The following is a 72,089-nucleotide window of genomic DNA, read 5'->3' on the forward strand; positions in this document are numbered from 1 at the left end:
AGACGCAAACTCCTATCAGTAATAGTTAACTCAAGCAAGGGGGTGATTATTCCACTGCACCGGAAGTAGTAGGCACAGTTTTATTTTGACATCAGCACTGCTCTAGCCCAGTAAAAAAAGTTAACCCAGGCTTCCTCCAGCCCACCATTAATGGAGTTTTTAAGATATTCAGTCACCCTCTCCCTCTGCCCTTCCCCAAGCTCGCTCTCTCAAAAAAATTTCATTTAAAAGCCAGGGGGGGGGCCAGCCTGGGTGGCTCAGTCGTTAAGCGTCTGCCTTCGGCTCAGGTCATGATCTCAGGGTCCTGGGTTCGAGCCCCACATCGGGCTCCCTGCTCAGCGGGAAGCCTGCTTCTCCCTCTCTCACTCTCCCAGCTTGTGTTCCCTCTCTCGCCGTGTCTCTGTCAAATAAATAAAATCTTTAAAATAAAAACCGGGGGGGGGGTGCCCACCGGGGTGGCTTAGTCGGTTGGGCATCCGACTTTTGAGCTGGGATCACGTCATGATCTCAGGGTCATGGGACCAAGCCCCACATTGGGCTCTGCACTCAGCAGGGAATCTGCCTGAGAGTCTCTCTGCCCTCTCTCTCTCTCAACTTAAAAAAAAAAAAAAATTGCATAAAATATTCAATCACATTTGTAGGAGTAAGCATTTTTAAAAAATAAACCAATTCTTGATATCTGCTCATGTGTTGAATGGAATTTCTATTATAGCCAGTGTTTGTCTTTAATTAAAAAAATGGCTGATAGGATGCTATATTGTTTGATTATATATAGATCATATAAAGCGTAACAGCCATTAAAGAAAAATAATGGTTTAGATCGTATTACATTTCCTTAAAATGCAGCAAAAGTAGTTGTTTTTAGCTATCACAGTTCAGTTTGCCTTAACAGTTACAAAGATGTTCAAAAACAAGCAGGCATCATCCTTTCTCTAATACAAAAAAATGAGCAGGGTCGGAATCTACCACATCACCCCCAACAAGTATCTCGTTCCCTTCTTGCTCCCATACTGCACCCCTCACTATCTCCCGAATGCATCCTCTATGGTCTGGCCCAGCCCGCTCCACCTCAGTTCTAACTCTCAGCTCTGGGCGGGAAGAGTGTGCCATTAGACTCAGCACTGGCTTGAGCCTTGGCACCAAGCTCGGCTTCAAGTATAAAGTTATGCCCCACATATTAGTAACACCATATCCAGACAGCAAATAGACTGAGTTTCTTTTCTAAAATGGAAAAAAAAAATCCAATTCCGTTAAGCTAAAATGGTGTTTCTAACGGTCATAATACCACCATTTTTAATCTCACACAGTAGGCAAAAACAAAGCCTTTGCAAAGCATTACAGAAGAGTTCAGGGGGTAGGTAGGAGTCTCAATGTCTACCAATGCTGTTTTTAAGCTCTATGCACAAGAAAAATATTTGCTGAAAGCCGATCTAGTTCCAACATGACTAACTATCCCTTTATTCTGTTAGTTTCTTCTCCCACGCCAATCCAGTAAAAAAGTAAAGTCGGCATGCACTCACTTTTTAAAGAATATCCATTAGAGAGGCGCCTGGCTGCCTCAGTAGGTAGAGCATGCAATTCTTTATCTTGGGGTCATGAGTTCAAGCCCCACGTTGGTGGAAATTACTTAAAAATAAAATCTTAGGGGCGCCTGGGTGGCTCAGTCGTTAGGCATCTGCCTTCGGCTCAGGTCATGATCCCAGGGTGCTAGGATCGAGCCCTGCATTGGGCTCCCTGCTCTGTGGGAAGCCTGCTTCTCCCTCTCCCACGCCCCCTGCTTGTGTTCCCTCTCTCACTGTGTCTCTGTCAAATAAATAAATAAAATAAAATCTTTAAAAAATAAAATCTTAAAAAAAAATGAAAACAACGATTAAAAAAAAAAAACATCTGTCAGACAAACCTATCTTGGGAAGAAGGATGTTCTGGGTTGACTCTAATTCTATCTCAAAACACACACTGAATATTTCCATTTTTAATGCTTTGCTTACTGCAAATTCACCATAAATGAACTCAATCCCTTGATACAGCATAAACCTTTTATGAAAACAATATAACCACTGATGTCTAATGTGAGTCAGTTACATCTCCACCCTTGATGTGGCTTGTTACTGACGAATACACTACACCAAGCTGCTACTTGCCTGCACTTCCTTAGGGGAGTTTATGCTCTCTTGTTGCGGGTCTCTCCACAAACTATCATCCTAGCTCTGTGCATCTGAAAATCTTCTTAAAAAGTTTCCCTGCAGCAATCCAAAATGATCTTTATTTCCACATCTAATACACCACTAAGAGTGGGAATAGAAATAAGCATGAAGCCAAATCTTTTCCTATCCTCAGGTCAATTTTATAATGAAGAACTGGTGAATGTAATAGGTTGTGTGTCATTTACCACCGTGGTAAACAAAGTCATTACTACTATTCAAAAAAGGCCCAAAGGCCATCCCGTTATAAAGAGATAAATGGCACTGAGTGATAGAACAGAACTAAAAAAAGACCAGGAGACACCTTTGTTCTGTGAGATCAGCAGTGAGAAAGTGGGGACCTAGCTGAAATAAAACAACAAACACATGAAATTTCTCATTTATAATTTTAATCGAAGCATTGCTATTCATTTTTTTTCTTAACTCTTTCTTATAAGCACCAAATTTTAATAGCTAAGTCAATTTTGGGGGAAAGAAACACCATCAAAGAACTTCCCTCCAGAACAAAACAATGATGTTCATTCCTCCAAACAACCAAATTCGAAGTCTACCAAAACAGAAACAAAAAGCCCACACACACACACAAAAAAGTAACAAAAATCACATTCTAGGGGTTCAGTGCATTTAGCAGCCTTCGCTGTGCTGTCTAATCATCCTTCAGCTGACTTTCAAAAAAATTAACACCCTAGCGCATCAAAATATACATTTTCCATTTGCTTTGTTTAAATTAAAAATAATAATTAAAAAAAGAAAACTTGAAGGAAATCACAATCAATTGCCTGACTCATTTCGATGTCATGTACAGCATATGAAGGTCAGGAAGGCTATTTGCAGCACACATGATTAGGAGAGACTGGTCTTCAAGGTTTAGCTTTCTTCCAAACAGTGTAAAATACCCACCTGGACAGGCAGTCAAGGAATAAGAGCAGGTAATTCAAAGAAGAACAGGCAGCACTTAAAATTTGTTTGCTGGCCTACAAATTGGAAGATGGATGAGTTTCATGGTTCAAAGCATTGCGGCGATGAGAATTAAGGCCTCTTAACAAGGCCGCTTTACGGCCTGAACGCCTCTCACCTGCGAGGTGAAAGGAGCAAAGTGGAGAAAAGGCCAAAGGCATACAAATACTCCCTCCGGTAATGCTACCGCTCCCTAGGTTTGAAGATGTTTTAGGACAGTAGGACAAGGAAGGGCGGGGGAGGGCAGAGATTGGGAGGGTGGGAGAGGAGGAGAAAAAGATGGAAGGATGGAGGGGGGCCAGAGGGTAGAAGCCTTTTCTCCAGATGTTATCAGATGATTTTTATAGTCTCTCAATATATAAACAGATCTGACTGTAAAAAATGCTCCATAAGGAAGCCGTGATGAAGGTGGACGGCTGCGGGGTTGCGGGGGGGAGGTCAAGGATCTCCTCAGGCCATGGAAGAAAATGGCCACCCCACAGACCGCTCCCCTCCTCCCAGGGGGACCTAGGGGGCTTCCTAGGGCCTGTGTCTCTGTCAGAGGCTGCCGGGGCCCTGCAGGCAAGGACTTCCCTGAGGGCCTAGTAGTCACAGGATCCTAGACAGCAACGCAGACTGCTGTGACAGGAAACTGGACTCGGCCACCTCAGATAAGGAAGCTTTTATCTGGAGACCAGAGTCCCTCCGTTTAGGACAAAGAAAGGCATTTTAAATTTCCACTGACAATTCTCATTCTGGTTTTTCTCTGGGTTCCTTTATTTCTCTGGACTAACTTTACTAAGGGGAACTAATGAAGAACACCAACATTAACTCTGCAATCCCCAGCATTATTTATAGCTCGTGGTTTCTAGTGCAAATCACGATCAAGTGAAGTGTAGAAACTAATATTAAAGTGGGGTTAATTTTAATATAAAAGCAGAATGAGCATATTCATTCTTTTTGCCTGCTGCAGCTCAGGGGGTGCTTTCGACTAGGGCTTCTGAAGCTTTAGATGCACATCAGTCTCTAGGCAGGCCGGTTAAGATGGCTGACCAAGCCTTGGCTCCAGCCTCTGATGGGTGGGGCTTGAGAACCGGCAGGGCTTACTCAGTAGAACCACCTGGGGAGCTATGGTAGGCCATGCCCAGAAGCTGAGGGTGGGACCCAGGAATCAGTATTGTTTTAATTAAAGTTTCAGGAAATTCCAACGTGCAGCCACATTGGAATACCACGGCCTTATGGAGTAAAGAGTGAATCCCATGTATTATTGGATTCAAATGTTCAAGTGGCATGGGATGTACTTGGGTGTTGCAGTCTGACAACACAGTGTTTTGGTCTAAGGATACAATTCCAAGTATGAAGGAACACAGACGATCTCCTTTGAGAATTCCACAGGACAATACAGGCGCCCGAGCTGTTCTTCATAGAGTGACAAGGCTTCTGTCAGATTGACACAGTTACCCTAAATCAAAGAAAGAAAAGCAAACAATGGGATTCTTGAGTCTCATTGGGGGCCCCCCCGCTCATTTGAAGGTCTCTAATAAACGAAAACAATTTTAGCTTTAGATGGAAGTTCATCTTTGAACATGAGATAAGGCTTCTGTACTTTGACAAATTGCATCCAGTTCTACTTATAGATCCATTAGCTCATTATTCTTCTACCTCATTTACCAAGCCATTTCAAATGATTCAGAGTATGAAGCAACAGAAAGCAGGGAGACCACTTTCTCACTAGTAACGCAGTCATTGTATCAACACCACAGAATTAGCAAAGGTTCATACACATCGCCGTTCAAAATGTTTGCCCAGTCGTCACCACGGTGTTGAGAATGAAGCATCAGAATGATAATGTTCTTGATTTCCAGAAAGGCTTAAAACTACAACCCTAATCTAAGACAATGATACAGAACTATATTCCCATCTCCATGCTTTCCCCCAGATATGTAATTTGAAGCCTTATGAGAACAAAAGTTTATTCAGAATATATGGACTAAGGCTAGCCCGCAATTCCACTCCTTATCAAACATCTTCTCCTGACTTCATTGTTCCAATTTTTCTCCCTTTCTTACCACCACTTTTTCAGCACCCCCCAGCAGCCAGGAGCGGTCAGGGAGATTACAGTGAAGTCTGCTGGGGGTGACCGGGAAGGTTTCCACTTCCAGACAACCAAGGATAAACAGAGTGACCCGCCTCTTCACTTAATTCCTGCCTAGAACCTAGAGGGGACATTAGAAGCTGCAGCAGCCGCTCTGTGACCACGAAGGAAAAAAGGGTGAATGAGATGCAGGCCAAGAACAGAGCAGAGGTATGGGTGCAGCCTCTGCGTAGCTCCAGGGCAGTGCTGCTGCGGCTTTTTTATTTTTGTAAAGTCATCTCTCCGCCCAACGTGGGGCTCGAACTCAGGTCCCCAAGCTCAAGAGTCCCACGTTCCACTGACTGAGCCAGCCGGGCGCACCTAAAGTGGAGCTTCTTAATCTGTAATGTGCATGTGAATCACAAGTGATTTTCATTCCGTAGGTGTGGGGTAGGGCTTATCGTTGTAGCACAATTTCCCCCAAGGGCTTTTCATAATGGGTACTTAATATCATCTATTTCCTTTTAACCTCTGAAGTTCTTAGCATTCTGAAGACTACTGAATATATATGCTGATTCTATTTCTTCTTAACAACTTCACTATCAATGAGCCTCAGAACAGCCAAGTACAATGTAAAATGAAAATCATTTACAAATGAAGGCATCCTGTGATGTAAGCATCCCCACGAAGGGCATTTCGAAACCAACCAACCAGCCACAGGCAAGTGGGCAAAAAGAACTATTCTGAGAGCTACCCTCAGTGGTTTTAACTTGGCACCTTCGCTCAGCATGACATCGTCCTTCAGTGCCAGCCTGTTTAGTAACCCATCATCTAGGGTCCTGCAGTGGGATTTGGCCAAAGTGCCCTTGGCCAGTATATAATTTGGTTTCAACATCAAGTTCACCGTGAGAGTATATAAACACCACATGTGTAATTTAAGATTCACAAATAGAAAACACTGCCTGGATGTTTTTAGAACACATCACCACTGGGGAAGCTATAGAATGGAAAATGCCACCCAGGTGCACAGTTCAGTGTTTTTTCTTGCCATCTTAAAATTGACACCACACTCTCTTTATTGAGGTCATATGGGAGGACGTCATTCCTGAGAATGTGGTAAGGATATAGGAAAGTTTCAATTTGTTCTTCCCCAACATTGTCAAAAAGCAGTTTAAAAAAAGAAAGGAAAAAAACCTCACCACAAATGGAGACCTACCCAAAAAAAGTAATGTGATACATTTTACTTTCCTGTGTTTTTAAATGGAAATACATTTCTTTCTTTTCTTAAGAAAGACATATTGGATCTTTGCTGCCATAACGGTGCGCTTGAACGTCCTGGCAGATGTTCTCAAGAGCACTAACAATGCCGAGAAGGGAGGCAAATGCCAGGTACTTAATAAGCCAGGCTCCAAAGTCAATGTCTCGTTTCTCACTGTGCTGTGCATGTGAATTACAAGTGATTTTCATTCCACAGGTGTGGGGTAGGGCTTATCATTTTAGCACGGTTACAATGGTGAATCTGAAATCACTGATGATCACAGAGCTGGGAACATTGTTGTGAACCTCACGGGCAGGTGAAACAAGTGTGGAGTCATCAGCCCCAGATCTGATGTACAACTCAAAGATCTAGAAAAATGGCAGAAGAATCTGCTCCCGCCCCACCGGTTTGGTTTCACTGTACTGACACCCTTAGCTGGCATCATGGACCATAAGAAGCAAGATGAAAACACACAGGAGGGAAAATCCTGGGATTCTTTTTCTAGGGATGTAATACATACGTGCAAATAAAATGTCTCAGTGGACCAAAAAAAAAGACAGAGATGCAGAACAAAAACCCAATAGCAGAGAATTAAATACCTCTTAAGGATGGGAAGGGAATCACTGGAGGGGAAGGCATTCTAAGAGGTGAATACCAATTCGGTAGTTTGGTCTAAGTTTTCCTTGCCCCATGTTACGTGTGGGTGGGTGACACTTGCCTTTTTACTTTATAGATTTCTGTACTGTTTTTATCTTTTATTATTTATTTTTTTTAGAGAGAGCATGGGGGTGGATGGCGCAGTGGGAGAGGGAGGGAGAGAATCCCAAGTAGGTTCTACACCCAGTGCACAACCCAATGTGGGGCTCAACCTGAGCCAAAATCAAGAGTAAGATACATGGGGTGCTTGGGTGGCACCGTCGGTCAAGCATCCGACTCTTGATTTAGGCTCAGGTCATGATCTCAGGGTAGTAAGACTGAGCCCTGCGCCAGGCTCTGTGCACAGCAGGGAGTCTGCTTGAGATTCTCTCCCTCTCCCTCTGCCCCTCCCACTCGTGCTCTCTCAAATGAAATAAATACATCTTTAAAAAAAAAAAAAAAGAGTCGGATCCTCAACCGACTGAGCCACCCAGGCACCTGTTTTTATCTTTTAAATTTTACAGTTAGCAGGTTAAGATTTCCATAATGTAAAAAAAAAAAATAACAGGTCGAGAAGAATACATTCTTTTTAAGATCTTATTTATTTATTTGAGAGAAGGAGAATGAGAGACAGAGAGCATGAGATGGGGGAGGGTCAGAGGGAGAAGCAGACTCCCTGCTGAGCAGGGAGCCCGATGCAGGACTCGATCCCGGGACTCCAGGATCATGACCTGAGCCGAAGGCAGTCGCTTAACCAACTGAGCCACCCAGGCGCCCCCAGAAGAATACATTCTTAACAAGTTCAAAAGCAAGGTAAACAATATAATGATTTAGGAAATTACACATATGTGAAACATCTATAAAGAAAAGTACAGGGGCGCCTGGGTGGCTCAGTCGTTAGGCGTCTGCCTTCGGCTCAGGTCATGATCCCAGGGTCCTGGGATTGAGCCCCGCATCGGGCTCCCTGCTCCACGGGAAGCCCGCTTCTCCCTCTCCCTCTGCCTGCCACTCTGCCTACTTGTGCTATCTCTCTGTCAAATAAATAAATAAAATCTTAAAAAAAAAAAAAAAAAAAAAGAATTACAGGGACCATAGTGCAATACCACCCAAGTAAGTGCTTATCTTCCGCTTATGAATCAAGGGATTGTTGTACCAAGTAAAGAGACTCAGATCACCTTCAGAATTTTCTTCAGGGCTTTAGTAGGTTATATATATGTAATATATATTTTACATAACAAGAGATACAAACTTTAAACTTTCTTTTAAATTTAAGAATCCCATAGAGAATGAGAAAGAAACAATTTGCTTCCATCTGGTGGTAGGAGCTCATACTAAGTTTATGAAACTTATGTTGATAAATTGGCTTTCCAATGAAGAATCTCCTAGAGGGTAAGAGGGAGAAGTCAAAAAAAAAAACCTCCCAATCCCAATCTGTGTCTCCATCTGGTGGCAGCAGCGCGTACTACAGCCAGAGCCCAAGGTTGCTCAATCAGGACAGTGGGCAAGGGGGACACGCACAGACTCATGAATTCCCAAGAGATGATGACAGGTCAGCTATTTATAAACTACTCCCTGAAAGAACGTAATTCAGTTACGACGTTCTATCCTTAACAGATATAAATTTCAATAAAATACATGCAAATTTCAAAATATACAATTCTCATTGAGAGTTTTGGGAAAAAACAATTAAGTAGTCTACCTGTGTAAAGTATTTTCCATCCTGTTTCAGTACTTTCATTGAGAGGTCAAGAATCAGTCTGAGAAACTCCCATGTGGAATCTGGATGATAAAAAAAAATTTTAAGTTATATTAATATATAGGTTTGCATTCATCAGAAACAACATCTAAAAAGTCAAATTATCCACATTAATATTCAACAATACCCAAAAAATAAAGAAATAGCCAAGGGCTTAAGACCCAATATTCAAGAGCTTATTCATGAAAACTTACTGTCGTTTTTGTGTGTCCTGCACACACGTGCACATACTCAAGCAAGGTCAAAAGCAAATATTCATGTGCTTAGCACTGCTTTAACGATACCAATAAAGATTTGACCAAAAAGGCAGTGGTTGAAATCTGAAAGACAACAGCTTAAGGGGGAAGCAGCGACATCCCAAGAGAGAAACAGCAAGAGTCATCACGTGGGGACCCAGTGTGCCAGCTCAGCAGGAAGGCAAGATTATAGAAAAAAACACTAACACCGAAATGCCACACCAGCGGTTGATTTGGAGTGTGTGGTTTGAGAATGGGGAACTGTCTCTGGTGTTGCTGAGAAAGCTCACCAGTTTGTCCCAGTACGGGTTAAAAATCACATAAAAGAAATAAATTCTCAAACAAGCTAATTTCTCAATGATGTAATTGTGAGTCATTTTATTTAATGTTTCTCTCCAACAACTGAGTAAATTTGCTCATTCAGTGACTGAAATCCAGCCATCTTTTCCACTGTGGGCCTCAACTGAACGACCTTGAAAAAATGAAGGAACCAATCAAGTAGACAAGCTCTAAGATCCTTCCATTCTCACAATGTGCCAAGTAAAACATTTTCATGAATGTTATCTTGGTTATATAAGAAAAAACAGAACCTACCTTCTTCTGGAGATGTGGAGATTGGAACGGCTGTCAAATCATTAATCACATAATCAAACTCTCTCCCTTCTTTGGCGTACCTCTTCAGTACTGGAATACAGTCTTCTATTAGAACCTTCCAAAGAGAAGAGGAATAGATGCACGTGAGCTGACGCATGTGGGTGGAAATATTTAAAGCCTTGTAGAGGAGGGAGGAAAACGCAAACTGCTGCTGGGATCCCAACAAAAATGACTTCCATCCATGCCTCTAACAGCTACAATTCAGTGCCTGCTAGAGGCATTGTCTGCCTTCTCATTTAATCTAAGCAACAAATCTACAGGTACTATTAGTATCCACAGTGTACAAATGGAAAAACCAAGTTAAGAGAGGTTACGTAGGGGCGCCTTGGTGGCTCAGTCGGTTGAGGGTCCGACTCTTGATTTCGGCTCAGGTAATGACCTCAGGGTTGTGGGATCGAGCCCCACCTCGGCCTCCGTGCTGGGAGAGGCATGAAGCCTGCCTAAGAGTCTCTTCCCTCTACCCCTCCACCCCTCCCTCTCTTAAAAAAAAAAAAAGAGAGGGAGAGAGAGAGATTATGTGGTAGTGTGTTCTTCGGCTGCACACATACTAAAATTGGAATGATACAGGGAAGCTGAGCATGGCCTCTGCACAAGGATGAAACACAAATTCCTAAAGCGTCCCATACTTTTGAGAGACAGAGTGAGGGAGGGAGAAAGGGAGGGAAAGGGGGCAGGGGTTATGTAGCTTGTCCAAAGGTACCCAATAAGAAACAAAGCCAAGAAGTACACCTAGATCTATATGAAAGCCAATTTCACACTTTTAACTCTAATCTATATTGCCTCTCCTACTACTGTCTCTATTTTCCTCTACTTTTAGTTCTTCTTTTATGCTAGGCACTGAATGACTTCATTGTCTATTGATTTTTTGCATCTTACCTCGAACTATTAACCTACAGTTTTTCATTTTTTTAACCACTTTGATTGAGTACTGTTGGTAATACAACTGTGTAAGAAATACCAACTCCCACAATCACAATTACTAACGAGTACAGCAGTTAAGAGTTGGAATTCTCGAACAGATCCTGTGCAGTAAACACATTTATCTTTGAACAACATGGGTTTGAACTGTCTGGGTCCACTTATTTGCAGTTTTTTTTTTTCTCCTAATACAGTACAACACTGTAAAAGTATTTTCCTTATGATTTTCTTTTCTCTAGCTTACTTTATTGTACGAATACAGTACATAACACATATATCATACAAAATGTGTTAATTTAACTATGTTCTTGGTAACACCTCCAGTCAACACTGTTACTAGTTAATTGTGGGGGGAGTCAAAAGTTATATGCGGATTTTTGACTGTGTGTGGGGGGTCAGCACCCCAAACCCCCATGTTGTTCAAGGGTCAACTGTATAGGAACTCAGTTTAGGGCTTGCCTTAATCTTTGAGGTACTGAAGCTATATGCTGCTGTAAGCAACAAACTAGCAAGAGTTACTCTCCTTGTCTTTTACTTTTCTAGTTACAAAATACACTCATGAAAAACAAATTCATAGAAGTCAGAAGTTTGTCAAAATTCCCTAAAATAACCTATTCTAGAATTTTTCCTCTGAAATGTTCTTACACAGATCCTCAGTCACAATTTTAAGAACCTGATCTTACAGCCCTACTGTTTTATAACTTGCTTCACTTAATGCACCATCTAAGTACAACCACAAAACGATCTAGAAGACACTAATCAATCCTGTGGGATATGCTCATATACTCTTACCAACACACATTCTCACATAAACACATACGCTGTTCTTTTTTAGAACTAGGATCACACACATTCTGAACTTGAAAATTTTCATCTAACACCGTTCTAGGTAATGATAGAATTTTTTTTGAAGGGTAATGGTATTTTTTTTTTAATTAGATCATTCCATGAATAATGTACTACTCTTTAGCCTCCTCGAAGGGCCAGATATTCAAACAGTGGGTTGCTGAGACCAAAGGCATGTCCGTTTTAGTTTTTATAGTTTAGATGGCAATTCACACTCCAACTAGCAATGCATGCAAGCCCCTGTTGCCTGGATATTGTCCCTCTTTCTATTTTGTCAAGTCCCTTGCTAATGTTTTCACACGAACTTGCTGGGCCACTAACAGGGGTGAGCATCTTGTCATAAGTTTATAGGATATTTGATTTTTGTCTTCTGAGAAATACCAGTTCACGTCCTTTATTATTTTTCTATATAGTTATCTTATTTTTTATATCTTAAGTTGTAGGGCCTCTGTATTATTAAAGGGATTAAATCCCTGTCATGTTTGTTACCAGTTTTTCAGCTTCATTTATGGGATTAGGTTGTTGTTGTAGTTTCTGTGTTTCTTGTCTTTCTTTATGAGATTTTCCAACTCCAAGGTTAAATATGTCAAATTTACCTAAATGTATTAAGTTTTTGTATCCAGAGCTTAAGCCATCTGAGATTAATTTTTCTATGGCTTCTAGGGTCATGTTAACTTTGTTCTCATGGAGATGGACAGCCCATTGTGTTGGTGTTACCTATGAAATCAACTCAATCTCCTTTTCCCAAGCAAACGGAAATATACCTTAGGCCATCCATTACTTGTACGAATACACACTCAGACATGTTCAAAGTCTCTGTGCCATTCCTCTCATATGTGCATTCCTGTGTCAACATCACACTCCCTATTTGATTACTATGCTTTAACAGTAAATTACCAAACAACAGGGCAAATTTCCCTGCACTATGATTTTTAAAAAATTTTGCACGCACGCACACACATCGGAATATTATTCAGCCATTAAAAAGGGATGAAATCGGGCGCCTGGGTGGCTCAGTTGGTTAAGCGACTGCCTTCGGCTCAGGTCATGATCCTGGAGTCCCGGGATCGAGTCCCACATCAGGCTCCCTGCTCAGCGGGGAGTCTGCTTCTCCCTCTGACCCTCTTCCCTCTTGTGCTCTCTATCTCTCATTCTCTCTCTCAAATAAATAAAATCTTTAAAAAAAAAAAAAGGAATGAAATCTTGCCCATTTGTAACGATGTGGATGGAGCTAGAGAGTATTATGCTAAGTGAAATAAGTCAGTGAAAGACAAAATACCGTAAGATTTCACTCATACTTGAACAATCAGATGGTTGTCAGAGGGGAGGTGAGTGAGGCAATGGGTGAAATAGGTAATGGGGATTAAGAGTGCACTTATCGTAATAAGCACTGAGTCGTGCAGAGAATCGCTGAATCACTATATTGGACATCTGAAACTAATATAATACTCCTGTTAACTACACTGGAATTAAAATTAGTAACTTAAAAAAAACAATTGGTCATTATTCTTGGTCTTTCTTCTGAATAGGATCTCTAGCCCACTCTCTACCTCCAATTTTCAAACTGTTTTTGCATTTAGCATAGCTTAAAAAACATTTTTTTAGACTATCTCCATCCAATCACTTCCCCAAATTCTCACGAACTCAACTAACTTTCTAGGTGAGTTTCCTAGATTTTTCTAAGCATTCATTCATCTGCAAATAGTGATTCTTTCTATATTTATACTGTTTTCATTTTCCTACCTTACTGTATTAGCTAATGCCTCAAAAACAATGTTGAATAAAGTTAACAAGCATCTTCGACCTTATTTCTAGTTTTACTGGAAATGCCTTAATGTATTTTGCCTTTTTATATAACATTAAGTTTCTGACAGTTAGTTATGTTTGGGTAGTTTCCTTTCCATTGCAATTTTATCTTACTTAAAAGACTTTTTGAATGACTGCTAAATATCCCCCAAATTCTTTGTCATCTGTTAGTACATTATTTTCTCTTTTAAATAATTCATATAATAAATCATGTTGACAGATTTCTTAAGATTCCCATTCTTATGTTCCCGAACTAAATCTTTCTTGGGTCTACTAGAGTTCTTTAAATAAACTGCTAGATTTAATTTACTAAAAATCTTGTATACTCATCAAAAGCAATCTTTAGTTTTCTTTTTGTACCACCTTAAGGATTTTAGTATTAAGGTTACTCAATCATTATAAAAGGAATGGGGAGTGCTTTGAAACATTTTCTACTTTTCTAAACATGGTTATAACAGAGTATGTGTTTTTGAAATAAACATTTGCAAAGACCTGGGTTTTTTTTAATGGTAGTATTTTAATGGCTAGGGGGCTTGCCTGTGAATACCCCCAGACGAGGAACCCCCCACCCCTTGAGAGCACTCAGAAAACCCTCAACCTCAGAAGAATTTTCCAGGCTCCCCCAATGGTTGTTCTAATCCAGCAAGAAGATGGAAGGGGTGGGCGGATGTATTCAGACACCCAACTTCCTCAAAAGCAGAGCCATTTCAAATAAACTACTACTTTTCCATTCCCTAGACTGTCCAACTGTCAATGTCACCACCTGCCTTTGGTGCTCCGCTTTCAGACAGACGTGCAAGAGTTGTTTTCCAAAGCCATTCGTAAATCATCCCACGTACATCCAGCCTCTAATTACAACAATCTACAACTCCACGATACTGCAGGTTTGGGTTTGCAGTTCTGCTTACGCTTCAATTGTTTTTCTGAATCCATATAAGGAAGTTACAGAAGGAGCCAGGGAGCTGGGTATCGGAGTGAATCACTCTTCTGAAGTTACCCTATAACCTTGAATAAATGTCCTTTGAACTCTCTAAGTTGAATCTTCTTCAGCCATAAAAGAGAAATAATAGCTCCCTGGTGCAGGGTTGAGCATTACAGGTTAAAACACCTTAGGCAGAGAGTCTGGCTAACAATGCAAACATTATTTGACAACAATGGTAACTTTTAGCTCCATGTGAGTGAAACAAATCTGTCATGCTCTGATGAACCTAACCCCCCTTCCCCCTGTCCCTTCTTAAAACTCTCAAACAGTACATGTGAAATACATATATCCTTCTTTCCCTTTTGCCCACAAAACAATCACACCTACATTTCAATATAGACAGAATTCTCTTTCAGCTTAAAAAATTAACAGGCATGCACCATGAAATCAAATTTGGATGCAAACACGTTAGGGAAGATGGGGTAGGGATAAGCAATTTACAGATCAACAAATGAAAGCACTCGTCTAAATTGTTCATAAATCTAGAGTAATAACTTTTTTTTGAAGACACACATTTAAGATTCTGTTCAAATAAAATGTATTTGCTTGGTTATCTTGTTCTAACAAGTATTGTAGATGTAAGCACTGAACACGTGCATGTTTAAAATACAATACAAAACATCCAACAAACTGATTGGTCAACGTGGAAGCACAGTACAATTTAGGACAGAAACAAACTTGCTTATTAGCAAGAAGCAACCGTTGAGATGTACACGTAACTCACACAGAGTCTGAAAAGTAGAAGATGCCACCTCAAAGTATGCCACTTTGGTATATTATTTTGAGCTGTACAGGCACTTGAAAAACAGCAAATGCAGAAGGCAGCTTTCTCCGAACTCCCCTTCAATCTGCCTTAGATCCTCCGAAAGAAACTCAATTGTCGGAGATCCCCTCCCTAGTGGGTTCAACCAGGGACGGATGACCTCTATCACAAGACAGGAAATGGATACCACATCCAGACAAATTTAGTCACAAGTATCATACCTACCCCATCTATTCTTCCAAGGGCCCATTATCTTTCCTAAAAGTCACTCACTCTCCCCAAGACACCTATGACCCCTTTCCCTATTAAGTTGATATTTAAGCCTAAATTTTAAAGCTACCTCTGAGTTACTCACTGATCTCTGGGTCTCTCCCAAGTACACATGAGGTATATATGTTACTCGACTTCTGTTCTTCTCTTGTTAATCTTTTATTACAGGAGTCTTAGCCAAGAACTAGGAAGGCAGAAGGTAAGGGTGCTGATAATACTGAGTCCATCTTTGGCCCTCTTATCTTGTTCATGTTTGCTCAATGACCTCTCTTGGGACTACGTGTTCTGGCACCTTAGAGATTAATATACGTACATCAAAAGTGCCTGCCAAGGAAGGCTGGCACTTTGGTTTCCCATGAATCTGTTAGAGATAATGGTCTTTCCCCAACCTCATGCACAGGTCGTGCCATAAAAGCTAATGAAAGGTTAGCTTGATTAAAGGTCAATTAGGTGCACGCATACCCTCTGAGGTACATGGGAATGGTATGATCTCACTCCAGTGCCCTTCCTGCATGTCCTCTCCCTCTATAAAATCTGTGGACTACAGTCTGGACTTTGCAGAGAATAACTATGCAGCTGCCGCGGACCATCCTCCGCCCAATCCCACCTGTCAGTTAGGTGTCCCTGAGTACAACTCGGTGTAAACTCTATGGAGTGGCCCACTTTGTTTTCCAGTCACCAAGTGCCTTCTCAGTTTGGGGGGATACTTTACTGTCCCTCCTCCACCTTCTAACAGTAGAGGGAAAAGTTTTCCTTCCCTCCAAGATAATCTATGTATCTTCTTAACCAATTACCCTTAGAGCTATTTTAGGAAGGTACAATTCAAGTCAATAACATATTATTAGTTGACTTCAAAATGTTATCTAGAAAACATAATTACCTGATAGCAGTCTCCTTTAAGATTGTCTAAGACGTTGCCACATGTTTTTCGCATGTATTTCTTACATCCATCAATCACCATTTGGTCAATGTTCAAACAGGTCAAGGAGAAATTAATCCTGAATTTGGATCTATCAAAGAATTCTGAAATAGTAATACTTTAAAGAAAAGGTAGGGGCACCTGGGTGGTTCAGTCGGTGACGCGTCCGACTCTTGATTTCAGTTCAGGTCATGATCTCAGGGTTGTGAGATGGAACCCAGCGTCCAGCTCTGCGTGGAGTCTGCCTGAAATTCTCTATCCCTCTGTCCCTCCCCGGGCTCTCTTTCTCAGATAAATAAATAAAATCTTAATAAAGTAAAATAAAATCTTAAAAAAAAAATAAAGGTAAGACAAACATGAATTTTTTTAACACTAACTTGGGTATCAGATTTACCAAAAAAAAAACCATGAATGAGACAATGATTTCACTGTTGTACCAAGGTCACTCAAAAAGAACTGAATTTTCTCTTTTCATGAAGAAGCCCTTTCAGAAAGTGCTAAGCAGTAGACACAGTACCAAGGTTGCTTTCTCGTTTTCTCAACTAGAGGATCTCTGCTGCTTTGTAGCCACATGAAAAGGCTATTGGTACTAAATGGAAATGTCTGTTCAAGGCGGTATTTAAAAGGCATCTGCCTCATAACATTAGCTGCAGTCTTAAGACAAAGAGGAAGAAAACAGAAGCCAATTGAACTTGATCTCCAAAGGATATCTCTACCATAGTGACCATCTTTGGTTTCAGTTTGACTATTTCACATAATATGCCCCCGTCTCCACCCCCAAGAATCAGCACGTCTTTGCCACTGTAGTCTTCTTTTCCACTGCCCATGATGGCCTGGGTATACGCCAAATCACTCTCTGCCAGATCTAGGGAGGAAAAACACAGGTACAAAATGGTGATTCTACCCAAACCCAGAGAGAGACCTGACTTGCCATACTAGAAAGTGCTGGAATCTAGTCTAAAATTCAAATTTTTTTCATTTTTGATCTTTAAAGATCAACAACATGCAGAGGTTTTTTTTTTTTTTTTTTTTTTTTTTTTGGATTGTGGACTTTTCATCAACCCTACTCTGACACCTAATATAATACATACACATATACCATGGTCAGTGGGAAAAAAAAAAATTCAGTCTTAAGAATGTTCTGATATGCTAATTAAAAGCAATCACATCTTTTATTACATGAAATACGGCATCTGAAAGTTGTTCCAAGTAATAGGAGAGAGACAAAGTAAACCAGGGTTTAGGGGAAACAAGATCGGCCAGGAGTTTCTAATTGTTAGCACTCAATGGTAAGTATACATGGGTTCATCATACTATTTTGTCTACTCAGTTCTGAAATTTTCCGAAACAAAAAAATAAGCAATCATATTTTCTTTATATGAGTATAATCCAAATACTCAACACTAAGAATACTAAGAAAAAGGAACATCAAGACAAAGTTTTCATGGCTCTGCTATAAACATGAAAGCCTAGGGTCGCCTGGGTAGCTCAGTTGGTTAAGTGTCTGGCTCTTGGTTTCATCTCAGGGTCATGGGTTGGATGGAACCCCGGGTCCTGGTTGGGCTCTGTCCTGAGTGGTGTCTGCTTCCCCTCCCCCTCTGCCCCTCCCCCCGCTCACACATTCTAAAATAAATAAAATAAAATCTTTAAAATAAAAACAGGAAAGCCCAGACAATCCACAGGTTAATATGACATAAATATTCCTTTCAAAAAAACAGCACTGCCAAGGACAAACTAGGACAAATCCACAATGGTGCTATTTGTCAGAAAAGCACCATTATCTAAAACACTGTCACTCTGCTATGCAATTGGGGTAGGGATGGAATACTTACTAACGTCCCCACTAAGGATGAGAATATTTCCAAATTGCTTCGAGTGTAGAATTTTAATGTTCTGATAAGGTGAATCTTCATCATACACCACTTCATCTATGTCATACTCAACCAGGCGACCATCAGCAGTGGGCCAGTATCTGTCGATAGCTCCTCCTCGAATTATGGGTGGTAATCTGGAAAAGGGGAAAACAAGAATGAGCCTTTACAGGAACACTGCTTATGGTGCCACTGCCTTAAAAGTGAACCTGCAGGGGCGCCTGGGTGGCTCAGTCGGTTAAGCGTCTGCCTTCGGCTCAGGTCATGGCCCCAGGGTCCCGGGATCGAGCCCCGCATCGGGCTCCCTGCTCTGCGGGAAGCCTGCTTCTCCCTCTCCCTCTCCCCCCCTCCTTGTGTTCCCTCTCTCGCTATGTCTCTGTCAAATACATAAAATCTTAAAAAAAAAAAAAGTGAACCTGGAGGAGCGCCTGGTTGACTTAGCAGACAATGCCACTATTGATCTTGGGGTCGTGAGTTCGAGCCCCACGCTGGGTGTACTGATTACTTAAAAAAAAAAAAAGTGAACCCGGAAGTAGTGAGTGTACAAAAGCAAGCGACGTGCCCTCCAGCCAATTCCAGAATAGTACACAAATCTAAAGCTTGGGCTTTCAGCTTTATATACAAATATGGCCACTATCAAATCTCAAAAACCGTTGTACATTAAGAGGTTACTTTTTTCATAAACCTTTCTGGCATGCCTTCAATTTTCCCTAAAAAAACGTTGGAGAAGGGGCACCTGGGTGGCTCAGTGGGTTAAGTGTCTGCCTTCGGCTCAGGTCATGATCCCAGGGTCCTGGGATTGAGCCCCACATTGGGCTCCCTGCTCAGCGGGAAGCCTGCTTCTCCCTCTCCCGCTCCCCCTGCTTGTGTTCCCTCTCTCGCTATGTCTCTAATAAATAAAATCGTTAAAAAAAAAAAAGTTGGGAGAAAATGGCCACCTCAGACATCACACTCACCCCAAATACTTCAGCAGGAATCTCTTAAGACCGCCTACCCCACCACACTTCCACTACCACGTTCATGCAAGTGCACGGGGGTGTAATACCATCATCTGGTACACAATCCACATTCAAATGCCCCCAAGACCGTCCCAATCATGTCATTTACAGCTGTTCTGCTTTTGAATGAAGGATCATATGCTGTATTTTCTTTTCCTTTTTTACCCTCATTTCATCTAGTATAGTTAAGTTTTTCCACTCAATGTGTTTCATAACATCTTAGGGAAGTGCAGACCAGGTGTTCTGCAGAAAATCCCTAAGGCGGGTTTGCCTGAAGACCTCTTTCTTCATTAAAGTCAGGGTGGTAGATATTTACAAAAGCATCACATCAGGGGCAAAAGATGTGTGCTTGTCCTATTATTAGAGATGCTGAGTGTGACCAGTTGGTTCAAGTGAATGGCACCAGATCCCTCCATTTACAAAGGTACCTTTTTTCCCTTTGAAATTACTAAGCAGGCTGTGGGGTAGCCCTCTCAAGCTGGGTGAAGCCCCTGAGCTCTCAACAAACCTCCAGTAGTGGTTTTGGCATCTACAAGATTCTTGCCTGTATCAATTATTATTACCAGAAGGACTGCAAACTGAGGATTTCCCCATTCCATTCTTTTGCAAATGCTCAGTATTTCAGAAAACGTGAATGTACTAGAAACTACCAGCAGAGGACACTAAATGACAATGAAAACCAGAGCCAGAAAAGGGGCTTGGCAAATCTAACAGAAACACAAAGTGAGAACTCGCTGCATACTAACTAACACAACTGTGTGCAAGTCCTGTGTTCTCCAACACAGCGGTATTCAACAGTAAAACAGCTGTATGATGGCGTATGCTGCCTCTTGACTTGCTCTGCTGAGTCTCTGCCCTCCCACTCACCTGCTTCCAGGAGTACAGTCTGAACCTGTTTTAATGAAGCTTCCTCTGAGCAAACACTAACAACCATAAAGAACACTAAGATTGGGGTGCCTGGATGGCTTAGTCGGTTAAGCATCCGACTTTGGATTTCAGCTCAGGACATGATCTCAGGGTCGTGGGACCTAACCCCGCATCGGGCTCCGTGCTGGGTGTGCACAGTCTGCTGGACATTCTCTCTCTCCTTCTGCCTCTGCCCCTCCCCCTGCTTGCACACACTCTCTTGTCCCTCAATAAATAAAATCTATATATATAAAAAAAAAAGAACACTGAGACTTACCAAGCAAATGCCTATGAACTCTCATTTAATCCTAGCAACTCCTGATTTAATCACTTCTTGCACTGTTCAAGTGAACAAATGCAGCTGTTGGAATGTCTGCAGACCAGGTTTGTCTTGTAAAATGTGCAGCCCCAAACAGGACAATACCACCCCCCCACCCCCCTGCCCGGCCCGGCCCAGAGCAGGTAAACGGGACTTGGGGGAAGCCTCCATCCTTGGCTGATGGTTGGTGGGTAGACGGAGGTGGGAGAGTAAACCACCTGTGACATTAGATGAAGGTGACAAATATCAAGTCATGGGTTTTCAGGAGAGGAAACCCACCCCCTGGTTGACAGCCAGCCAGCTATACGAAATTACTAAACTGCACAAGCCCGATGAAAATAAATGTCCATTCTTGAGTGTGTCACTAAGTGCCTTGGCTCAAGTAAAGAGCTCTTTCCTCAATTGCAACACAATGGTTTTCTTTTTTTTTTTAAAGATTAATTTAAGTAATCTCTACACCGAAAATGGGGCTCAAACTCACGACCCGGAGATCAAGAGTCGCACGCTCCACTGACTTGAGGCAGCCAGGTGCCCTGAAACACAATGGTTTTTAAAGACTGGCAAAGAAACAAGGATCTTTAACAGGATGAGGAAGCCATTTATCTTGATGAAGTACTCATCCTAGCATGAAGTGCATCTCCTTGTAATGGGCTACAGGAGTTATTCTGGAGCCCAGCACAACTCTTCTTTCAACTTTCACTGCTGAAAATTGAAAATGAATCGTAGAGAGAAAGTCAGAGTACGTCCTGGGTCTCTGGTACACTGTGTCTACTGCAGTATCTCCCTCACCCCTAACCCCCAACAAAACTTAACGGATGTAAGCTTGTTTTCCTGTTCCTTTTCTTTGGAAAGGTAGAATATAAACATAAATTATCTAACACATCCATGGCTTCTTAGTCAAAAATTCAGATTTAACTCATTGGCCACAGGGGAATAATGATTTCAGATAATGTTATGAGTTACTTGTTAATGGCTAAATTTCTAACCGTGTCACTCCCCAGACAGAAAAATGGCGCCACCCTTCTCCTTTTGAGGCCAATTAAAAAAGCCTGCCACCAAGTACTCCCAATAACTTCTGGACCCCTCTACCCTGATTTTACAAAAAGGTGTAAGAGCAGTGACAGGCAAAAGCAAGGTCTGTATTTTGAACTGAAAATATGAAGCTTGACTCCACTCTCACTTAGCTCCTATATCCAAAACAAAGACTTCTCATGAGTGCCGAAACCCATAAATGTACTCCATCTATTTACTTACTCCTAGAAGTAACCCTAATAAAAGTGAGACCAATAAAACTCGGAGGCATTTCGATGTTGGCCAATTCATTATCACGGAGTTAACACATTCTAGAACAGAGTGGGAACCCGCTGAATTCAGGTTGGTGCAGATAGGTCTGCACCAGTCGAAGGAATGCTGAAAACCTCTGCAAGCAGGGAAAGGTGGAAAGTCCAGAAAAGTGTGTGGGTGTGGACATGCTTTTAAGGACAGGGAAGAGGGAAATATGGCTGAGGAGATGTACACTGAGCTTAGGTGCGGTAAACAAATCTAGATGCTCTGACAGATTTCAACCACGTGGCCAAGTTGTACACTGTTACGTTCATTTACTGGCAGTGCCCTGCTTTCTACCCTACCAGAGATTAACCATCCTTCTGGTTAACCTTACATCAGCCCTGGAGCTTTCCTATGGGCTGATGAAATTTAGCACGCTGAGCTAGTAAGTCCTTCACATCCTACGTCTTGCCAAAATGAATGCATGCTTCTACAAATGAACGCTGTCAACTAGAGAAATCTGTATTCTGGTCACTTCCATCAGTGATGGCATGACCTTGATAAAGTCCCTCTAGGTCTCTCTGTGTTTGCTGTTATGAGTAAGGGACAGGCCTCCTACTTTTTGGAGCCTGGTAAGGATCCACCCAGACAGGACAGGAGCAAACTGGTGAGAATTACTTGTTGGGCATCCATGATTAACTCCTATTCTTAATTCCCAGGACCCAAACAAGACTCTACCCATTCCAACAAATGTCAAATCTGGTACATCTATCAAGGCTCTTTTCACATCTGTTACCATGGACAAATACCGCTGCACTGTTCAAAAGAAAGGTTCCACATCTGCACGGTACACTGTGATAGTCACTAGCCATTAGCTACTGACAGGAGGTTAGTGAGACTGAGGAATGGAACTGTCTTTATTTACTAAAGTTTAAATAGCCATAGTCAGGAGAGGGGAAACTTAACTGTCTTTTGTATCATTTGAAAAGAACAAACCGGTGGCTGCTCAAAGTAGGTGGCCTCTCAATTCTTAGTATCTTACAAAGTCACCGTACTTGAAAGCTTTGAAGCAAATTTTGTCAGCTCATCTTGTCATAAATCTTAGAAGTGAATTCCACTTTAGAGCCCAGAGCTCTGAGCAGAGACAGCAACCTTTTCACGTTACTGGACCAGGTTGGGGAGTTCTCTCACTCTCTTTTTTTTTTTTTCTTTTAAAGATTTTATTTATTTATTTGAGAGAGAGAATGAGAGAGAGAGAGCACGAGAGGGAAGAGGGTCAGAGGGAGAAGCAGACTCCCCGCCGAGCAGGGAGCCCGATGCGGGACTCGATCCCGGGACTCCAGGATCATGACCTGAGCCGAAGGCAGTCGCCCAACCAACTGAGCCACCCAGGCGCCCTCTCACTCTCTTTTGACGGAGGCAGAAGCCCCCCCCCCCAACCGGCTCTCTGCTTTATACAGTTCCAGCTCCTGAGATTCACTCCATTATCTCCTTTCTACCTTTGTTTCATTTTACACAGCATGCGCGCGTTTGTGTGTGTGTGTGTTCATACATTTTGTCTTGTTTGGATGTGAGGCATCTATTAGCTCAGTCTACCCATGTTGCCAGAAGCAGACACTGCTCGGGGACAACACCACCATTCCAATTTTACCAGTTAAGCAAATATAAAAGGACATTCGGGAGTGGACTTACCGCTTCACCCGCACAGCACTGTCCTGACTCAATTCTTTCATTCTTTCTTCTACTTTGTTCAAAAGCTACAATTAAAAGAAAAGAAGTCAATGGGCCTACAGAATAAGCTGAATGCAACAGCTAAGTTTCCAGGAGGCTGAGGCTGTGGTGACAGAGCTGTGTGATATTCCTGACCTCCCCCATCCCTGCAGCAGCCTCTAGGCCTGGCCCAGTTCCACACACCCACACCAACCAGCCCTCATGGTGCTACCTTCAGTGCGAGTCACCAGCAAGATAATGGGAAAGGGGAGAGCACATGGATAATGCAGATATAACATCCTGCTCAAAAGTTTACATTTCATCATGGAAAGTAAAACTGTTTTTAAGCAGTCAAGGGAATGAAGACAAGCCAAGTTCCTAACAACAACTGAGGAACCACTATTTTTCTTCTAAAAGCACTTATCTGGAGGGAGGAAATTTAAAGTTAACTGGGAGATCAGCAATTATGTGAAACAATTTTGTCATTAAAAATATGAGATTTGATGATCCTCAAATACTTGTAATTACAAATAAGGAAAACAATAATTAAATAAAAGTAATAAAAGTGAAAAACCAACACTGTCAACTTCTTGGCCTTGCGAATCACCATCGTAACTCTGAAGATCCAACAACACCAATCCATGTGGGTAAATTCTCAAACTGGCAAAGCTACAAAGGAAAGCATAATTTTAAGGTTAGGAATTGTATCATGGCATTCAAAAGAAGAAAAGACACCAACCCACCCAACTAAAAGCAAAGACCATTGCTCTTTTTTTCCTAAGTTACATGGTTAACCCTTTAGCTTTCTTATGAGAACCTCTTCTTGGGGGTGGGAAGCCACCCATCAATTTAGGGAAGATTTAGACAGTCACCAGATGCTAACGTTTTCAGATAACGGGTTCTTGGGCCCAGAAAGTGATTCAGTAGCAAGTTCTGTGAACCGGCTTTTTTTTTTTTTAAGTAAACTCCACCCCAACTCACAATCCTGAAATCAAGAGTTGCATACTCTACCGACTGAGCCAGCCGGGTGCCCCTGTGAACCTGATTTTTAAGAAGGTTCCCTGGCACGTGATTTGGCCAAGTTTAGTGACCACGGCCCTCAAACGAAGGGAGGGTAGGAAGGACAAACTGGGTCCTCCCAATTAACCTTCAGAGAGTTCAAAACAGAGCCGTGGTTTTCCGACTGCAAGCGGGTGGTGGTTAAAGTGATTTAGTTCAGGGTTGGCACACTCCAGCCCACAGACTGCAAACCACCAGATCCAGCCTGCAAGACTTTTTTTTGTAGAGCCTGCAGACTAAGAATAGTTTTTACATTTTTAAGGAGTTGTTTAAAAAAAAAGGAGAGAGAGAATGTGACAGAGACTCTATGTGGCTCCTTACAGAACAAGCTTTCTGACCCCTAATTTAGGGGATCTGTGCCATTTTTCTTAAAATATCAGAGTGTATCACATGTAATAAAAAGTCAATTATGTGGAGAAATTTCTGTTTTGATCATACGTGTATCTATCTGTACTGTATAGACACAGATGACTACGAGGTTATGATATAAAACTACTTCTTGGGGCGCCTGGGTGGCTCAGTCGTTAAAAGTCTCTGCCTTCGGCTCAGGTCATGATCCCAGGGTCCTGGGATCGAGCCCCGCATCGGGCTCCATGCTCCGCAGGAAGCCTGCTTCTCCCTCTCCCACTCCCCCTGCTTGTGTTCCTGCCCTTGCTCTCTAAGTAAATAAATAGAATCTTTAAAAAAATAAATAAATAGGGCGCCTGGGTGGCTCAGTCATTGAGCGGCTGCCTTGGGCTCAGGTCATGATCCCGGGGTCCTAGGATCGAGCCCCACATCGGGCTCCCTGCTCCTCGGGAAGCCTGCTTCTCCCTCTCCCACTCCCCCTGCTTGTGTTCCTGCTCTCGCTGTCTCTGTCTCATAAATAAATAAAATCTTTAAAATAAATAAATAAATAAAACTACTTCTTACTATAAGTCGTGGTTAAAGAAACATTTGAAAAATACTAAATCAGAAGAATTCCGTTCAGAGAATATAGGCAATGTGCTTGGCTTAAAAACTAAATACTACTAGTTAATTTCACCTTCAGCCTTTAAATGGCCCCCAAATCAAGTTCAGGTCCAGGAAACCACAAATCATTTACACCTGAATGCGCCTATCATTCTTTCCCCCTCCACCACCCGCAACACAAAGGACAGGGGCTGGAGAAGGGAAAGGGTAGAAAAACATCACCCCTAACCAGCTGGGTGGTTCTAGTGCAGTCCTCTGCCAATGGAACTGCAGGAACACAGGAGCACAGACAGTGCTGGAAGTTAGAACAAAAAGCGCAAGGGATTAAAACCGGGCTGAGGACCAGGACCTCAGCATCACAAAGTGGCTATTAACCAGAAGTCAGGCCAGAAGCTGGGTATGGTCCCCCTGAGCTGGTGCCTGGTCGCCCAGGCATGGGTGGGAGCAGTGAGGTTTCAGGACAGGCACCATGGGGATGGGTCCCAGTGGAGCAAGCGAGAGAAGAGGGAGACCAATGTTGAAAATACGTTTTTAAACTAAGCACGTCAATTTTCATTTTTTCTTTCTGAAGCAATTTCTGAACAGCTCTTGTCATTCAAAATTCCCTTCTGGGAAGAATTCTAGGCCCCCCAGACAACTGGAAATGGTGTGTATGGTAGAAGATTCAAGAAGTGAGGCAGAGAAGTGCCTGGATGCAAAGGCAGTTAGGAGATTCTAAGAGAATCGAGGCTTCAAAGAGCCTACGGGGTGGCAAGGTGACAGGGTTCGATTTGCTGTGGTCCCCAAAGGCTGGATCACATCCAGGACAGCAAGACACCATGGTGGGGAAGGTGGAGAAAAGAGGCCAGGACGGAGAGAGGCTGAACCCAAGCCTGCAGGAGCTGGAAGGGTCAAGGACAGCTGCAAACCTCTACTTGCAGGAAACGTGCTATTAACTGGGCCAGGGCACGGAGGAGGGAAGGTAGGAGAGTTTGGTGGTGGTGTTGAATTAGGATCACCCTTGAGAAGAAATGATTTTAGGTACATCTGAGGTATCTGCTCAACACATATGTGGAGATTTGCTACATAGTTAGAAATACAAATCTGGGCTTGGGGAAAGAGGAGCTGGGAAGTCCTTGAGAGGCATCAAGAGAGGGAAGACCAGTAATCCCCATGGTGTGGAGCATGTTGACTTATGAAGAGAGTAACAGAAGGGAGCACTCAGAAGTCAAAGTTTCCTGATCTCCCAGCATTGCCTTCTGGGGCCTCTGAGGTCGTGGGGGTGGTTATTTTTCCTTTTAATAGAGAAACAAGGGAGAGAATGTGGGACATTAATGAAACCATGTGGAATTCTAGTACTTTGTACCATTGGGGGAAATGGAATTAAAGCCATTGAAAATACCCAGGAGTTCACATTTTAAAATTAATAGTGCAAATGATGAAGCCTCTTACCAGTTTTGCATACTAAACCAGTCTAGATAGGATACAAACCTAGACTTAGGAAAGCACCAAGAGCTCAACACACTGGCGTCTTCTGTTCTCGGTCAGTTCTTAATTTAGGTTTCCTTCCCTATTCCCAGAACATATTGGCTCTCATCTACATATTGATTAGGTAAAGTCTGGATAGTCTATAAAGGTCTTAAGGAAAAAAAAAAAAAAACCCAACTTGAAATCTTGGATCCCCTCAGCTTCCTGTCAACCTCCCTGCAGACATTCTCATTCCGCATCTGATAATGGGTCTGCATTATGAAGATTTTATTTATTTATTTGAGAGAGAGAGAGAGAGAGAAACAGCATGAGAGGGGAGAAGGTCAGAGGGAGAAGCAGGCTCCCTGCCGAGCCGGGAGCCCGATGCGGGACTCGATCCCAGGACTCCAGGATCATGACCTGAGCCGAAGGCAGTCGCTTAACCAACTGAGCCACCCAGGCGCCTGATGGGTCTGCATTAATTGCTAATAACTTCTAACAGTGCTACTCGCAGTGCGGTCAGCCGACCGGCAGCATCGGTGTCCCCGGGGAGCTTGCTGAAAATGTGATTTCCGGTGCTACCCCAGAGCGGCTACATCTGAAACTGTTGGAGCGGGGCCCAGGAATCTGCTTTAACCACGTCTGAATCGTGGCCTGCAGTTCACACTGCTTCTGCTGCCCAGGGGGGGTTCTGGGTCCTGGCCACACAGCAGAATCACCTGGGGGGGGCGGGGGGGACTTTGGAAAAATACTGATGCCACTGGCCTCAATCTCTGGGAGAGTGACTGCGGTAATGGCGTCTTGTGAAAGCACTCCCGGGCGATTCTACTTTGCAGCTAGGACTGTGAAGCACTGAATTCTAGCCCCCCTAACAAGATGTCACAGGAGTAAATAAAAAAATACCTGGACGCTAGCCCTCCCCGCTTTGTCATCCGCCCCCAACCCCCACCAGCTGAAGCGCTCAGATCCGAAGGCCCCCTCACCTGCCGTTTTTGTTGATGTAGGTCGCTAGATAACCGTGGTCTTGCCAGTTGTGCACTGACTCCGTCATCCCTTGCTCCTGGAAAATGGACCGGAGGCCTTTTAGAATGGTCTCGCCATCAGCTGGAGAACAAGGAAGAGAAGGCAAGGTGGTCAGGATGAAACACATTCCAAAGGAAAGCCAGCAAGGCGCAGTTTGACAACTGGACTTTGTAAGAAAACCTGAACGAAGATTTGCCGGCGTCACGCCCATTGTCAGGAACTATAAAGGTTCTCAACCCCATGAGGAGAGGCTACACGGATTACCGGGTAACACAAGACAGACACAAGACCACCAACCCCAAAGTCACTGCGCCAAGGATGCAGACAGGTGTTCCAGCCAACCGGAGATGACACAATACAGTGTTTAGCCTAACCAGAAATCAAAGAGATGCAAATAAATGAGCTTCCATTTTAGGGTATATAAATTAATGAGGCTATACAGTGCTAGAAAGGGGATGTCCACCCACTCCTGATGGGTATCATAAAGGACTTCAAAACTTTTGGCTTTATGTTCCAGGTGTCTCACAATAAGCATGGGTTGCTATTATAACAGGGAAAAAGAAATTAAATGGGGCCACTCAGTAACATATTTCTATTTTGTAGAGACTGAACAATTCCTTATGGAACAACCCAATACGTACTGTGACCCTATCCTTGGCCAGGGGCCCATCTTCCCCTCTCCCTCCCCACCCACTTCCCAAGTGTTATCCCCAGGTAGGACTTCGGTCAAGGTTATAGAAATTGCATTAATCTCTGCAGGTTCACTTGATGCCAGAATCTTCAGGAACATCCAACATTATGACGCCTAAGAGAAAAGGCAAAATGCAATTTGTTCTCCTCTAGTTCGATCTGCTAAGCACTCACTGCCTGAGAAGGGTAAGGTAAAGCACCGAGATGAGACAAAAGGAATTACTCTGTACTGTCCCACGAGCCCTCCATGGGCTGGTGCTTTTTCCACATGACAGAAAACACGGTGTAGGCTGCAAAGCGTCAAAACGGACAGTATGTACGAAGGGTATGTCTGTGACCTAAACGAAGGCAAAGGAAAAAAAACAAAAAGATTCACAGCTGACTGCAGTGTGGTTTCACCAGAAAAATCACACTAGAATTCCTTCCATAAACTAAGGTAGTGCCAACACTTGGACTAGACGTTAAGCATTTTTTTCACCCTACTTAGAATCTATCTCCAGGGCACCTGGGTGGCTCAGTTGGTTGGGCGACTGCCTTCGGCTCAGGTCATGATCCTGGAGTCCCGGGATCGAGTCCCACATCGGGCTCCCTGCTCGGCGGGGAGTCTGTTTCTCCCTCTGACCCTCCCCCCTCTCATGCTCTCTCTCTCTCTCATTCTCTCAAATAAATAAATAAACAAAATCTTAAAAAAAAAATCTATCTCCAGCCATGTCTGGGAACTATGTTCCCAAGACCTTCCAGAGCACAGTTAAGAATGAAGACCACAAACTGGGTTCAGAGGCCAAATTGCGCAGCAAATTCGTCTTATTCGAGTAGGCACAGACTTTTCAAAAAATTTAAAGTCAGGGTGCCTGGGTGGCTCAGTCGGTTAAGCGGCTGCCTTCAGCTCAGGTCATGATCCCAGGGTTCTGGGATCGAGTCCCACGTCAGGCTCCCTGCTCAGTGGAGAGCCTGCTTCTCCCTCTCCCTCTGCCTGCCTCTCTGCCTACTTGTGCTCTCTCTCTCTGTCAAATAAATAAATAAAATCTTTTTTAAAAAAAAATTTAAAGTCAGTTGCCACTTAAAAACCAGATTTCAGGGCACCTGGCTGGCTCAGTCGGTTAAGCATCTGGCCTTTGGCTCAGGTCATGGTCCCAGAGTCCCGGGATCAGACTGAGCCCTGCATCAGGTTCCCTGCTCAGCAGGGAATCGGCTTCTCCCTTTCCCTCTGTCCCTCTCCGTGCTCGTTCTCTCTCTCTCTCTCTCTCTCTCAAATAAATAAAATCTTAAAAAAAAAAATTTCACCTACCCCAATGTAGTGGGTGGAATGGTGGCCCCCCAAAACATATGTCCACATCCTAACCCCCAGAACCTGGGAGGGTGACCTGATTTGGAAAAAGGTCTTTACAGATGTAATTACAGGTCTAGAGATGAGATCATCCTGGATTATGCAGGTGGGACCTAAATCCAAGGACAGGTGCCCTCATGACAGACAGAAGAGGAAAGAAGGGGATAAAGAGCAGGTGATCCTGACAACAGGAGCTGCCCGTAGCTGGAAGAGGCAAGCAAGGGCTGTCCCCTAGAGCCTTTAGAAGGTCCACGGCCCCGCCAACAACAGTTTTGAACTTCTGGCCTCCAGAACTGGGAGAGAATGTGTCCGTTGTTTTAACAAACCGCCCGATCTGTAGCACTTTGTTAGGGCAGCTCTGGCAGACGGATACACCCCCCAAAACAGGTATTTTCAACTTCACTTAACAAACGATGGCAAATAGCGCAGCACAAATGGCCGTGAGGGCATCCACTTGCTAATCCTTTGAGTCCCTGAACACAGACAAACTCACGGACAGCATTTAAAAACACAACTGCGTGAGTGTGCGGGCCCCAAGCCCCCAAACAGGAGCAGGTGGGCACAAGTGTGTCCACCAGCAACCATGTGAGAGGAAATCAGAAAGCAAAGGGACTTCACACTTCTCATAAAAATACCAGCTGAGGTTCACCCACAAGGAAGGCGTCTCCTCCTCTGAGAGAGCAGCACCCAGGAGGGAGCAGGGACCTGGGCAGAGCCAGAGAATGTGAGCATGGCCAAGCCCGATGAGAGCCAGCTGAACTGAGGCTGAATCCAGGAAAAAGCCCCTCATCAGGGAAAGACTCCTGGAGCAGAAAGCACACCACACACCCATCGCAACACAAGCATCAAGCAACAGGGGTGGTGACCTCATGTCTCACTAGTCTCGCTCATTCCCAGCAAAACTGTGCCTTTGGGAAACTCGTTTGGAAGGAAATAGCTGGCTTCACTATTCTGAAACTGGAAATTAAAAAAGGGGGAAGCCCGAATTATATCCTCTGATACTCGGTTCTAAGACTGAAATCCATCCTCTAAAAAAAATTCCGATTTCAAACTTCATCAAAAGAAGGGACCTCGTTCAGTCTGTTTGTCACTGAAGCCTGGTGGGGTCAAGCTACCGCGGAAGTGACTGAGCTGTAGGACGGGAAGGACAACGTGCCCAGCACGGCCCCGAGGCCCGCACAGCCCAGCACTACTTGCCCTGAACAGGAGAGCCACTATGTCATTATTCAATCTCTCCTTGGCTAGAATACATGTTTTCTGTTTTGAAAGTGTATAAAACAAATCATCACTCCTGGTAAATGGCCTCAAGACTGGGTTCTGTTGGCACATTACAAAACAGAACACAAATCCCCTATAGGCTGGTGAAGGGAACGATCCAGACAGGGCCACCCTGCGCGTCACTGGCCAGGCTGCGCAGGATATGAGGACCTCGGCCCCAGGGCTGAGCCGGGGCAAACTCTCTCTTGGGCCAGGGAAAGGGGTGTCTTTGTCTAAAACTCCTAAAACCCTTGACTGCCGGCCAAATGCAAGCACGGCAACCGCCCCCTTTTTCTAGCTGGCACCATCAGTGGAAAGGCCCTACAACCAGGTTTCAAACTGAACAAAAAACATATTACGAAAGAAACCCAATGGAGTGTTACTGATGTCTATACTATGGGCTTGCCCCTCAGTTCAGAAGAGATCTGCCAGGTCTGAATGTTACTTCTGGCTGTCACCACCACCTGGCCCCTTGTGGGCACTGAATGTGCCGGCCCTGCAGGGGATCCACGGACCGTGCGCCTTTCTGCACTTTCCCCTCCTGTCTTCTCGTCCTCCACAACGCTCCCAGCCCTTGGAGATGATTCCAGGAAGGGGCTCTAGAGCTGAAACTGCCCAGCAACTCTTTTCCAGAACCAAAGTTTGAAAATGAAAACAAAGCCAAAGACGTGAGCTCCACTAGGTTCAACGATGAGGCTCAATTGGTCATCTTGATCTCAGGGGCTCAATAAATGTTTTGTGGGTAAATGAAAATTTATTTCAGTTGCCTAAATTAATCATCCATATTGCTGTATCTTTGCAGAGTTTCTAGAATATCTAAACCAGTGGTTTTCAATCCCAGCAGTGCATTATAATTACCTGGGGAGTTTTTAAAAGTGGTACATCACATCCTAGACCAATTAAATAAAAATCTACGGGTGAGAACCAGGCATCGGTATTTTTCAGGGCTCCCTGGGAAATTCCAATACACAGCCATGGTTGAGAACTACCGAGCTAAACCACTAGATACAAGAAGAACAAGAAAACCCCACTATTTCCAAACTAATTAGTCGAGTCACCAAAAGGGTTATAGAAAATGTTGAAAAAGGTCTGAAAAAAGCCTGAACTCCTTACTAACAGGCAGCCTAGGACATGCCCCAGAAAATGCTTTGCAGTTATCCAATTTCAACCTTCATGCCTGTCTAGTAAGAAACATGTAATATGACCAAGCAAAATGCACTTGGCTGTTATCGGGGTTCCTCAACTGGGGTTGACAACATATGGTGTGAAGGACAGTCTTGTCCCTCACAGGACTTTGGCAATCCCAGCCATACACATTACATGTGGGTAGTCCCCCACTTTGTTTGAAGAGAGAAAAAAAAAAAAAAAAAGACCCCACACTCCCACTGCCCAGGGACAGAAGTGGGGCGGGCAATACAGTCCCTTGAGAACTACTAGATGCTCCATAGGAGTGAAAATAAGCCTGGGGTCAGAGCACGCCCAAATGTGGGAACACAAGACTGCAATGTCATTAAGTGGCTACAAAATCAGAAAATTGGAAAGCAAATTCAAATGCTAAAAGAGATATAATCACACGGCTTTCAAGTACGCATGGTAATCCAAACTAGGCTAACAAAACGTTTGGCAGAAGTTCTTAGAAAACTCTGGCCAGGCAAGAATGATGTGCAACTCGTAGATGACTCAGCCCTCCAAAGTGCGCAGCAACACAGTGACCCGTCCCAGGGCAAAATGTGTCCTTTGTCCACTAGACAACTCAATGTCATTTCCAGACCACTGCCCACTTTGTGTTTATTCAACAATAACTTAGAAAGAATCAACTTGGAGGTCGAGTCCAAATTAAATACACCACCACCAAAAGGAAGGAAGAGAAGGTAAAAAGTGCGGTGGGGAGGAGGGGCAGGGCATGAAGGCCCAAGTTTCATCCCCCCGCCTCATTTTCTCCCAGAGGCCCTTTTTAGAGGCTGCTCTTGGAGCACTCTTGACTCTGACGGTCAGCTCCATCCAGATGGCTGAATCCCAAATCCTTATACCCAAATGGAAACTGCTCCCTGCCTAAACGCTCAACACACTGTCCCAGTCAAGTCTGAAATCGGGCTTGGACTGCTCTATTCCCTCCCCTAGATGTTAATACCCTTGCCACTTAAAAAATCCCCCAGGATGCTCCCCTTGAAGCTTCTTGCACAAATCGCCTACCGCAGCTTCTCTGTTCCTCCAAACTCACTGGCCAGGCACCCCCCCCAACAGGCATCACACCCTCAACCCTCAAGGTGGGGCCACCACTTTGCAGGGTTCCTGTAGGGATCCTGGCACCAGTGTTCCTTCCCTCCATCGCTCGTGGCCTGCGGCCGCCCTGTAATCAGCACTCCACAAGGTGGGCAGCCCCAAGTGGACGTTCAGTTGAGCAACTGCACTCACCCAGGCTGACCAGCCCAAGAAGTTGGGGGATTTGTGCTGAGTAAACACCTAAGACACCCGGCACCCTGGCAAAAAGGGGGGAAAACATCCTTCAGTTAGACCCATTCCCACTTTCTTCCATTTTAAGTAACGGCTAAGATCCTGTAACCTCCTCAACAAGGTGAATTCCAGTAGCAGCTGCCCTGAGGAAACAAGCAATTCTCTTACTTCCAGAAAACACCTGCGGACCTCAACGTGCATCCTCAAGTCCTTTCAACTTCGAACACTTGAGCAAAGAAAACTCGGGACAGGGTGTGTGGCAGCCGCCCCTCGCGCAGGACCTTCAGCCTGGCCAGCCTCGGGCCAGAGCCGCCCTGGCCTCCTCCGCAAAGTCAGGGGGCTGGACCGGGCGAGTTGCTCCCATGCTAGAGCAGCATCTGGCTCGTGAAATTAGGAGACGAAGTGCTATCCTTGCCAAGCGTATCTTTAATTACGAGCACTGGAAATTCCACACCTCCCCATCAGGCCCGTGTGCTTCCTAGTTCTCCCCTGCGATGGCTCAAGCTAGTCCGTCGCCAAGGGGTTGATGATCGCCATCATGGCACCGTGCCCAAGTGGTGGGGCCCAACGCCTGGCCTCCTCCCACCTCGCCCCTCCTCCACAGAGCCTGGCATCTCCGGAGCCCGGGGCCCTTAACTCTCCTCCATCCTCTGACCCCGCCGGCTGCCTCCCCCTCCCGCTTCCACTTTCCATCCAGGTCAGGGGCCACCCCCACACCCCCCTCCCTCCTCGTTTCTGAGAGCGGGACTCCCCTAAAGGGGGGACAGTGAGTGGCAGCACGTACACCAGCAGCTCACAGCAAGGGGAAGCATCAAGGCGGGCATCCTTTCCCCCAACCCTGAGACACCCTGGTGTCAGAGAAGTGAAGAGCCAGGTTTGGGTTGTGCACACACAGACCAGCTTTCGGGTTACCTTGATAGGCTCTTAGGCTTCCTCTAAACCTAAAGAAGAAAGGAAAACTGGACTCCAACACAGTTTGAAGCCATTCAAGTACCTGCTTTAAGCATCCACTCAGATGTCCTAATCTTGACAGTGGTGGTGCTTACATGACTGTATGCATGGGTCGAAACTCAGAACTGTACACAGAATTTCCTTGATGTAAATTATATCAAGTTTTTAAAAATCTATTCCAGGGGCACCCGGGTGGCTCAGTCGTGAGGCGTCTGCCTTTGGCTCAGGTCATGATCCCAGGGTTCTGGGATCGAGCCCCACATCAGGCTCCCTGCTCCGCGGGAAGCCTGCTTCTCCCTCTCCCACTCCCCCTGCTTGTGTTCCCTCTCTCAACTGTCTCTGACAAATAAATAAATAAAATCTTAAAAAAAAAAATCAGTGCTGATAGGCAGCAAGCCCAGATTACCGAAATCAAGTGATATACAGAGAAAGCCTTCATATTTCACAAAGAGCTTAGCACTGAAAATTATTTAAAAACTTGTTTTATTTTTAAATGTTACCAAAGGGTCTGTGTATCAGGAGACATCTCAGACATTCAGAAGCCTAATAAATTCCCAGAGATTAAAGTGAAGGTCAAGCAGGTGGTTGCCTGGGCTATCTTACTTCGACAGCTTCGTCTTCAATTCCCGTGTCCAGTTCTTTTTACAACAGCTGCAAGATGATTCATCTCATCGCACAACACCCAAGACAACGGCAACGTTCAGAGCAGCAGGTTTCATATTAATCAAAAAGTGGAAACCCAAATTGTCCGTGAAACTCTAACTGGATAAGCAAGCTGTGGTCTATCCATACCACGGACTATTTATTCAGCCATAAAAGGAATGCAGTACTGATATATGCTGCGACATGGATCGCATAATGCTAAATGAAAGAAGCCAGTCACAAAGGGTCACATGTTGTAAGATTCCATTTGTATGACAGAGCCAGAAAAGGCAAATCCCCAGACATAAAAAGCAAATTAGTATATGCCAGGGACTGGGAGCAACTGGAGATTAGGAGGAATGGGGATGATGGCTAAGGGGTAGAGGTTTCTTTCCGGGGTGATGAAAATGTTCTAAAATTGTGGTGATGGTCGCCCAACTCTGAATGTACTGAAAGTTATTTAAGTGTATACTTTAAATGGGGGAACGGTGTGGCACAGAAGTCATCTCAATAAATCTGTCCCCAAGAATCCAAACATACAAGCTGCACTTTTAGATTCTCAGCTACTGTGAGGCAATCAAGGCAACAGAAAGTTCCAGAAGTGGGTTGCTCCCTTTCAACCAGGCATAAGCCAGGCCCGAGGCATCAGATTAAAGGGGCTGGGAGGGGCTGTCTCCTCTACCCTCCCCCACCCCACAGACGTGTCACAGAAAAAGGAGTATCCAAGCAGCTGCTGTGTGCAGGCACTGTCCCCGGCACTGGATGGATGCACACCTGCAGCCAGGCTCAGCCTCAGTTCAATCACAGTGGCAATGTACAGCGCAGCCGCTACAGTTAGTAACTGTGTAGCAGATCTTAACTAGCCTTCCTGTGGTGATCATTTCACAAGATATACAAATACCAAATCATTATGTTGTACACCTAAATCTAATGCTTTATGTCCATTATATATTTCAACAAAAAAAATTCTTTTAAATTTTTTGAATTTTAAAAATCATAGCAGTGAGATGGGGCCACAAAACATAGAGAGGGACAAATGACAATTTGGTGGGCTTGTTTTCAGAGCACAGCTCCTCTTCTTTCTTTTTTGAGAGAGAGCGCGCGCGAGCGCAGGTGTGCGTGACAGGGAGAAGAGGGGCAGAGGGAGAGAAGAGAATCCCAGGCAGACTCCCCGCCAGGCACAGAGCCAGATACAGGGCTCGATCTCGCGACCCTGAGAAATCAGACCCAAGCTGAAAGAGAGTCAGACGCTTAACCAACCGAGCCACGCAGGCACCCCCCCAGAGCAGTTTCTGATGTTCACACAGAAGAACCACCAAACCAGGAAAAATTAGCTACAGAAAGAAAAAAGACATACTGACATTGGATTGACAGCCATACAACACAACACAGACATAACACCCAAGCTCTTTTCATGCAAGTGGGCATTAAAGAAAACCACATGGGACTGTTTACAGTACCAGCCACAGGGACTATTTCTTAAAACTCACATTACAGTACCCTAGGCATACTGTAAATGTGTTGCTAATTATTTCATTGCCCTGCCTTCCCTTTCCCACTGCAAGAGAACAGTTAGAAAGGCATTTCCCGTCACCCCCAACACCTACTGAAAAGGGGGAAGAGCCTCACTCTACTCTAACATAACCACCTAGGTCTCTCCATGAGCCAATCTCCTTATGACATTAAAGAAGGGCTCATAAAAAGAGAATTTATGAGGGCACCTGGGTGGCTCAGTTGGTTAAGCGACTGCCTTCGTCTCAGGTCATGATCCTGGAGTCCCGGGATCGAGTCCCGCATCGGGCTCCCTGCTCAGCGGGGAGTCTGCTTCTCCCTCTGACCCTCTTCCCTCTCGTGCTCTCTCTCTCTCATTCTCTCTCTCTCAAATAAATAAATATAATCTTTAAAAAAAAAAGAATTTATGAGACACAATCTTAACCCCTCTTTAGTCTGGAACCCAACCAGTAACGCAATATTGTACCCTCTTCTTCCTGGGAAACCCGTCACCCCGACAAGACTATGGGAGTCTTCAAAGCAGCCACAACCCACAAGCCTCAGCACAGAGAGGGAGGCACCTCCATGGAGTGCTCATGTCGCTCAAACTATCCAGTCCTCACATTCTGACCTAGTCCACACGGGAGGCTAACCAAGAATTATAAAGAAAGGCACAGAAAGGGGAGATCATGCAAGAAGCCTGGCTTTCGCTTGGGGAGAAGATAAACTGTGGCCCTGAGAAGCCGGACGTCTGGCCACCTGAACTCTCCCAGAAGGCATCTTCTGAGCAACATAAGGTGTGCCTAGACTCCACGGATTCAAGATCCATGTTTCCAGAAGAGGAAGTAGTAAACTCGGGCTAGAGCTGTGGAAGAGAGAAGACCACCAAGGCAGAGGACACGGTAGAGACCAGGACCACAAAAAGCCCTCTCTGGGCGCTGTACTCAACCCAATAGGAAGAAGCCCAAGAAATGAGGTGAAACCAGACCCAGCAGCTGCAAAAAAGGGATGAGCAAGGTGGTGAGAGGGAACTGGTAGGGTATGAGGTGAGAGGAAAGGAGAAGACCTAAGGCACCTGGACCAGGAAAACTAATCAGCCCTTACACCTTTAGTTCACAACTGCCCTCCACTGTCCACTGTGAGGAGTGAAAACCATCCCAGCTGCCGACTGCCACCTCCCCTTCATCTCACAAAGCAGCAGGATAAAACCAGGTTACAGGCTGGCCCAAGGTCAGACGGCAATGGCTTCCTTCAGCTCCATGCAGAAGAAAACCAGGTTTCTTTCCCAAAGTAGAAACTGTGGGATCGCCACTTTTACTGTCCAGGAGCACTTAACCAGTATCACGAACATCCAGCTCTCTTCCCACTGCCTTTAGGTGGGCAGAATACCCTACGGGTTCAGATCTATTAACCATTTGTGTTTCTGCAAATAATTCTAGGGTTTGTGCCCAAGCTTCTCTGCCAGGCTGCAAATCAACAATGAAATAGTATTTCCAGAGATAAAGCAGTTTGGACTTTGTGTCGTCAAAAGTCACATTTTTATCAAGCCATCCCTGAGGTGACCCCCTGCACTTTCTCTTCTTCCAGCTTTGGCCAAAGCAGACTCAGCGAAGTCAACATTCAGGACTGCGCCCTTCAGAATGAACCTCCAAGGAGATTACTCAGCGCCCAGGAAGTACTGGAAAAGTTAAGTGCCACAGAGATGAAAGTCAAAGGACACAAGTCAAAACTCCCTGTACAGAGGGAGGAATGTATACTATGATGGATTCCAGATGAGAAAAAGGCCATGTGGGGACCTGGGAATCTGTACTTGAATATTTTTCCAGATGGCTCTAAAGCAAGCCACTGGACTTAAGACAGTCTGAAGGCATGGGTGGACAAACTTGTTCCTTAGAGGGCCACACAGTAAAGATTTCAGGATTTGGCAGGCCAAATCAGGGCTCTGTCAACTACCAGAAGGCCATACAAAGGAGGCCAGAAGAACAGGATGTGGCCCAAGGGCCCAAGTTTGTTGACCCCCCGTCTAAGGTCTTTTCCAGCTCTAAATTCCTCACCAACAGGCATAGGGACGCTCAGCTGTAATTCTACAACCTGAATTTCCAGAAGTGACATTCTTAGCATTTGGGACTAGAATAATCTGAGAAATACTTCCTCCATTCAAGTTAGCAATTTATTAAATGCGGGGGGACAAAATAACAGCTAATAACCCATATAACCAGGACCCCAGTAGACACCAAAAGGATAATAAAGGAATTCTACAAACAACTCCATAAATTTAGCGACTTAAAAGGAAATGGGCCAATTCCTCAAAAAACACAAACTACCACAACTCACCAATAAGAAGTAATCTGAAGAGCCCTATTAACTACCAAAGAAATAGAATCCATAATTTAAAAACTCCCCAAAGAGAAATCTTGAGGGCCAGATGGGTTTCACTGGAGAGTTCTACCAAACATTTAAAAAAGAATAACACACTTCTATACAATATCTCTTGCAGAAAACAGAAAAGGAATGCCTAATTCATTTTATGAAACCATTGTCCTAATACCAAAACCAGAAAAAGTCCACAAAGAGAAACCTATAGACCAGTATCCCTCGTGAATATATAAACACAAAAGTCCTCTGCAAATCCTTAACAAATAAGAATTCAGCAATAGGGGCACCTGGGTGGCTCAGTCGGTTAAGCCTCTGCCTTGGGTTAAGCCTCTTGCTCTCGGCTCAGGTCAGGATCCCCGTGTCCTGGGATGGAGCCCCGCCTCAGACTCCCTGCTCAGCGGGGGGTCTACTTCTCCCTCTCCCTCTGCTATTTCCCTGCTTGTGCTCTCTCTCCGTCAAATAAATAAAGTCTTAAAAAAAAAAAAATTCTGCTTTCACTTAAAGAGCTCCTTTAAATAAAGACCAACCTTCAAATTGCATGCCAATGCATTATTTTCTGCCTCTTCTTTTGCCAGCAGAACTTTCCTTATCTTTCAGTAAGTTAAATTCACCCCTCTTTATAACTGAGCATCTTTATCCACTGGCACAATCTCAAAGTACTCAGCCCTAAGTACTGCAATTAGTGCTAAGTGTTTTATGTATCATTTGACACTCTTCCAAACATTTTATTGGACATCCCACCCAACAACACAGTGTGTGGGATTTGGGGATCATTAGCACCTTCATGCAGAGGGAGAAAGTAAGGCGCATGTGAAACTACCCGGAGGGTCATCTAGAAGATGCTACCGGTTCTTAGCAGCTCCTTTTGGGTTTGCTGCTTAGCACATAAACGCATCTGATCCCAAATATACCCACTAGCTCAGTGGCTCCCTCAGGAACACAGATGACAGTATCAGTTTAATGAAATCCAGGCCCACCACAACTTAGGGCCCCAGAGTTGTTTTTCCTGGGGTCTGGATAAGTGCCTAGTCATAAGGGTTTCAAAGAGCATTCGTGCAATGGTTTACATACTTGCTTTAAAGATTCAATTGAGGAGGCTTCCTGACTCTTCACAAGAACTGGGCCTGGAAGCAAAGTCCCATGAAATGGTGGCCGGCACGGCCCGGGTTACAACTGCTGGAGGCAAGCGCCTGCCGTGTGCGGGACTCCAGAAACTCAACTCACTCACAGCTTTCCTGAACACGCTTTTCAACAGATGCCCAACCACAGCCCAGGCACTTCCGAACCGATCCTTACCTGCCAAGGAGTAGTACAACCAGGCCGGTCTCAATTCACATTACAAAGCCCGTCATTCCAAATTGTACCGGGTACCACGCCTGACACCAGCAGCTCTAACTTTCCCAAGCTCGGAGACCGAGGAGCCCCTGCACCTCGGTCGTCTCCCAACAAAGTAACAAAGGCCTGAGCGGCCATTCAGATACAGCCCATTTCATGACACAATTAAGATGCAAAGAAGATTTCGAAAGTGGTTTAACTCCTCCACTGCAAAACCTTCCATTATGTGTAGACGATTTCCTCACGCTCTAAATATCAGTTAGTATCTTAAGTATTTTTTCAGTTTCCAATCTGAGAAGTTAAGACCATTCTATTTTTATTTGCTTCTCTCCTTGTTAGGCTGAAGACCTTTATGTATACCTCTATTGCCGCAACTGGTATGTTTTTCTCTCCTACATTACCTAATCACAAGCTTTTGTTTTTAAGGGTATACCGGTTTCTATTCAGAAGACCTTCTGGCTTGCTGTCTGTTAAAAATACTAAATTGTTGGGGCGCCTGGGTGGCTCAGTCGTTAAGCGTCTGCCTTCGGCTCGGGTCATGATCCCAGGGTCCTGGGATCAAGCCCCACATCGGGCTCCCTGCTCAGCTGGAAGCCTGCTTCTCCCTTTCCCACTCCCCCTGCTTGTGTTCCCTCTCTCGCTGTCTCTGTCAAATAAATAAAATCTAAAAAAAAAAATACTAAATTGTTGCCACACATAAGATAGAAACATACGTTTTCTATCTTGTCTTTTTAATTTTAGCCAACTTAAAAGCACCTTCCCCCGTCCCAAACACACACACGGCAAAGTGTCTACTAGCTGGTTATGCAGGTGGAAAATGCTATCCTGAAGAAACGTCACATGCAGGGCTTCAGATTACTTGAAAATGCACCTCTCTCATTAGCTGGGGTAGAGATTGTTCTTAATGCCTGGATGAGGGAGTCAATTTCTTAAACAGCTGTTACCCCTTCCACAGCACTTAAAATAACGACAGAGAATGACCAAATAACTAGATGAGGCTTCTTGAGATAAAGCACAAACTCATTTTACCATACGCTACCTCCACAGGTTTAAAGAAATGGGTGTAACTTTGGGACTACACTCTTAAAAAGATTATGGTTTATACAATTTTTTAATGGCAAGCTCACAAAACTAATTCCCAGCAATGTGCAATTACTCAGCCTGGAGTCAAATACAGCTTGATTCGTGCAATTAAGAATCTTTTGCAGAGTTGGGGGAAAGAGAGTTAAAAAAAAAAAAAAGCAAAAGAGCATGCCAAATGAAGGGAGATTCCATTGAGACCTCCCCCAAACAGCCCATAAAACATTTGCAAACAGCATTTAAGTACGCGAGAATACCTAAAAGGACAAAAAATGCCTGCCCCAGAGCTGTTAAATTCTGAGTCTGGGTGCCTCCCAGCTACTCGGAAGCACAGGGAGTGAGACTCAGATGTGCGCAGGGGTAGGGACAGCTGGGCAGAAATGGCCCCAGGAAGGGCTGACAAGGTGATGAGGACACACACGAGGCTTTTTAAATGAGAAAAGGGACAGGAGGAATCTGTTGGGAGTTTGTGGTGATTGAGCCCTTCCCCAAAATGGAGACATTGGGATACTGTGGCCAAGAGGTGCAGCCAGGAAAAGGTGAGCAAGGAATCTGAGCGCGTAGCAGGCACAATCCGCAGGACTTAAGGCCTGGCTGCCTGGTGCTTGGGGTAGGGGCACGCCCCAAGTTCCTGATACAAGGGCTTTTTGTTTTTAATGAGGATCCTACCATACTGATTCTCGTACTTAATTAGCATCAGAATTACTGGGAGGAAGCTGGTTAAAAATGCAAATTCCAGAAACTCCCCCAGCCCAGACCGTGATTCAGTCAATCTAGAAAAGGACCCAAGCATGCATTTCCCCCTTCCCAGGCATCCGCCCCCTTAAGGCTACATTGTTAAAGCGGGTATGTGGGGGCGGGGGTGTTGTTATATCACAATGGTAGATAAAGTGTTACAACAAGGGATGATAATGCTAAGACAAAGGGGAAAGCTTTTTCTCCTCTTGAACAACAAAACACTAGATGCGATCAAAACTGGATTTTTTTTAGGTTCTGTGCTTATAGCTACGAATCGCACAAAGACGCTATGCTTCTACCAGAAAGCAGCTCAACAAATAACACGGAAAACAGTGGGAGCTCTGAGGATGGGAGCAAGGCTCAGGAAATCAGGGAGGGAGGGTGACCAGAAGCCAGTGCTGCCAAGCCCTCCGCTCCTAACAGACCCCAGGGCAAACCTAGGAGGAAGGTAAGGCCCACCCTCCCTCTATGACTGTTGATTTATGCATAATGGAGACTTCCAAAAAGAACCTGGGAAATTTCGCTGATGATCTGTCATCTGCATTAGAGCATTGGCTTAGCTAGAACTTACACCGGGGATTCTCTGCCCCCAGCACTATTGACATTTTGGGCTGTCAATGCTGTGGGGGGCCTGTCCTGTGCAATGGAGGGTGTTGAGCAAGCACCCCTGACCTACGAAATGCTAGTAGCATCTCCCCACTCGTGATAACCAAAAATGTCCCCAGATACTGCCAAATGTCCCCAGGAAGGGGGAGGAAGGGAGACAGGGTCGTTGAGAATCACTGCCTTAAACTAAGAGGCTTCGCAGTTGTGGAATTAACAAAGGCCTTGGAATCAAATAGACAAAGCTTTGAATCCCAGCTACCCCATTTATAAGGTGAAAAGCTTCAATGGGCCTATTTATTCATCTTTAAAATGGGGATAACAGGACCTACCACAGGGTTGTTGTGAGGATTACGTAAAATAACGTGTAATGCGCTTAGGGCAATGCCTAGCCCAGGAGGCAACTAATAAATACCGGCTTTTATGTTTTCAAAGAGATGTCTGTCTTGAAGAGGAACCAGGGACATTTGCTTACAGCTCTGGCCTTGAGTGGAAACCTACTCGGCCTAAAAGAAACAATATACAGAAATGGCACTCTCCCTTCCCTGTCCAGGGGGTCTGAACCAGGGGTCCAGGGACTTCCCAGGGGCCAGTGGATACAATTCAAGGGGGTCTGTGAACTCAGATGGGAAAAAAAAAAAAATACACATCCTTGTTTTCACTAACTGAAATTTAGCATTTTCTTCAGTTATGCTTGTAAAACCACACATCAACTATGGTGGCTATCGTCACCAATAAAAATCTCAGAGCTTTTTCTTACAACGCAGCTGAAATACGATTTTCTCAGCTCTACTTCAAAATTATGGACGTTATTAGGCCTGATGCTAGTAATGTTATTTAATGTGCTACTGAAGAAGCACGTATTACTATGCTACATATTTAGGACTTTTTATTTTGAAAATTGTGTTTTAAAGTAACTGTGTTACTTTATGCATTTAAAATTCTTACTCTGAGGGGCACCTGGGTGGTTCAGTTGGTTAAGCGTCCGACTCGATTTCGGCTCAAGTCGTGACCTCAGGGTTGTGGGATGGGGCCCGCTTCCCGCTTACACGCTGGGCTTGAGGCCTGCTTAAAATTCTCTCCCCCTCTTACCCTCCCCACTCCACCCCAAAAAAAAAAAAAGAACTACTTTCTGGGGGTGCCTCAGTGGTTGGGCGTCTGCCTTCGGCTGAGGTCATGATCTCAGGGTCCTGGGACCAAGCCCCGCATCGAGCCCCGCATCGGGCTCCCTGCTCAGCGGGAAGCCTGCTTCTCCCTCTCCTGCTCCCCCTGCTTGTGTTCCCCCTCTGGCTGTCTCTCTCTGTCAAATAAATAAAAATCTTAAAAAAAAGAAACCTACTTTCTGAATTGGAGTAACATAAGTCACTTTGTTTCCCTACATCAACTACAGATCAGCGGTCCAGAACCCAAACGTAACACCATCAGGCAGGTTTCCTCAATCAGGACCCGTAAATGTGTGTCTGATTTTCCCCCTAGGGTACTTGAACTAGTTTTCCATCTTGACCATAACATCAATCAGGTGCACTTTAACCAGCACTTATCAAACATCTATGAGGTACCAGAACTGTGTCCAGGATACAGACTCTGGAGGCCAGCCTTCGCAGATACTCCCAGCCGAGGGGAAGAAATGAGACAGGGAGAGGAGGAGTGCTCGAGCTTTGGAGGGCTGACTAGCGAGGCTTGTTTGCTCTAACAGGGCAAGCAGAGGCTGGGAGTACCACACCACACTGCCCTCTGGATACCCAGCCCGCTTGCTGCCTAGTGTATATGACTAGGAACAAATCGTGTGTCCTCCACCAGCCCAGAGATGCTCAAACCATACAAACATGGGACATGTTTATTCTTGTTAGCCTCAGCTGAGAATCACAAAATGTTTTCTGGGTTCAGGAGTCCTCAGAATCCAATACTTCACTTGCAAGATGACCAAAGATGAGGTTTTGTTTTTTAGCAAAAATTAAAATTTCCTGAATTATGTCATCAGCCACAACACTAGACAGGCACCACCAGGCCCAACCTATAATTGCCCTTAGTGGCCCAGTGGCTGCTGGGTACTAGCTGGCTTGCACTGGTAACTAAGCTATATGGAATCACAACATGACATAACTAAGTGGTTCAAGTTTAATTCCATTAAAATCACATCATGGAACTGGAGCATTAGGAAGGATTACTGACAAATGGGAAAAAGAACATGAATCCAGGCTCCACAGGCATTTGACTCACCCCTGAGTCACATCCAGTACTCACCATGCCAAGACTAATGCCTTTTGACTCATTATTATCAATTAAAATAAATGTTTTTGGAGACCTCACACACAGGTGGTAGATTTCTCACCAAGTGCCCCTAACTGAAAATTCGAAGAACTTACAAGATCCCAGTCTAGCCAGATTCCCTTATTTTCTAAGTGTAGACACCTACTGACAGCAAGGGTAACATGTCTTCCCCAAATTAAGTAATGGGGGAACACAGTAAGAATCAGAGTGCTCTGGGCCCCTGGGTGGCTCAGTCGATTAAGCGTCTGCCTTCGGCTCAGGTCGTGATCCCAGGGTCCTGGGATGGAGCCCCATCTGGGGTTCCCCGCTCAGTGGGGAGCCTCCCTCTCCCTCTACCCCTGCTCGTGCTAATAAATAAAATCTTTAAAAAAAAATACTAAAATAAATAATACTAAAAAAAATCTTACTCCCAAAACACTTTTGTAGGGACTCAAGAACTAACAAAGACAAATATATACACATCCCCCTCCTCAGTATTATTTCTTCCTAGAATGTTCTTCAGCTCACCATCAAAATGTTCTCATCTTTAAGGTTAACAGACTGAAAGGGGTGCCTGGGTGGCTCAGTCGGTTAAGCATCTGCCTTCAGGTCAGATCGTGATCCCGGGGTCCTGGGATCCAGTCCCCCATTGGGCACCCCGCTCAGCGGGGAGTCTGCTTCTCCCTCTACCACTCCTTTCTGCTTGCGATCTCTCTCAAATAAATAAAATCATTAAAAAAGTTTTTAAAAAAAGATTAACAGGCTGAGAATTAAGGATAATTGACTGGGAATGTTTGTTTTTTTTTTCTCCTTGCCCAACTAAATTATTTAGATACCACTTCCACACCTTGCCAGCTTAGAATCTGCCAGCTTCTCCTGCTCCCCTCTAAACTGTGTGTCTATGGTTCTCTCCCTCTCTGGCCAATGTCAGCCCCAAGTGTTAAAAGTTCACTTGCTTGGGGCACCTGGCTGGCTCAGTCTGGAGAGCATGTGACTCTTGATCTCCCCGACGTGAGTTCAAGCCCTGCGCTGAGCACAGAGATTACTTAATTAAAAAAAAAAAAAAATAGGGGCGCCTGGGTGGCTCAGTTGCTTAAGCGTCTGCCTTCGGTTCAGACCATGATCCTGGGGTTCTGGGACACAGGCCCGCGCCAGGCTCCTTGCTCAGCAGGGAGCCCCCTTCTCTCCCTCTGCGCTTGTGCACGCTCTCTCAAATAACTAAATCTTTTTTTTTTTTTAAGATTTTACTTATTTATTTGCGAGAGAGAGAGAGAGAGAGAGAGAGAGACAGTATAAGCAGGGGGAGCGGCAGGCAGAGGCAGAAGCAGGCTCCTCGCTAAGCAAGGAGCCCGATGTGGGACTAAGGATCCCAGGACCCTGAGATCATGACCTGAGCCGAAGGCAGACGCCCAACCATCTGAGCCACCCAGGTGCCCCATCAAATTAATAAATATTTTTTAAAAATTTAAAAAATAAAGTTCTTTCTCCTTTTCTTCATAAAGTGAAGGTTGCCCCGCACTTTTACAACGGAACACAGAACCCCATTGTGAGCCATCATTTCAACATACCACACCTGATTTATAAGCTGAAAGCTGTTTAAGGCTTCAGGCACTGACACAGACTGAGAGAAGTGCCAGAATCTTCCAAGCCTCATCCTGATATTACCCTTAGAGCCTAGAAAACCCATGTTCAATAAGTACAGGTCAATGTTCACACATGCTTCCACCAAGGACACTTCCGAGACTCACCTCTTAGCAGCTGGGTGACCCTGACCCACTAGTTCTTCCTCAAGCCTCATCCTCCTCACCCCTAAATTCAGTATGCAAGAACCTTCACTAACCACTAATCCCTAAAGTTGGCGGGACAATTACTCAACAAAACCTTAGCCATCTCACACCCAACACTAGCTGCACGCCCCAATCACCATTTTATCTCCCGACTCTCCCAGTCATCTCCCTTCTCTCTATCCTCAACTAAGAAACGTAGGAACTAAAAAATGCTTTGTTTTCTCAAAGTCACTTCCCAACCACCAAATACACCGACATTACTTAAGAACCTTTTGGTGTTTTAGGGCAACTCCCTTAAAATTAAGCCCTATGAAGTGTGCACCGTCCTTTTTTTTTTTTTAAACCACCGGGAGGATAATACTCGGAAAGGTTGAGACGTTAAGGCCGAAGTCCCAGGCAGAGCCAATCAAGAAAGACAAGACGCAAACCTAGGTCTTGCTTCAAATCCTCCAAGTTTTGTTTTTAATTAAATCTTTGCCTTCGGAGAGCCTTTAAGCTTGGGGGAGAAAAATGCAAAATGAGATTTCAGAACTTCAGAAAGGAAAAGAGAAAGAGAGAAAGTGAAAAAGTCATGGTTTTAAGTGGGAACAGAAAAGGTTACTCCATCCAATTCAAGGAAAACGGTGAAAAGGCAAGATATGGATGAGATGCTCCAAGTGGGACGTACAGGAAGCGCAGATTCAAGTCTGCAGCACTTAAAGGTTTAAAAGCCACCGGAAAAAAAGGCTGGCAGCCCTACCCCTCCCCCCCCACGTTAGAAACACCCAAAGAAAAGCATGCAAAATACCCTTCCCCTTCGTAATTCCTGCCCTCTTTCCGACTTTCTAGTCCTCTGTTCTGGCCGGCTGTATTCCGAGCCTCCAAGACTCGGGGAGTTTTAGTTCCCGCGCCCAGACCTCACCCCCCCCCCCAATCATCGTTTCCTTTCCCGCCCCCCGTCCCTTTCCGCGGGACCCGTCTCCTACGCAGTCGGCTAAGAAATCCGCAAGCGCGGCGCGCTCCTGCCCCAGCCCCGGCTCCCACGAGGGGAGCCCCCGCCCCAGGGTGGAGGGAATTTACCCGCCTCTGAGAACAGGAAAAGGTCACGCGGGCGGCCCCGCGCGGCGCACGCCCCCCGCCCCTGCACCCCCCCGCCCTAAGGGGGACCCGCGGACGTGGGGGGGGGTGTTCCTCCCGAGCCGCGCGGCGCAAAGGGGACCCTCGCAGGGGCGGCCACGCCCGCACGGGGCGCGGGTGGGCGACTCGGGCCTCGAAGGGCGGCGCCGCCGGAGGAGGGCTGTGGGGGGGAAGCGGCCCCTCCAGGCCCCGCGCTGCGGCGGGGACCGACTGGAGCGCGGCCTCCGCCCCGGCCGCCGGTGCACGCGGCCCCGCAGCGCGCTCGGCGCGGCAGCCGGAGACGCCGGGGCCGCGCGGGCCGTCCGCATTGTTCGGCCCGCGGCGCGCGCCCCGCCCGGTCCCCGCTGGCCCCAGCCCGGCGGGCGGCGCGGGCGACCAGGCAGGTGGCGGCCGCGCGCCCTCACCTTTGGCGCCGAGCTTGAAGTCGAGCGTGCTGTGCCGTGCTGCTGCCATAGTGAGGCGAGGCCCTGTGCCATGCCTGGGGGAGGCGGCCGCGGGAGACTGGGGGGCCGCACGGCGTGTCGGGCTGCGGCCGGCGGGGAGTGAGCCGCGCCGGGGAGGCCGAGGGTAGGAGGTGGGAGGGACCGCCGGGAGCGATCCGGGGCGCGGGGGCGGGGTCGGGCCCGCCTCCGGGAGGGAGGAAGCGAGGACGCCCGCAGCCCCGAACTTAGAGCGCAGGGTGTGGGGCCTCGCTAATGTAATGGTGGAAACGTGGGCGCCGTACTCCCCGGCGTGCGTCACCAATGGCCGCTCCCGCGCCGAGGATCGGGCGGGCGCTCTCGCCATCCGTTAGGTCACCTTAGGTTTGAACAGCGCAGCACGACTTCCGGGGGGCCCACCCCCTACACATCCACACATCCCCAGACCATCCCCCAAGCCAGGGCCCCTCTTATTTCCTGGCTAAGTCAAGAAAATCATGCTAGGATCCACCCTGTAGTCCAAAAGTACTGCCGCCTTTTCCTTAACTCTTCAAATGCTACAGTTAAACCCATCAGAATTATTGCATTATTAGCAAGGGTCGGCTTGCATTTCGGGACCAAATAAAAGCCTCTTGCGTATTTAAGTTACCTACGTTTGCATGAAAAATGGGAATGGTGGAGAAGCAAGTCAGAGGATAAGGTTGTTAATGTTGATTTGGGAAATTACAGATTCCAGAGTTTCTCCTCCATTACTGATGCCCCTGTTCGAGGCGATGAACCTTTCCGCTGTGGGCTTCTCTTTGACTTTGGGCTTATGGCTGCTATTCAACACGATGTGGCAAAGGAGAGAACATCAGTGCGCCCTAAAGCCCTCCTTTATTCCACTGACAGTCTCACTAGGCAAATGCTTCCATCATCCCGTCAGTCTTCTGTGCGTCTCTCAGGGTCCGGAAGCGCCGCAGGAATCGCTATAATGGCCGGACAAAGTTTAAACAGTGACCTTCTGTACCCTCATAAAAGCATGAAGAGGGGCGCCTGGGGTGGCTCAGTCGTTAAGCGTCTGCCTTGGGCTCAGGTCATGATCTCAGGGTCCTGGGATCGAGCCCGGCATCGGGCTCCCCGCTCGGCGGGAGGCCTGCTTCTCCCTCTCCCACTCCCCCTGCTTGTGTTCCCTCTCTCGCTGTGTCTCTCTCTGTCAAATAAATAAATAAAATTAAAAAAAAAAAGCATGAAGAAACTAGGTATTGAACTCTCCTCTCCCAAGAGCAGTCCCCACTGGCTGTTTTCCTGAGTCCTTCAGCATTCTACAAAAACTGGGCAATATCTTCACAAGTGTTCTTTAACAGGCCATCCTGTTAGGAACTGGATCTCCTTTTTAGCAGTTGCTCTGCGTGTTTTCCTTTCTTCTGGGATCCCAGAGTCTCAATTTCACGAGCTATTCTGTTATCTCAGCCTTCAGTCTAGCTACCTTAGATTGCAGCGCCTGCTCTTGTCCTTGGACATTCTCCAGTTCTTGCCACTCCTCCGGAGTCCAGTCAGGGGGACACAGTTGTCCTTTGTCGTGCTACATGGACAGCAGGACTCCAGAGGTCTCAAGTGTCACAGGGTGGGCCTCTAGGGCATGTGACCTGTGCAATGGCACAGGGCCCCCGGGGCTCAGAATGGCCCTGAACTTGGTTTCTCCGCTCTTTCTTAAAATTCTTAACCATTTTGAACAAGGGACCCCGGGTTTTCATTTTGCACTGAGCCTGAAAATTATGTAGCCAGTCCTGCTCAGCAGCTTGTGTCCTGCAGTGCAGGCAGCAGTGGCCTGCGAAAGTACCTCCCCTTACTTCTGCAAGGTGGAAAATAGAGGTGGAATTCCTTAAGAGGTTTTGTCATTAGCTAATCAGATAGCCGTAACAAAAGTGGAGTTTAGCAAAAAGGCTTCATGATGTCAGCACAACATCGGAGATCAATGGGCCTCGAAATGGAGCCCACACTGTTGAGGTAATTTTAGGAGGTATTGTAAAGGTGTTCGCAGTATTGTGCATTACCTACCAAGGACTGAATCCTGGCAAAATTGTTAAAGGTAAGTCATGGACAGGAACAAGGTCTTGAGGCCTCTTTAAACACCTCCAGCTGGGCTGTGAGTACCTGTTTGGATTCTGGAATGTGTTCTCATTGTCTGGGTTTTATAACCCTGGCTTCAAGGTCTGTTACAGGATGAATAATCATTTTGTTTCTGGGAATTGCTTGTGTTACAGTTACCAGTGTATCCTGTGCAACTTTTGTCACACCAGATAATTCAGCGACCTATCCTGCAACAGAGAAGCAAGAGAAATTTACCCAACTACAGCCTGCACTCTTCAAACAACCTCCTAATCAACAGAATCTTGGCAATGGTGAAAATGTGGATATTCATGGATTCACATCCTGACCTTGTCTGCTCTTGGCCAAAAGTGAGGCCTGAGACAGAAAAGCAGCCCCTGCCATCTGGGAACTGGCCGGGCAGGCTTCCACTGAACATAAATAATTCCCCAGGACACCAGCATCAGACAAGGCCACTCTGTGGCCAGCATGGGACAAGACAAAAACAAGACCACTCTGTAATCCTGGCTGAACACGGAGAACAAGTGAACCTTGTCCAAATTACAAACGGCCCCACACATCCCCGCATCCCGGCTAATAGGAGGGACTGCTGCTTCGTTACCAATCACAGCCTCTGGTCTTTCCTGCTTCTAGGTAAGACTGACGAGGACCGCCCCCCCCCCATCTTGGAATTACCTCGCTTCCGGCCAGCATCCAATCCAGAGCAACACCCAGCTTCCTTAAACGCTCCCCTAAAGCCCCTGCCACAGGCACAGTCCTCCGCATGGTCCTGTCCCACACGGCTCCCTGTGGTCCGTCTCTGTCACGAGAGGAGAACCGCCCGTTCCACGCCAGGTGTGGTCCTGGAGGCGGGAGGGGCCGTGGCAGGAGTGTGGTAACAATAGTGACAATAACATGAAGTCAGTGCTTAGAGTGAAGAACCGTAGGTGAACCTCTATAGCAAAATGCTACTGATGTTACCTATTACTCTTATGCGAAATTCACCTTCACATGGGCCCACCTGTTTCTTTGCAGTGGGGCCAACTTGGAAGGCCGCAACAGAGTTTTTATAAATCCAGAGGAATAGGGGTGCCTGGGTGGCTCAGTTAGCTGAGCTTCTGACTCCTGATTTCGGCTCAGGTCATGATCTCGGGAACGTGAGATTGAGCCCCACGCTGGGCTCTGCACTTGGCTAGGAGTCTACATATCCCTCTTCTCCCCCTCCCCCCCCCCCCCCCATCCCCCCCCCACTAGCTCTCTCTCAAATAGATAAATAAAATCTTTACAAACTCAGAGGAATAGCCACAATGTCTGTCCAGCTCAGCAACAGTAACTACCTAGTGGGAAGAAGGAAGTGGAAAATGGAAAAAGGCTGTCTGTCAGAGAGAGGAAGGTGGTAGCAGGGAGGCAAGGTGCTACCTGGAAACCTCTCCAGGGTGTAAGAACCCAGAGGTCACCAAGAGTGCTGCTTTTCCAAACCTTCCTTGTGAAGGGAGGTGGCGGGCGGGGTGGGGACCAGCAGCCCTTAGCAGCTGCACCTGCCATCAAAGCCAGTAGCCTTTTGTTTTACTGTTTTGTTTTTTCTGTTTTCAGCAGTTCACTTGGACCCTTGGAGACACTCCGCCTCCCTGCCCCCTGTGTGCAGCTGTGGTGAAATCACTTCCTCTCAAAAAAAAAAAAACAAAAAAAAACAAAAAAACCTGGCCTTAGCTATTAGGGTTGGAATGGCTGACAGAAATCTGTATCACGCCCCTGCCATTTTTCAGATAAATGTGGGCCTGGCCCAGTAAGTTAAACATGATTTGAATTTCTGAGTAAAAAGACCATGCAACTGAGAGCATCCCAGAATCTTTGACACAGTGATTCTCAACTTTGCCCGCAAAGTGGAATCACCTCGGGAGCTTTAAATCCTGCTGCCAGGGGTGCAGCCCTAACATTGGGATTCTTACCAAAAATAAAAACCCAGGAGATTCCAACGTAAAACCAAGTGTGCCACTGCAAAGCCAAAAAGCAGTGTGAACTACGAGAGATACAACTCCACACCCCCAAAGCTAGCTCTGATATAAGTAAATAGATTTTTGAAAGCCAGAAAATAACAAGGGTCAGCAAGGATGTGGAGCAATTGCTGGTGGAAATGTAAAATGGTGCCGCCACTCTGGAAAAGAGTTTGGCGATTCCTTAAAAACTTAGACAGTTACGGGGCGCCTGGGTGGCTCAGTCGTGAGGCGTCTGCCTTCGGCTCAGGTCATGGTCCCAGGGTCCTGGGATCGAGCTCCACATCGGGCTCCCTGCTCCGCGGGAAGCCTGCTTCTCCCTCTCCCACTCCCCCTGCTTGTGTTCCCTCTCTTTCTGTGTCTCTCTCTGTCAAATAAAATCTTTAAAAAAAAAAAAAAAAACTTAGTTACCATATGACCCAGCAATTCCACTCTTGGGTATGTGCCTCAAAGAATGGAAAACAGGTGTCCAAACAAAAACTTGTACACAATTGTATTTATAATCACCAAAAAGTAGAAAAAAACAAATTTCTATTGATCAATGAATGGATAAACAAAAGATTATTCAGCCATAAAAAGGAATGAAGTACTGACTCATACTCCAACATAAATGAACCTCAAAAACTTTATGCTGAGGGCGCCTGGGTGGCTCAGTTGGTTAAGCGACTGCCTTCGGCTCAGGTCATGATCCTGGAGTCCCGGGATCGAGTCCCGCATCGGGCTCCCTGCTCAGCGGGGAGTCTGCTTCTCCCTCTGACCCTCTTCCCTCTCATGCTCTCTCTCTCTCATTCTCTCTCTCTCAAATAAATAAATAAAATCTTTAAAAAAAAACTTTATGCTGAGTGCAAGAGGCCAGACAAAAGGACAAATATTGTATGATTCCCCTTGAAATGTCTAGAATAGGCAACTCCATACAGGTAGAAATCAGGTTAATATTTGAGTGGGAGGTGTGACTGATTAATAGGTATGGGGTTTCCTTTTGGGGTGATGCAGTATCTTGGAATTAGATGCAAGTGGTTGTTGCCCAACACTGCAAACGTACTAAGTGCCAGTGAGTTTTTCACTGTAAGATAGCTAATTCTATGTTATGTAAATTTTACCTCAATTGAAAAAAAAAAAGACTTGTAGCTGAACCAAGTTTATAAGGTAAAACTATACAGAAAATTTTTTTAAAGACTTTATTTTTATTTGAGAGACAGAGATAGCAAGAGAGGGCACAAGCGGGCAGGAAAGGGAGAAGCAGGCTCCCAGCTGAGCAGGGAGCCCGACACGGGGCTCCATCCCAGGACCCTGGGATCATGATCCGAGCCAAAGGCAGATGCCCAACCAACTGCGCCACCCAGGCGCCCCATACAGAAATTTTTAAATTTTTTTTTAAGTAGGCTCCATGCCCAATGTGGGGCTTGAACTCAAGACCCTAAGATCAAGAGTCGCCAACTCTCTGGACTGAGCCAGCCAGGTGCCCCTGCTGTAAAGGAGTATTTAAGTGAACTTCATTACCTGAAGCAAATTTCTAGTACATGCCCGATCAGATGGAGTTGAAGTGAGGTGTTTACAAAAAAGAGCAAAATTGAAGGCTGCTAGGAAACCATCCTCATGGTCGCGGTTTTCCCAGAGAAAAACATTCTTCAGCCTCGGATGCTAACTTAATCCTTACAACAGCCCTTAGAAGTAGGTATAATTATCGCTACTTTACAAACAAGTTAACTGAGGCATGAAGAGGTTCAAGAGCTAGAAAATGGTAAAGCCAAGACTAGAAGCCAGGCAGGTGGCTCCAGAGTCCGGCTGTTCACCCCTCCATGGTACTGCCTGTGATTGCCCTGCCTGCGGGCTTGAGGTGTCTGTGCTTCCTTACAGCTCCCCAAAGCCAAGGTGCTTGAGTCGGCCTGCCTCCCAGCAGCAGGTGCCTCCTCCCCAGCAGGGTGTGTATGTAACTGAGTGGGTGTTCTGCCTCTCTGCAGCTACTGCCTATCTCCACCAAACAATGTCTGGGGTGAATTCCTAGCCCACCTCCTACTAGCTATGTGACTGTCAACAGGTTCATCAAGTTCTCTGTGCCTCCTCCCCCACCTCTGTAAAATGAGCTAATAACAGTACCCACCTCATAGAGCTGTTGTGAAAATTAAATGAGTAAATATACGACAAGCACAGAGGGCAATATCTGACATATAATGAGTATTCAGTAAATGGTAGGTAGCAGTGATGAGGAGGATGTTGATATCATTTTTTTAAAGATTTTATTTATTTATCTGACAGAGAGAGAGAGAGAGTGCACAAGCAGGGGGAGCAGAAGAGAGAGAAGCAGGCTCCCCGCTGAGCAGGGAGCCCAATGCTGAGATGTGGGGCTCCATCCCAGGACCCTGGGATCATGACTTGAGCCGAAGACAGTCACTTAACCAACTGAGCCACCCAGGCGCCCCTCTGCTGACCCTTTTAGAACTAGCATGTAGAACACAAAGACATGAAGAGTCACTTCTTGCTATTACCCTGCAACCACTTTCTTGACTCCTGCAGACTCACAGTGCCCTGAAATGTGTCCAAACAGCTCCCTGGAGGGTTCCTCCAGTTTGAGAAAGCCTGACTTAGATGGAAAACTGCCAACCTGAGGCTCCGTCATACAGCCCCAAGAAGACACACTGGGCCAGGCTTTTTAAGAGAACCTCCACATGAGGGACGCCTGGCTGGCTCAGTTGGAAGAGCTTGTGACTCTTGATCTTGGGGTTGTGAGTTTGAGCCCCATGTTGGATGTAGAGATTACTTAAATAAGTAAAAAAGAGAGAGAGAGGGAGAGAGAGAGAGGGAGAGAGAGGGAGAACCTCCACTTGACACAAAGCCCCCACGTGAAACGCTGTCCAACCCATTCCACTTCCTCCTTTCCTCTCACTTCCAGCAAAGAACAGCAGTAGGAGGAGGGGAGACTTAATTATTGCAATGCGTTGCTTAAGTGCCTATGCCCAAATAATGACATAATCAAAAGGGTTAATAAGGAAAATAATAGAGTGTTTTTGGGTCCAAAAAGTAACGCCTGGCTTCTTGTCTGAATATAGCACCTCCTACAGCTGTACTTGAAGATGTGACTCAATTTTCAACTATTAGTGCTACTTAAATATGTATTTTTTCTGTAAGAATGACTCCTTACTGCCTAAAGTCTCCAGAGAAGCAGTTCACAGAATAGTTAGGGTCAGGCCTTTGTCAGCCAGCCTGGATCCTAACCTTTATTCTTCCATTAGTTTGCAGGTGACCTTTGACAAATGCTCTCATCTTTCTGTGAAGGGCACATCGTAACAGCACTTCTTTCACACAATTGTGCCTGAGAATTAAGTGAATTCATAGAAGTACAGCACTTAGAACAGTGCCTAGTGTGTAAAAAGCCCCACAGAAGGATTAGTTACTAATTACTAATGAGTTACGATTAATGTTTAACTGGTAGTTTCCTTTGCCCTGGTCCAAATGGTGAGTGCCTGGGCATGTACAGAGCACTCCCATTTCGGCTGCCATTTCCCTGCAGCAGAGCTAAAAGATTTCCAAAGCCCACAGAGGGGCCACTTGTCTTAAAATGTATTTGATATAATTCAACAGCCAGAGGTAGTCCCAGAAGCCAATTGCAGTGGGATTGGAGTGAAGCTGCCATTGTGCAGCATGGTAGCCCCTTCCCGCCCCCCCCCAACCTTTTTTGAAGTAGGTTCCACGCTCAGCATGACCCTGCAATCAAGACCACACTGCAAAGGATACTTCACTCCTCCCCACCAAGCCATAAATTTCTTTTGGTTTCATACTATATAGCCTGGCACATCATCATGTTACTCACAAAAGTCTTGTACTTTAAGGATATACTAATGTTACTATTTTAAAAATAAGTTCATTGTGTCAGGAATTTTTTTTTTTTTTAGATTTTATTTGACAGAGACACAGTGAGAGAGGGAACACAAGCGGGGGCGGGGTGCGGGAGGGGGAGAAGCAGATTCCTCGCTGAGCAGGGAGCCTGATGTGGGCTCGATCCCAGGACCCAGGGATCATGACCCGAGCCGAAGGCAGACGCCTAACAACTGAGCCACCCAGGCGTCCCAGAAAGTTTTTTTTTCTTAATCTTAACTGGCATATTTTCAAAATTATTTACAAATATGTAGTTTTCTCATTTTTGTCTGAAATAGATTTTGTTTCAATCTGTGTATACCAGTTGACATTAAAACTCCACAAGTAAAAATTAACATGTTATTTTAAACATGCTTCCTTTAAAAATACCAGTTTATTGCATTTTGCTTATTTGCAATTAATTAAAAATAGTTCAGAAACTTCGCATTATCATGCTTGTGCAAAAAAGAAAATTGTACTGCAATGCAAGATGTCTGCCAAATGGGAAAAATACAGCTAAAAGAACATTCCATTGCTGTTACAAAGCGAAGGTAAGATCGGCATTTGGGCCAAACTGACCTCATGTGCCTCCCGCTGTAAGACACTGAGAAGAACCCAACATCCCTTCTGTGGTCTTCTTGCCAAAAATGCACAACCTGAATCTAATCATGCAGAACCATCAGACCAACTCAAACTAAGGGACCTTCCAAAAAATGAATGGCCCATGTTCTTCAAAAAATGTCAAGGTCAAAAAATACAATGAAAAGTGGAGGAACTGTTCCAGATGAAAAGAAACTAAGAAGATATGACAATTAAATCACAACGTGTGATTCTGGATTGGATCCTGGACCAGGAAAGGAAAATAGCCATAGGAAACATTATTGGGACAAATGACAAAGTGGAACAGCAACTGTGGATTGAACAATCACTCTGTAGCAATGTTAAATTTCCTGACTTTGATCGGTGTACTGTGGTTGCATAACCGAATGCCCTTGTTCTTAGGAATTACACCTTGAGGCATTTTGGGTAAAGGGGCATAATGTCTCCAACTAACTCATGGTTTGGAAAAAAATTATAGATGCATGTGTAAATATGTATATGCATATTTGCATGCAGAGAGAGAGAGAGAGAGAGAGAGAGAGAGAGAGAGAGACGATAATGCCAATGGGATAAAATGTCAATGATGGTTGAAACTGAGTAAAGATAAACAAGAGCTCCTTGTACTCTCTTTGCAACTTTTCTGTGCGGGCATTTAAAATTATTATCAGGGGCGCCTGGATGGCTCAGTCAGTTAAGCGTCTGCTTCTGGCTCTGGTCAGTTGTGATCCCGGGGTCCTGGGATGGAGCCCCACGTTGGGCTCCCACTCAGCTGGGAGTTTCCTTCTCCTTCTCTCTCCCTCTGCCCCTCCCCCCCAACTCGAGCACGTGTGAGCTCTCTCTCTCTCAAATAAAAGTCTTTAAAATAAAATAAAATAATCATCAAAATAAGGTTACCAAAGGGGTGCCTGGATGTCTCAGTCAGTTAAGCCCTGGCTCTTGGTTTCAGCTCAGGTCACGATCTCAGGGTCTTGGGATGGAGCCGGAGTCAGGTTGCCTGCTCAGCGGGGAGTCAGCCTGAAGGTTCTCTTCCTCTTCCTCTGCCCCTTCCCCCCACCCTCTCTCTAAAATAAATAAATCTTAAAAAAAAAGAGTTACCCAAAACAGTGACTGTATAGAAAACATAAGAATGTTAAAAAGAAGAAGGAAAAGAACCCCTAAGGCTCCTGAAGTGTAGATGACATAGCGGTGTCTAAGACACGCTTAAATCTCTTGGTAACAGGCAAGCTTGACTTAAGGGAAACAGAGTGCCTTTTAACGTGCAGGGTTGAGGGGTGCCTGGGTGGCTCAGTCGGTTAAGCATCTGCCTTCAGCTTGGGTCATAGTCCCGGGGTCCTGGGAGTCCGCTTCTCCCTCTGCCGGCTGCTTCCCCTGCTCTCTCTCTCTCTCTCTCTCTCTGACAAATAAATAAATAAAAGCTTGAAAAAAAAATAAAATGCAGCGTTGAGGAAAACAGGAAGGTCTCCTTTTTGATACTTTCAGCCCATTGCTCACGATTTAATAAAAATCCCCAGTAGGTTGGTGCCTCATCCAGCCACTCTATTAGGCCTCCAGGGGCAGCTCACCTTCACGGCCAACTTGGACACGTGTATGACCTCACTTCCGTGCCTGCCTCCTCCTGGGTGGAGCTGGGCTTCTGGGTGGAAGATTTCGGCCAACGCCCTGTTGTCAGTTCCTTGATCACCTGAGCTCCAGTAATTCTGGATCCCTGGGGCGGGTTGAAGGAAGAGGCAGCTCCAGGGACAGGCCAAGGGCCACTCAAATATGTATGCTGTCCCCGATCTTTGATCACACCAGGACCTTCAGTCCCTGGACCGCACACTATTCCTGCTCCCTCTCTCACTCACCTTGTCTCCATTCCCTCCCTATGGTTGGTCCTCACATCCCCAACCCCTCAAGCCCTGGTTCTTTGTCCCTGTGCATTCCCAGACCCGGATCAATCCAGCTTCGGGCCTCCTCCTGTCTTTCCACTTGTTGCTCAGGAGAACGAGGCAAACCTCACGTTGGTGCTGACTGGCACACACACACCTACACACACATATGTGTAGGTGTGCGTGTGCGTGTGCGTGTGCCTTTACCCCCGACGCTGGGCTCTCACCACATTTGGCAATCTTTGTTTGCTTTTTTTTGGTTCTTTTGTCACTTGATCTTTTCTTTGCTATTTTGTGTCTTTGAAACCTCTTTCTCCTGTGGCTGCTATGACATCACTGTCTTCGGGCTCCTGCTACTTCTCTGACTTGACAGCTCCTTCACTAACTTCTTTATAGGTTCCTCTGTTTTCTCTCTCAATGCTGAGCTTCTGCAGGATTCCATCCTTGCCTTGTCTGCTCTTCTTATCATGTACCAATGGTTCTCAAACCTGGCTGCATGTTAGAATTACCTGGGAAGCTTTAAAAAAATGGTCATTCCTGAGTCCTCATCCCTGATTTGATTGGTCAGTGGTATGGCCGGGGCATTGGGGTTTTTCAATCCCTCCAAGGGACTGTAAGGTGCAGCAAAGGTGGAGAACTTCTTTGTCCAGGTGATCTCATCTACTCCTACAATTCTAGCCACCTATATGCAGAAGATTCCCATATCTCTGTCCCTGGCTCCCCCCTCTTCCCCTGAGCTTTGCCCCTGTCTCTGGTTATATTTACCCCTACAGAGTCAAAGTCAAATGACCAAACTGAACGCTTTACCTTCCTCCCCAACATGATCGTTCTCATGTAATCCCAAACCTAGGATATTTACATGGAGTAAATGGAGAATAAAAACAGACTGTACCACCATCCACTGAGCTGACCACATCAGAAACTTTGGACTCATTCTTGAGTCTTTCCCTTCCCTTCCCACTCTACCAAACATCAAATCTTTTTTTTTTTTTTTTTAAGATTTATTTATTTATTTTAGAGACAGAGAGAGAGAAAGAGAGAGTGCACAGGGGGAGGGGCAGAGGAAGAGGGAGAAAAATCCTCAAGCAGATTCCGTGCTGAGTGTCGAGGCCGAAGCAGAACTTGATCCCAGGGCCCTAAGATCATGACCTAAGCAGACACCAAGAGCTGGACGCTTAACCAACTGAGCCACCCAGGTGCTCCCCCCCATCAAATCTTTCTTAGATCTGTCTCATCATTTCCCCCATCCCCTATCTCCCATTACCTAAATTTAGGCCTTTATTCCTACTATCTTGCACAGTAATAAGTGGATCCCTGCAATTCATGCCCCACTGGCTTCAATTGTTACCTTTCCAGAATACAAATCTAATGATACAATAACCCTCTTGCTAAAACCCTTTGATGGCTGCCAAATGCCTACAGAATAAAGATCAAGTGCCACCTATAATTTAAAGATACACCACAATCTGGTCTTAGCCTTCGTGTCAGCTACTGCGTGGTCTTTCAGGAGCCAGTAATATAAAGAAACATTATCCAAAATTTGGTAATAAGATTACTTATCAAATAATAAAAAGATTAGTCCAAGCTCTTTCAATGCCATACTAGACCTGTGTTACCTGATGCAGAGCAGTACTGTCCAGTGGAGCCACATAGGCAATTTTAAATGTTCCAGTAGCCACATTAAAAAAAGGAAATAAAAAGAAACTGGAGAAATTGATGCTACTAGTGCATATTATTTTACCCAATATATTCAAAATATTATACTTTCAGTGTGTAACAAAATTATTGTTTTTAATTAAAAAAAATTTTTTTTAAGTAATCTCTGCACCCAATGTGGGGCTTGAACTTACAACCTCAAGACTAAGAGTCGCGTGCTCTACTGACTGGGCCAGCCAGGCTCCCCAACAAAATTGTTAATGAGAGATTTTATTTTATATTATTTTTTAAAAGATTTTATTTATTTGACGGAGAGAGAGAGAGAGAGAGAGAGAGCGCACCAGCGCACAAGCAGGGGGAGTGGGAGAGGGAGAAGCAGGCTCCCCACTGAGCTGGGAGCCCGATGCAGGGCTCCATCCCAGGACCCTGGGATCATGACCTGAGCTGAAGGTAGACGCCTAACAACTGAGCCACCCAGGTGCTCCTTAATGAGATATTTTAGATTATCTTTTTTACCTTAAGTCTCTGAAATTCAGTATGTATTTTACCCTTACAGCACATCTTTGCATGCTATGTTTGCAAGAGAAGTGTTTAATTTACATTTAGATTTCATACAATTTACCTCTGAAAAAAGTTAGTTCATAAAAGAACTTGTTTTAAGATATCTAAAAATTTTCCAGTAACTAAATTGAGTACCAAAAATCATTTTCCTTTAATATTTACATCCACATTTATAAAACTAGTTGATTTTTTGGAAGAAGTGATTTGACTTTGAAGTAAAAGGGATGTCAGTTTCAAAACTATGTCTCTCCGGGGTGCCTGGGTGGCTCAGTTGGTTAAGCGACTGCCTTTGGCTCAGGTCATGATCCTGGAGTCCCAGGATCGAGTCCCAGCATCGAGTCCCAGCATCGAGTCCCACATCCGGCTCCCTGCTCAGCAGGGAGTCTGCTTCTCTCTCTGACCCTTCCCCCTCTCATGCTCTCTCTCAAATAAATAAATAAAAATCTATTTAAAAAAAAAAAACTACGTCTGTCCAAGCAATGTAAATTCATTAATTTGTGTCAACTCAGTATTAGTTTCAAAGGGGTATTATGCTATTTGAAAAGCAATGCTAAATTTATCAATATAAACAAAGGATTCTTCAATTTTTTTCTTAGTTTTTACAACCGATGTACATAACACTGTCTATTACAATGAAAATCTTCCCCATATTGACTCATGTTAGAAAAAGGTATAATATTATTATTGATTTGAATCATGAAAATTATCAATTTTAACATAAATTCTTATACCTCTCTAGTTAAATCACAAATAAGCTTTCTCTTCCTTGGAGCTTCAAACTTATCCATGAGAAAACATGTAAATCACAATGCCATTTTTAAAATTAATTAATATTTAGCAAGCATTCTTCTTGTTTCAAGAAAATCTTGAATTGCAGTCAACAGCACAGTAAAACTCTGTAAAACTTTTTGTGGCTCAACCAAAGAGCACTGGCAACAAACACAAGATCATTAAAATCATTGTCTGTTTCTTTCAATGGTTCCATAACCACTGGTGATGAGTCACAGCATTTGCACCTATATGCTGAGCAGTTTTAACAACTGTATCCATGACAGTTACATAGTTTGTTCCAGAGAACTGAGCAATCTGAAACTGGTTTTCTTCTGTGTGCAGAAATCCAAGCCATTATCAAGCAGGCCAAAGTTACAAGTTCAGAACCTGCTATCATTTTTGAAACAATTTTTATTGCACATTCAATTTTGAATGCAGGCAACTAATTTTATCGATTTTTTTTCTTGACTGTTCTCATCAAATTCACTCTGTATCTGCCCAAAATGTCCCTTATTAATTGTCCACTTTATTATCTTTACTCAATTTTTACACAACAAACAGCTTTTCTGTTTTGGTCGGCTGCATAAAATTGTATGACACAACGTACTTCTAATCTCTGTTTTTTCCTTCTTCTGGCACAATACTAGTATCTGTATCTCCACTCAATTCTGCCTCAGTAGTATGCTTTCATTTTAAACTTAAAAATTAGTCCATACTTATTTCTTATTTTAAAAATAGTTTAATTCTATTATAATTTAAAGCATAAGAAGTATTTCAGTTTAGGGACGCCTGGGGGGCTCAGTCGGTTAAGCGTCTGCCTTCAGCTCAGGTCATGATCCTGGAGTCCTGGGATCGAGTCCCACATCGGGCTCCCTGCTCCGCGGGGAGCCTGCTTCTCCCTCTCCCTCTGCCTGCCGCTCCCCCTGCTTGTGTTCTCCCTCTCTGTCAAATGCATAAATAAAATCTTGAAAAAAAAAGAATGAAATCTTGCCATGTGTAACGCTATGGATCTAGAGGGTATAATTCTAGGTGAAGTAAGTCAGTCAGAGAAAGACAACATGTAATTTCACTCGTATGTGGAATTTAAGAAACAAAACAAATGAACAAAGAAAAAAAAAAGAGAAACCAAAACCCAAACCAAACCAACCAACAAACAAAACCCCAGACTGTTAACTACAGAGAACAAACTGGTGGTTGCCAGAGGAGAGGTGGGTGGGGGGATGGATAAAATAGATAAAAGGGGATTAAGAGTCCACTTACCACGATGAGCACTGAGGAATGTATAGAATTGTCGAATCATATTGTACACCTATAACTAATGTAACACTGTATGTTAATTATATTTGAATAAAAATAAATAAACAAATCATTTATGGTGAGAGGCACATGCATGATATAAAAACAAAAAACAAAAAACTTCAGATTCTCAGTCACACTAGCCTTTCAAGTGCTCAGTAGCCACATATGGCTAGTGGCTACCATACTGGATAGTGTACATCTAGAGAAATGTAACTTTAACTTAATGATTACTATTGATTGGGGCCCAGACTCCCTGAAGTTACATATATACATGTTAACTTGTAGAAAACAGTGATAAGATAGGGCACCTGGGTGGCTCAGTCAGTTAAGCATCTGCCTTCGGCTCAGGTCATGATTGGGATCAATCCCTGAGTTCGGCTCCCTGCTCAGTGGGAGCTTCTGCTTCTCCCTCTCCCTCTGCTGCTCCCCCTGCTTGTGATCTCTCTCTCTCAAATAAATAAACAAATAAATAAATAAATAAAATCGTTAAAAAAAAAGAAAAAAGAAAAGATTGATAAGATTGTGTATGATTTCTTCTGTCTGGTAGAACTGCAAATGATTTCTGCCTGGTAAAAATGACAACACTAATGGTTGCATTTGTATCTAACTCTGTAGCTTAGTCAGCAATTATATTCCAACATTCTCTCTTTCCATATAGTACTGCCCTTAACTTTGAGATCACAGGAGAATATTTGTGGATGTGGAAAAATATTCACAGAGTATTGTTAAGTGAGAAAGAGCAGGTCACAAAAGAGAATATACAGATTAGTTCTATTTTTGTTTATTTTAAAGTATATATGTTCTAGAAAAATAAGGAAATAAAGATGTTTACTATTAACTATGGGTCACTTATGCATGATTTTTAAATATTTTCCTTTTTCTGACTTTTCATTTTCAATTTTTTTAAAACTTAAAAACAATTTTTTTTTAAAGATTTTATCTATTCATGAGAGAGAGAAGGAGACAGAGGGAGAAGCAGGCTCCCCATGGAGCAGGGAGCCCGATGCAAGACTCGATCCCAGGACCCTGGGATAATGGCCTGAGTTGAAGGCAGACACTAAACGACTGAGCCACCCAGGAACCCTTTAATTTTTTTTTTAAGTAAACTCTGGGCCCAATGTGGGTCCGGAACTCATGACCCCGAGATCAAGAGTTGCGTGCTCTATGGACTGAGTCGGCCAGGCACCCTGATGGTCTTCATTTTTCCCCCAAACTATCTTCATTTTTATTTATTTTTTAATTTATTTTTAAAGATTTTATTAATCCATTTGACAGACAGAGACACAGCAAGAGAGGGGACACAAGCAGGGGGAGTGGGAGAGGGAGAAGCAGGCTTCCCGCCGAGCAGGGAGCCTGATGCGGGGCTCGATCCCAGGACCCTGGGATCATGACCTGGGCCGAAGGCAGACGCTCAACGACTGAGCCACCCAGGCGCCCTCAACTGATACTTTTAAAAAAATGATGATGATGGTGATGACTTTGATAAATATGTATACAAGACTGTGCAGTCTTCCACCCGTTTCTATAACTGCGATATGTTCTTTGCACTGCTTACTGAGACGCTGTGGGTTTTTGGCACTTCCCTGTGAACAATACTTCGATGTGCCTAAATTATGAATAAATTGACTGGCAATGCCTTATAAATACAACAACAAACTCAGTGCATATTTCTTTCAGTGCCTGCCCCCTCCCAAATTTTATAATTCACTGTTGATGTTCCTCTCTTGCCCTCTAGCCTGTGAGCCCTTGAAGCAGGGGCTCTGTTTTATTAACCTCTGTGGTTCAACGCCTAGGCTAATTCCTGGCACTATAACAGGAGATTGGGCAGGCTATAATCTGTGAGGAATGAGCGGAAGAATGAGAATCCCCATGTATTCATTTATGCGTGTGTGCACACAGCCCCTACTATGTGCCGACCTAGGCACCAGGGATAAAGCCATGGACATTTGTAAGTTTGGAATATAAAAGTACCATGATCAGACAATATACTTAAAAGCAGAAATCGAAAGACATAACCAAGAAGGCAACATAGACCAGACTAGCTTTATAAAGTGGGACCTTCATCCTATCTAGGAAACAACTGCATCACTCTGAAAGTGGGAAGTAGTGTCCTTAATAGACTTCTTTCTCAGTGGCATCCAATCTGAACTCCTTATGAAAAGCCTAAAATAAAAGGACAGCTCTTTGCTGCTTTTCTTTCTCCAGATCTTGTGATTTGGGATCAGAATCACAAGTTGGCAAACCTACACAGAGTTTGTAGCATTCTGTTTCAAGCACAGACTCTGTTGAACTACAAATAGAATTAAGTGTTTTCATCACAGCTGGACTTCCACCTTCTCTGCAAGCTGTGGAGTCCACCTGCTGGGTAATCAGCCAATAGGTGCTCACTTTCTCTCTGTGTTCCTGTGGCATCAAGGCAGCTATTTCCACAGAGAAAAATGTAACTCTGAAGTAGGGTCCCTTGATCGTAGTTATGGTGGTCTTATGCTCATGGAGCAAGATGAAACACCCCACAGATAACTTATTAATTATAATGGAGTGATCTGGGAGATGAGACCTTAACCAAATGATCCAACTTTTCAACACTGATAACAGGACAAACTGACATCATGTGCCTCATGGTGTGATGCCATGGTGTCTGGTTATCCATTGTTGCGACATAAACCACTTCAGAATTTAGTGGCTTACAATAACAATTTAGGGGATCTTCAAGTTGAATACAAACAAATGAACAGAAGCATTTTTCAAATGCATAATATAGTCACATCAGGGAAGGGGGCATTAGTCCAAGTAATTTTGATATCCAGAATTTGGACTACAATGCTCTCAAGCTAAATTAAGAAAGCTTTTTTAGCATAGGCATGAGATCACAATTCTGAAACTACTTTCTATGCATTCTAGGATTAATCGAGTAAGTCAATGTATTGTGAATGACGGGATCCAGATTTTCATTGCTGGAGAAGGTAGTTACAATTATGGAAAGGGGGAGGAATAGATTGAACACTGCTGTGTTGGATTGGGACCAAGGTATAGGTTTTAATATGTAGAGACAGCTAGATATAGAAATGGTACAGATACGTGTGAGTGTTACGTATGTATTCAATACACGTGTGTGCATGTATATATACACACATATGTATATATACATATATACATCTATTTCCCAGCTCTGTCTGCTGACAGGGTCTAGAAGTAATGAAACCACAGTAATAAGTATACCCAGGACTCAGATCTTGGTTTCTAAATAACATTCTCCACTAAAAGGAACCAGGGATCCTTGGAGAAATGGCTGACTTTAGGACAGGATAAACCTGGATCATCTTGCGCTAAAAAGGAAGGGAGTGCTCAAGAAGTGGTGGGGACATGGAAAAGGTCACAGAAGCCAGGTCGAAAAACCCTGGAACAATTTGAGCATAAACATAAATAACATTAAGGGTTATATTTTATTGAATAATGTAAGAATATATGAATCCACATTGAAATGACTGAACAGAAAAACCACAAGTAAATAAATATGTGTGTGATAAGTTCCAAGGCAAAAATATATTTCGTACTGGAGCGCCTGGGTGGCTCAGTCGTTAAGAGTCTGCCTTTGGCTCCAGTCATGATCAGGGTCCTGGGATCGAGCCCTGCGTCTAGCTCCCTGCTCCGCGGGAGCCCTGCTTTCCCTCTCCCACTCCCCCTGCTTGTGTTCCCTCTTACGCTGTGTCTCTCTCTGTCAAATAAATAAATAAAATCTTTAAAAAAATAAAAATATATTTCTTACTGTTTGTGGTACTCAAAAAGGTTTGAAAAATACAGCTGCTCAGGATCTCTGGATGACAACAGTTCAGTTTAAGGTTAGGCATTCTGTTCTTTAACAGGGCATTTTTGAACACTTCTTTTTAAATATTATTATTATTTTATTGTTGTTATTATTATTGTTCAAATGTCCAAAATTTCAGAGATGTAATTAGATGAGTCTATGTATAGCACAAGATTGGAGTGGCACAAGAATAAAAGAATTATGTACTCAAGGAGTAGATACTAGTACATTTAATAATCTAATACATGATAAAGGAGATATCATAAATCAATGGTAGAGACATGAATTCAATAAATTGTTCTGCCACATTTAGTCAATTATTTGGTTTAAAAATGTTTTACAGCCTTACTCCATACCTTACAAAGTGTATTTTTATTTTATTTATTTTTAAATATTTTATTTATTTGAGAGAGAGAGAGAGCGTTCATCTGTGCATGCACGCGCGCACGCCCGAGAGAGAGAGAGAGAGAGAGAGAGAGAGAGAGAGAGGGAGAGAACGAGTGGGGGAGGGGCAGAAGAAGAAGCAGACTCCCCGCTGAGCAGGGAGGCCAAAGCATGGCTCTATCCCAGGACCCAAAGATCATGACCAGAGCCAAAGGAAGACACTTAACCAACTGAGCCACCCAGGTGCCCTGAAAATGTATTTTTTTTTAAAGATATTTATTTATTTGACAGTGAGAGATACAGTGAGAGAGGGAACACAAGCAGGGGGAGTGGGAGAGGGAGAAGCGGGCTTCCCGCTGAGCAAGGAGCCCGATGTGGGGCTCGACTGAGCCAAAGGCAGTTGCTTAACGACTGAGCCACCCAGGCGCCCCAGAAAATGTATTTTTTAAAAAGTCAATTTTTGCCCTTGCTTCCCTTGCCTTTGGCGATGTTTCTAAGGAAGAAGTTGTTGCAGCTGACGTCGAAGAGGTTGCTGCCTGTGTTCTCCTTTAGGATTTTGATGGACTCCTGTCTCACATCTAGGTCTTTCAACCATTTGGAGTCTATTTTTGTGTGTGGTGTAAGGAAATGGTCCAGTTTCATTCTTCTGCATGTGGCTGTCCAATTTTCCCAACACCATTTGTTGAAGAGACTGTCTTTTTTCCATTGGACATTCTTTCCTGCTTTGTCAAAGATTAGTTGACCATAGAGCAAGATAAAAAGCTTTTGCACAGCAAAAGAAACAGTCCACAAAACCAAAAGACAACCGACAGAATGGGAGAAAATATTTGCAAATGACATATCAGATAAAGGACTAGTATCCAAAATCTATAAAGAACTTATCAAATTCAACACCCAAAGAACAAATAATCCAATCAAGAAATGGGCAGAAGACATGAGCAGACATTTTTCCAAAGAAGACATCCAAATGGCCAACAGACACATGAGAAAGTGCTCAACATCGCTCGGCATCAGGGAAATCCAAATCAAAACCTCAATGAGATACCACCTCACACCAGTCAGAATGGCTAAAATTAACAAGTCAGGGAATGACAGATGTTGGCAGGGATGTGGAGAAAGGGGAACCCTCCTACACTGTTGGTGGGAATGCAAGCTGGTGCAACCCCTCTGGAAAACAGTATGGAGGTTCCTCAAAAAGTTGAAAATAGAGCTACCATATGATCCAGCAATTGCACTACTGGGTATTTACCCCAAAGATACAAATGTAGGGATCCGAAGGGGTATGTGCACCCCAATGTTTATAGCAGCAATGTCCACAATAGCCAAACTGTGGAAAGAGCCAAGATGTCCATCGACAGATGAATGGATAAAGAAGAGGTGGTATATATACACAATGGAATATTATGCAGCCATCAAAAGGAATGAGATTGTGCCATTTGCGACGACACGGATGGAACTGGAGGGTGTTATGCTGAGTGAAATAAGTCAATCAGAGAAAGACATGTATCATATGACCTCACTGATATGAGGAATTCTTAATGTCAGGAGACAAACTGAGTGTTGCTGGAGTGGTGGGGGGTGGGAGGGATGGGGTGGCTGGGTGATAGACATTGGGGAGGGTATGTGCTACGGTGAGCACTGTGAATTGTGCAAGACTGTTGAATCACAGATCTGTACTTCTGAAACAAATAATGCAAGATATGTTAAGAAAAAAGAAAAAGAAGAAGATAGCAGGAGGGGAAGAATGAAGCGGGGGAAATCGGAGGGGGAGACGAACCATGAGAGATGATGGACTCTGAAAAACAAACTGAGGGTTCTAGAGGGGAGGGGGGTGGGGGGATGGGTTAGCCTGGTGATGGGTATTAGAGAGGGCACGTTCTGCGTGGAGCACTGGGTATTATGCACAAACAATGAATCATGGAACACTACATTAAAAACTAATGATGTAATGTATGGTGATTAACATAACAATAAATTTAAAAAAAAAGTCAAATTAAAAATAACCAGAATAGGAGCACAAAAAATAACCCAGAATGGAATCTAATTAAAACAAAATACAGTTCAGGGGAATTTACATCCCAAACCTATAGTCACATTATTTCTTTTTTTACATTGAGACATAATTGACATATGACATAATATTAGTTGTAGGTGTACAACATAATGATTTGATATTTGTATATATCACTTATCCAATTGTTGGCATTTATTAAAAAATTAAATAATTAATTGTGTCATCTTTCTTATTGATCTTAGTATGGTGGCAGCATAATTCATTGAGATACTAAGTTGAGTTTAGTTCTTTTATCTCCCCTCCCCAAGGTCCTTTGTGCCAAGCAGGCCTTAGGGACCAGAAACAGGGAACAGAAAGCAGAAATAGTTTTTGTGGCAACATGGATGGACCTCAAGGTTATTACGCTAAATGAAGTAAGTCAGACAGAGAGAGACAAATACCGTATGATTTAGCTTACATGTGGAATCTAAAAACAAAACCAGTGAACAAAGAAAGAAAGAAACAAACATGGGGCGCCTGGGTGGCTCAGTTGGTTAAGTGTCTGCCTTTGGCTCAGGTCATGATCCCAGGGTCCTAGGATTGAGCCCTGCGTTGGGCTCCTTGCCCAGCTGAGCCTGCTTCTCCCTCTCCTTCTGCCTCTCTCCCTGCTTGTGCTATCTCTCTCTCTCAAATAAATAAATAAATAAAATCTTTAAAAAAAGAAAGAATGAAACAAACAAACAAAAAACAGATGCTTAAATACAGAGAACAAACTGGTGGTTGCCAGAGGGGAGAGGGGGAGAGGGAATGGTGAAATAGATAAAGGGGATTAAGAGGTACAAACTTCCAGTTATAAAATAAATAAGTCATGGAAATTTAAAGTACAGCATGGGGAATATAGTCAATAGTATTGTAATAACGTTATTTGGTGACAGATGGTGACCATACTTACTGTGGCGAGCACTGAGCCATGTATAGAATTGTTGAGTCATTATGCTGTACACATGAAAGTAATGCAACATTATATGTTAATATACTTCAATTTTTAAAAAAGCTGAAACGGTTTAAGGGCAACTTCCCTTTTCCAAGAGTTTGTTTTAACCCAAGTTCCTTAAAGGAGGTATGCTGAGTTGAGAGAGGTCAACTGCATAGACTCTACCAATGGCTTTCTTTTTTTTTAATTTTTTAAAAGATTTATTTATTAGAGAGAGAGAGAGAGAGAGAGAGCGTGCACAAGCAGGGGGAGCGGCAGGCAGAGGAAGAGGGAGAAGCAGGCTGTCCCCTGAGCAGGGAGCCCTGTACAGGACTCGATCCCAGGACCCGGGGAGCATAACCTGAGTCAAAGACAGACGCTTAACCGACTGAGCCACCTAGGTGCCCCAATTAATTTTTTTTTTAGATTTTATTTATTTGAGAGAGAGAGAGAGAACACAAGCAGAGGGAGGGGGAGAAGCAGACTCCCTGCTGAGCAGGGAGCCTGACACAACGTTAGACTCCATCCCAGGACCCTGAGATCATGACCCATGGTTTTCTTTGAATTTTATTTGAACTCATTGTACATATTTCAGATAAAAGATTCCTTACCTTTAAAATGAAGAGATGGGACTAACCCAGGGGTTCTCAACCTGAGGTTTAGCAGATCAGCGACTATGAGAGAAAAACATCTGCTCTTCATTTTCAGTGATCCCTAACAAAAGTGTTTCCTTCAACTGCAAATATAAGTATCCAGCCATAATCCTGTTAGCAGGACCTGTGACTTGTCACTAATAGAAATCACAAATACTTTCACATCATATTACTGTTGTTGCAGATATTTTAAAATATCGTTTATGCTCATTGCTACATCAAAATCATGGCAGTTATTAGACTGCTGTTAGATCTTGTATTTAGTAGATTAAATTAAGAACTACCTATATCACACATTCATACATTTTTATACTTTGGTAACCATATTTTCAGTGTAATTGGTTTCCTTTGTTTTCCTATGTATGATGTTTTGTGCATTCAAAAACATTGTTCTGGGGCACCTGGTTGGCTCAGTCAATGGAACATGCAACTCTTGATCTCAGGGTTGTAAGTTCGAGCTCCACATTGGGTGTAGAGATTACTTAAAAATAAAATTAAAAAAAAATAAAAACAAAAAACAGACATTATTCTGAGAAGCCAGACTGAAAGGGCCCCTGGGTCAAAAAAATATTTAGAGCCCTTGAACTGGACACTCTTTTTTTATGTCCACATTGGTATGTACACAGGATCTCTATCTGTTTCTCTGGGAAACGGCCCATAATTTAGATAATTATCTCTGTGACAAGGTTACACTGACATTTTGATCATTCCATATCTGACTTCAAATACAACCTAGTCCACAAGCCAAAACGTCCAAACCTTTAAACTCAACCTTCCACACAAACCCTTCTATTCAGTTATTCTCTAACACTTTCACAGCAAAATGTGGGAAAATAGCACCAGAAATGGAACCAGAAAACCCATGTCTTACTTTTAGTTCTGCTCTCTGATCCTGGGAAAGTCATGTAATTTTTCTGAACCTTATCTATAAACACATTTAGATAATCTTTAAAATCTATAAGTTCCTGAGGCAACTGGGTGGCTTAGTTGGTTAAGCATCTCCCTTTGGCTCAGGTCATGATCTCAGGGTCACAGGATCAAGCCCTAGCACATAGGGCTCCCTGCTCCACGGGCAGTTTGCTTCTCCCTCTCCCGCTGCCCCTCCTCCTCTGGCCTGTGCTCTCTCTCTCTCACTCTGTCTCTCTCAAATAAATAAATAAAATCTTAAAAAAAAATCTATAAGTTCCCTTTCCAGTTGTAAAATTCTATACTTCTGAAATTGTCTGCTTTTCTGCTAGGTGTGTTCTTTGGGATTCAGTTCTTAGTATTCTATCTTTAATTAATTCATTC

General features: G+C 44.4%; 1 protein-coding gene and 1 non-coding gene across 2 annotated transcripts; one reads left to right on the plus strand and one right to left on the minus strand.

Moving 5' to 3' along the window:
• Positions 1 to 2,573: 2,573 nt before the first annotated feature.
• SMS (spermine synthase) lies at positions 2,574 to 48,702 on the minus strand. The gene is made up of 11 exons (XM_073901982.1): positions 48,306 to 48,702; positions 27,765 to 27,885; positions 23,904 to 23,994; positions 23,308 to 23,372; positions 18,088 to 18,263; positions 16,964 to 17,120; positions 16,217 to 16,304; positions 9,692 to 9,806; positions 8,805 to 8,884; positions 4,484 to 4,599; positions 2,574 to 3,101 (listed from the first exon to the last, which is right to left on the minus strand). Exons 1-11 carry the CDS (start codon positions 48,685 to 48,687, stop codon positions 3,062 to 3,064), a joined length of 1,431 nt encoding a protein of 476 aa, XP_073758083.1. The 5' UTR covers positions 48,688 to 48,702; the 3' UTR covers positions 2,574 to 3,061.
• Positions 10,277 to 10,381, plus strand: LOC112813044 (U6 spliceosomal RNA). The gene has a single exon (XR_003205429.1). It is a non-coding gene; the product is annotated as a U6 spliceosomal RNA (small nuclear RNA).
• Positions 48,703 to 72,089: the final 23,387 nt, after the last annotated feature.

Source organism: Callorhinus ursinus, unplaced genomic scaffold (assembly GCF_003265705.2).
Source record: "Callorhinus ursinus isolate GAN/ISIS: 27379988/994484 unplaced genomic scaffold, GSC_fseal_2.0 scaffold16, whole genome shotgun sequence".
NCBI lineage: Eukaryota > Metazoa > Chordata > Mammalia > Carnivora > Otariidae > Callorhinus > Callorhinus ursinus.

Excerpts from the sequence above, each read along its gene's own strand:
- SMS (XM_073901982.1), bottom strand. The coding sequence starts at position 48,687 with ATGGCGAGAGCGCCCGCCCGATCCTCGGCGCGGGAGCGGCCATTGGTG. Across the intron at positions 9,807-16,216 it reads TTAAAGGAGACTGCTATCAG|GTTCTAATAGAAGACTGTAT; the intron begins GTAATTATGTTT and ends TCTCTTTGGAAG. Across the intron at positions 8,885-9,691 it reads CTCCACATCTCCAGAAGAAG|ATTCCACATGGGAGTTTCTC; the intron begins GTAGGTTCTGTT and ends TTTATCATCCAG.